General features: G+C 39.6%; 2 protein-coding genes across 4 annotated transcripts in view; both read right to left on the bottom strand.

The window, feature by feature from the left end:
• calcrla (calcitonin receptor-like a) overlaps positions 1-27437 on the bottom strand; it is a 30454-nt gene extending 3017 nt beyond the window's left edge. Inside the window, exons 1-13 of one of the 2 annotated variants that reach the window (XM_040027591.1) lie at positions 27174-27437; positions 10415-10523; positions 9733-9886; positions 9504-9614; positions 8633-8745; positions 8098-8189; positions 7866-7992; positions 7556-7709; positions 7408-7468; positions 7197-7263; positions 5978-6196; positions 5320-5361; positions 1-1115 (exon numbers count right to left, since the gene is read on the bottom strand). The exon at positions 1-1115 is cut by the window's left edge and continues 3017 nt beyond it. In XM_040027591.1, the coding sequence (XP_039883525.1) occupies positions 894-1115; positions 5320-5361; positions 5978-6196; positions 7197-7263; positions 7408-7468; positions 7556-7709; positions 7866-7992; positions 8098-8189; positions 8633-8745; positions 9504-9614; positions 9733-9886; positions 10415-10489 (1437 nt within the window). In that variant the 5' untranslated portion in view covers positions 10490-10523; positions 27174-27437 and the 3' untranslated portion in view covers positions 1-893. The other variant, XM_040027590.1, reaches the window with a different exon arrangement.
• Positions 27438-29094: 1657 nt separating this feature from the next.
• On the bottom strand, positions 29095-71300 carry tfpia (tissue factor pathway inhibitor a). 2 transcript variants are annotated; one of them, XM_040027593.1, is made up of 7 exons: positions 71143-71300; positions 49559-49762; positions 37104-37280; positions 35934-35994; positions 35157-35223; positions 31525-31692; positions 29095-31131 (listed from the first exon to the last, which is right to left on the bottom strand). In XM_040027593.1, the coding sequence occupies exons 1-6, from the start codon at positions 71219-71221 to the stop codon at positions 31561-31563; spliced, it is 720 nt and encodes a 239-aa protein (XP_039883527.1). In that variant the 5' UTR covers positions 71222-71300; the 3' UTR covers positions 29095-31131; positions 31525-31560. The 2 variants fall into 2 exon arrangements, with proteins under 2 accessions (XP_039883527.1, XP_039883526.1); XM_040027592.1 differs by having other exon boundaries at positions 35157-35216; positions 35941-35994; positions 71143-71298.
• Between the last annotated feature and the right edge of the window lie 789 nt (positions 71301-72089).

Raw genomic sequence — 72089 nt, 5'->3', positions numbered from 1 at the left:
GCTGTCAACATTCAAATGTGGCTTCTCTTTGATAATATTCTGTAAACATTGCAACCATGTGGCCTAACTGATGCACACGTTAGTAAGGATCACTTGAGCAGGTGCAAACATCTTGACTAGAAATGAAGAGCGTGAGCTAGTGGTGCGAACCAAAATCGCCTGCATGAACTGCACACACAGGAACAAACACTGAAACAAAGAAAAGTTTTCTGTGCTGCTGGCAAGTTATATCAGTATTTAATTTTGAAATTAAAAAAAACAAACATGTAACATATAAACCTTTCATAAATACTGTATGATATTTAATCCATTTTCATTTAATAAACAAGAATATGTTGATAAATTAAGTTTAACATGTGAAAGATACAGATATGTTTAATACTTCATTATGCACATGTTAGACGTCCTATCTGATTCATTATTGATAATGAAAAAATAAATGAGGCAGGCAAGATTTCTTGGTTTGGCACTAACTGTGTCAAAAGAATTTACAGTGTAACCAAAGGCCTTTTGTGCACAACATGAACCCGGGAGGATAATCAAGCAGTCAGTAATTATTGATTTAAAAATGATTTAGTCAGGCTGAAAGATCTGAAAGCATCGTAGTCCAAGTAAAGCAGTTCAGATGCAAATTGTAGACAAAGCACAGCGCAGGAGTAGCTGTATCAAGCTCACCGTACAGTACAGTTAAAGGACCTGTGTTGGTGTGGATAAGAAGTCATAATTTCCTTCAGATGCATGACAGCCCGGATGGACAATCCTTTTCCCCCCTCACTCGTTTTCCTCTATGTATCTATGGGAAGTGACCAGTTTTCCTGGATGGCGAGCTCCAAGCATGTGGCAGATTTTAAGGGTGATGGTGGGATGGACAGAGTCTGAGAGCACTGTTTGTGTCAGGCGAAGGGGCTGTCTGACTTGAGTATGGAGGCATCTGAGTCGTGGCAGCCTTTGCCGTTCATGTGTTCCGAGTGACCGTCGATGCTGTAGCAGCCCTGTACCTCAGTGATGGAGGAAGCTGTGTAGGAAGCTGAGCGCAGGGCATCCGAGTGGTTTCCTATGCTGCTGCCAAACTGGATATGATACTGGTTCCAGTGCCGCCTCAGAACAGCTTGGACCTGACCAGAGGGATCATATATCAGATATTAGCTGACAGGAAAGCTTTCAAAGGTGATATAAAGCCTGAGAGTTCAAGTGATAAACCCAAAGTAATTTTGCATAAGATGGCAGAACAAAATACACAAATAAATATTTAGATGGGTTTTTTCTTTTTACTTCGGTTTTTGGTTTATTTTTTGGCACCAGCTTCTCCATGCACATCTGTGAAAAGTCTAGGGTGACTTTCTGACAATTACACTTTTGCAAAATCTTAGGACAACATTGGTAAACAACAGTTAACAGAATTCTTTTAACCTTCAAGGGCCGGTATCCTGAAACTTTTACAGCAGGGTCCCTGCTGCAACACACCTGAATAAAATCTGTAGGTCATTAGCAAGACTTGACTGTATGCCAAGGTGGCAACCCCCAACCCTACTCAAGTATATTTTAATAAAAGTGTAAGTTTAAAAAAATAATAATTCTAAAACTACTTTTATTGCACAGTGTTCATTCACTCTGAAGCTGCTGTAACACAAATCAGATGGCTGAATTGCCACATCAGCCTATAGTCAAGTTCTATAGAGGTAAGGAACTACTAAATTTTATTCAGGTGTGTTGCAGCACGGACACGTGTAAAGACGTCAGGACACCAGACCTCGAGGACTGGCGTTCGACAGCTGTGCTTTAGAGAGAGCCAAAGTTAAGGTGAAGTTTTTGTCTTAATGTTTATATAGGCTAAAAGCTTTCTAGCTCCAATTGTGTAAGCACGAAACAACTGATTATCACATAGTCAGTGAAATAGTTGACTCAAAGACAATTAATTGATAAAGCGGTATAAAAAATTCATTGATGAATTTCTTAAATATGAAGATGATGATTGTATATTATCTGAAACTTGAAAAGTTGAAGCAGTAGTAGAAATAAAAATTGATAAGCATTTTCACATTTTCTGATACTCGGGAAAGAAAATAGGAAAATATTCCCCTGCAAAGGACTGCATTTCTTCTTTTATCTGTGCTGATATGAAACCTTCAAATGACTCACAGACATGATAACACCACTAAACAATGGACGTCGGATAGACGTTCAGATAATGTCTATATTGGGTCCATTGGTCCATGACCGATTCTGGACATCTATTCTGGATGTCCAAACAAGGTCCACAGTTTTGGCATCTAACCATGACCCAGCCTGGACGTTAATATGATGTTCAACATTTGAACTTTAGACTGGGTAATATTTTTGGAGGTCATGTGGATGTCTATGATAGGTGCAGGAAATTTACATGATTAATAAATGTAATTTTTTTTTATTTACAAATATCAAAATTGTTGTTATCAACATGATACATATAAATATATGGATTACTTGATTACATGATTTATTGTTTATCTTTTGTTTTTTGTTTTGCTTGTTATTTTTAAAGTTCCAGTTTTGCTTTAACTGTTTTATTTATTTTAATTAATTGATTATTTTAATTTTAATTAACTTATTTGTTTGTACTATAAATATTCCATACATGGAAGTCATACGGACATCAACACAAGTATAATGGATGTAGACAAAAGACGTCGCTTGTTGTTACAAAACAACCCCTTCAGCGGACCAAAATTATACGTCCAAAAATGACTTCTAAAAGACGTCACTTTGCGCAGTGGGATATGCCTCTTATCACCTTAATCTATGAGAGAAAGCACATCTGTTTATTTCCCACAATTTTAAATGTGATCTTAAAATGACTTCATGCTTTGGGACGTGATAGAGTCTCAGGAGGATTGTTCGTAAGCAACCAAGAAACAGCAGAGACATGGCTAGCCTAGCTTAAAGCTAGAAGTACCAAGTAACACAAGGGCTTTAGATGCTTTAGTTTTTGCTCGACGAACAACGGCAGGGCATCATGGAAATTTTTTGCACAACTGTAATAAATTTGAGGGCAATTTGAGAGTCTACCTAACTCTAAAATAGTGTGCTGTTATGCTAACCACAGCATAATATTGATGTCTTCATTTTTTGGATGGTAATTCACTACTTGAGACTATTTGGACAACGTTTCTAGTAGACAATGGCAGATGCAGTAAGCATGTACTGAGGTTGGGGTTTGGCCAAGGCCTTAGGGACTTGGGCCAGGCAGATCTCAATGCACTAATGAGAGGTGAAAGAATTGAAAAAGAGGGAGGAAGAGAGGGTACGAAAAGGAGAACAAACAGCTTGTGGGTTAGTAGGGCACATATATACACGGAGAACCAGGGGAGGGGTGCTTCTGTTTTCTAGTTCTTCATTAGATTCTTGTGACACAGAGACACTTTATTAGGGACATCAATTCAACTGCTATTTTGTAAAAATGCCTTATTAGTCAAACATATGGCAGCAACAGCATGTAGGCATTCAGACTGACAATCTGCTGAAGGGTCATGGTTGTTGGTGCCAGACGGGCTGCAACCTACACAACCATCTCTAGAGTTTACAGAGAATGGTCCAAAAAGAGAAAATATTGACTGAGCAGGTGTTCTCTTGGAGAAAAGGCCTTGTTGACTTCAGATGTCAGAGGACAATGACCAGACTGCTTTCAGCTGATGGCAACAGTCACTCAAATAGCCATTCATTACAGCTAAGGGATGCAGTAGAGGCAGATGGAGTGCAGCAGCACACGACCAGTTTTGGTAGCTAAGAACAGGAAACTGACTATGTTTCACACAGGCTCACAAAAATCAGACAATGGAAGATTGAAAAAGATTGAATAGCATCAATTTCTGCTGCAGCATTCGGATGGTAAGGTCAGAAAATGGTGTAAACAACATGAAAGCATGCAAACAATTCAGGCTGCTGGTGGTGGTCTGAGATATGGAGTGAGATATACTTGTCACATTTTGGGCCCCTTGGTGCTAATTTCACAGCCAGACTGTTGTTGCTGACCATCCCCATCCCTCTATTGCCACAGTGTACCGTCTCCTAATGCCTGCTTCTAGCAAAGTAAACATGAGTTCACTGTACTGAAATGGCCTCCACATTGACCAAATCTATGTCTAACAGAGCACCTCTCGGATGTGGCAGGACATGTCACATCATGGATGTGCAGCAGCAAGTCTGCAGCAGCTGTGTGATGGTTCCAGCACACTGGTGTATCTATTTCATGAAGAGTTGAGGCACTCCTGAAAGCAAAACCTGGAACATGCATGATCCATTTCTTCACATAGCATTGTTTATCTTTCACTGTAAATTCTCTCTGAAGCTCTCTTTGAGAAAAATGTGTTTTGATTAAAGTGTCGTTCTATTGTGCCTTACTGAGTCAGTGTTTCTGAGTACAGAAATAACAATGCCACTTTTTCTTTGAGCGTATAATGAGCACAGGGTTAGGACACACTATGACAGTAAAATCACGAGATAAATATCAAAGGGAAGTTACTTAGTGGATCTTGTAAACCATTCACTTCAAGTCAAGTTCTCTGCAGACCAATCGCCTGCAAAATTGACAGTAATCAGCATGTAGCTCATGGCTGCTTGCTAGCAGCATAATTTTCAGTCTGTGGAGAGCAATGCTGGAGAAGTAGTCCGACTTTTGTCTTTACTCAACAGCTGTAAGCACAAGCCAGCTTGGGGCATAGATTCGGGTGATTTTATTTTAAAATGTTTATTGAAAAATTGCTTCTCTGCTGTAATTGACCTTCCTTTAATCTACCGTAAGCTCCTTTTTTTTCAGTTGTAACCACAGGGAAAGCAAGTAGAAACAATGCATTTGCAAACATCCAGAATCATAGGTTTTGATTTATTTTTACTATTTATTACTAAATGCCCAAAGATGATGTCAGCTACTTTAGTAATTCGCTGACCTGGACTGAAGTTTCTTGGGTTGTAGAAAATGAAAGGTAACATTCCTAAACTTTTGCATCACCAGCATTTTCTTTTTTTTTGGTCTGACAAAAAAATAAGACCTTTGAACAAAGGTGTACTTTGGACAGCCCATTCCAAGAGTTTTTAATTTAACATGCTAGATTATTCTCTAGGGTATCTTTGCTGTAATTTCATTCAGTGTAATCAAGCTGGTAGCCTGAAATGTTATGACTACATATTAGTTTCCCCAACATTGGAAGAGTAGCACCAGGGCAATGACCCTGTCAACGCGTGACCCTTCTCAACCATGAGGTCAGCACAAGTGTGGGATAGGGTGTGTACACGTGTTGAAATATCTAAAAAAAAGAATAATAAAAGGGCATAACCCCATCTTACTTCTCCATTGAAAAAGCAGAAGATGGTGGCCACAAGCAGACCCTGGAATGAAAAAAAGAAACACATTAAAAGAGAGATGACATACAGCTTACTAATTGGTCTCAGGAAAGTCGTTTGTAGACAACATCTTAGGGTCTAAAGTGCTGTGAAGCAGGGAAACTTAAGAGGTCAAAGTGAATACATTTTGAAAGCTGATTCAGGCTGTTACTCAAGACATTTTCCCTGCACTGCGCACACTGGGACAGCTCAAGATGATCAGATAACGCTTCATCAACATCCAACGGATTTCAGTCTCTTTCAGCTCAAATAATTTGTGCCTTACTTCCTGCTGTTCTTGCCTGGGCTAGACAAACAAAGTCTTTTCTCTGGCTAATGAGAATGTTTGACTCTTGTTAAAAGCTAGAAAACAATGAGGTTAATGTCCATTTAACAAATGATTTTATTAAAATACATGTCTCAAGCACCGAAGGAGACAAAGCAATCAATTTTCATAATAAAATAAATATGCATGATAGAATGACAACAGAACTACACAAACAGAACAGTTAAAGACTGCCGTAGATGCCACAGGCAGTCGGCTTTCTACGCTTTATATGAATGTGTAGAAATGACGAGAATCCCCTCAAACCTTCACACTGATTAATAACCGCTGTCTCACCTGGTAATGCATGAGTATGTGCATGATGTAGTCATATATTTCTGAAGAGACCCGTCCCTCTGGCTTGTAGGGAAGCAGGACGTACTGAATTCCAAGCAGAGGGACCAGGATGAGCGTGGCTCTCACGGCTTTCATGTACAGACTTGATTCTGCTTGATGGGTCACCTTCAGTTTGGTGATGAGAACTCGCACGATGTTGAGTAGAAAGAACAAATTAACCTAAAGGGGGAAGTCATATATAAATCAGCATTACAGTCTAGTCTTTTGATAGGATGTGAAAACAAGCAATGCCTCAAGTATAAGAGCATAAAGAGCAGTATGGCACTTTCTTATAAGAGGTGAAAATCTTTATTGGTGACATGCTTGTTAGACACTGTTTACTTGCTGTAGGTTATACTTTTTTGTCCTCCTCTTGAGGAGTTTCCTCAGATTTTTTTAAGGGCACAATGCACATCATGCTGATTCCTCTGAAAATAGTCTGGTACAAGGACTGGACTGAAAATGTTGAAAGACGTTCAGCCCGGAGAACTATTGCTTAAGACCACTTCTAAAATATTACAAGTACTTCTAGTTCATTGGAAGCAAATGATAAAGAAATCAAAACTTTTGCACAGTACTGTATTTGAATTATTAAGAGACTACAGAGCTTCTTTTAGGCATCATTTCTTTAAACACGTCAATCCTAACAAGACAAGTGTTAACAAAAAATCAAAGAGGAATGTTTGCTTTTTCTAATAAGCCGAGAAAGTCTTCAGTTCCGTTACTGCAGTATTATAAGACACCGAGTCTACTTCTGATACACGGTAAGGTTAGGAAACCTACACATAACATTTTAAAGGATGTTGGAGGCTGAACATTTAGTACAGACTGTCCTAAGGGACCAGCGTTCTCTGAAGCATGCTCCAATGTGCTGATTAGGTGAATTCCTAGAAAACAACATAAGCTTGGGGACCAGTGGGTGGATTCTCAAAGGGGAAGATGCATTGATTTCACAAGACAAACACACTTATGCATGTTCTGAGACTGTCCTGCTCACAGGACCCCCCACAGAGTCCACTCAGAGGAGGACAAAAGCAGCTTATTGTACTCTTTGCGCAACAAACAGTGTGGCAAGAGAAACATGAAACAAATCAGCTGGTTTATTCTAGCAAATAGATATATAGTGAATTACTTGTTGAAACTGATTGGAGTTAGGAAAGAAAAGAAGTAGCATTCTTACCAAAAGAGCAGCACAGATGGGGCCGTGGATGATGTAGAGCAGTGATGTTTTTGAGCTAATCCAGCAGCTGCAGAGGAGAGCAGTACAAAAAAGGTTTACACAACAGTAACGTTGCATCACATAACAGCAAATCTATCACAGCAATCTGTGGGTTTCCTTAAAAAAATATTATACAGGAGAACTTCTTGCACAAGCATTGGCGTTAACTCACTTGTCGTTGTAGTAGTAGCTCCGAGCGACGGCATGTATGGTGGCTGGGATAAGAGGAAAGCCTGCAAAACAAAGTGAGCGAGTTAGGTAAAGAAAGACCCTTCAGTTAGAAAAATGTAGTGATTAGCTGACTGATATCCTCTTCTTACCCCATCCTAGGAGATAGTACCACATCAGATGCTGCTTCTCAGCAAACACTGCCACCACGATGAGAGTGTGCAAATATATCCCCTCACACAGCATCCAGAAGTAATTACAGCCAAACAGGTACAGGTGAATAAATTGGGACACTTTACAGATTGTCTGAGGAAGGAAAACACATAATAAATGTGGATTTATAGCAATTGATTTATGTTTAATATTAAACTAGAATGACCGGTGTAATGGTGCACATTAAACTAATAGAGACATGTGTGAGGCTACAGTCAAGTGAATCAATACAAATAATAAGAAACTGACTGGATTCCTCTGCACGAGCTCCTGGTTGTTGGCCACTGCAGTCAGAAAAATGATGGTGATCACAGAGTTCAGAACAAAAGAGAAGAAGAGGTTCTTATGAAGGGTGATCCTTTGACAGCTCAAACTCCTGGAAAAACAGAAAACTGAAGTTATGCCACAACGCTTTTATGTTATGCACAGACTGAGAAGCATCCGTCTATGGAAGTCGCTCATATAACAGAAGTTGACTCACTTGAAATGGAAAAAAATTGCTAGGGAGATGAGGAGGGAAGTCAGAGACAGCCCATGTCCTATGAGGGCAAGGTAGAAAAGGTTCATTGCAGTCTGAAAAGAAACAACAGATGGAAATTAGGTTATCAGGCTGTAATCTCATTATCTTTCTCCAAATGGCTACTTGACTAAGCATCAACATACATCTCAGCATTTGCACTGAAAGGCTCTTGAAAATGTTCCATTTGTCTTTTAATATTTATAATTTCAAGCTGATGGGTTTTTTTATGAACCAGTTACAGGAAATTATAGTACAGTGCAATTATAATATAGTTTCTCCTTGTGTCCAAAAAAAAAAAAAAAGGGGGGGGGGGGGGGATTGGGCCAAAGCAGAACAAATTCCAGCCTGTATTTGGTCACCAAGCAGACATGCTGTGGTGTTCAGAGCGTGCAGAGCCCCTCACAACCACATCACATGGCCATCAAAGCCATACTTTTCCTATTGTTGATTATCTAACATATAAACTCAGTCCTACCTACTGCCATTTTCAACCTACTATTCTGCCTTCTACAGTGTGCTCATTGCAGCGGGTGTAGTTGGTCCATGTCCTGTTGCTCTCCGGATGCAGAAACCATTGACCACTGTCAGTGCAAATCTTTGTGACCATCTCTGCAGAACAAAAAGTGGTAAATAATTTAAATGTATTATTCTGATTTTTCCAGTAGAAGGTAGAGGCAGATGAAAAAGAAAAACATCATTATGGATGGAGCTAATGAAAACGTCAATTAGAAGAATGAAATCTAATTATAAGCCTGCACATCCTGTTGACGGTTGCGGTTGACTGAATGTGGTTAAGAAGTCCCCGGAAGCTTAAATCAAATTTACTGTAATAAACAGTGATGTATTTACACCACTCCATACATGCATAAGTTAATAATCACACACACAAAAACCCTGCCTCATTAACAGAAGGAGCTGAAATTAGTGATTTAATACACATTTAATACACTAAACATTACAAATCCTGTGTTAATACTGAGAACAGAGCTTTTCTGCTTCATGGCCATTTGCTGTAATTGGTATTTACATTCAGTGTGTGAGCATAGTGTGAGGTATAGTCTTTGCTTTTTTCACTTAGAATGATTCAAGCTAAAAGGTGAAGCAAATTTATACATGAAGAACAGTCATTAATCATGAAGAGCTCCCCCCAGCCTGCAAAATCTGTTACATAATACCTTTTGTGGTTCTGGAGAGCTTTAACCTTGGTGATATAATAAGTGTTATCTTGGTTTGGGCTTTTGTTTTTTTACTAAAGGCCTTCAAAGTTATGAATGAGGACCTGAAAGCCACAACAAGGAATAATCATCAGAGTAACTTGTCATCTGTAAATCTGCAGGTGGATGAAGAAAATTGGCTGCAGATCTCACCTGATGGATCAAAATCCTGGAAGTAGTCCGGGCAGTGCTGCTCGGATGTAACTCCTGCTTTGGTGTCATCCCAGCAAAGCCAGCCGTCCCACGTGCGATTGCACACAGGTTCTAAAAACACAGACATCATTTTAAGAGCTTTTTTGCTCTTCACTTTGGAACATTGCAAACTAAGAATTAAGGAATAGATTAGGGTTCTCTTAACCAATTTCAATCAAGACAGCTTTACCTTGTCTGCTGTGGGTATTTTCTTTCATTAACTTTTGATAGCACTCAAACTGGGCTGTGACTATCTTGTTCCTGGTGAGCGTAATGTCATTGTAGACACTGGTTGAAGCCTGCTGCTGGGTTTCATTGATCGCCAGACTTGCCTTCACCATAAACTACAAGACAGGTGAGAAAAAGTAGAAATCCACTCATTTTTTTAAGCTTTACAAAGTAGAATGAGAGATATGTTATGGTACAGTGCAACAGAAACCAAGTAAAAGAAACAAGTGTATAAATTCTCGCTCAGTGAGAGGGTACAAAAAGTACTGTTGGTTATGTTTAAAATGAGTAAAGATGTCTCCGAGCCATCTTTGGTTATGTACTTGCGAACCCTCTGGTGATGCATTAGTCTAAAACAGTCAACACATACTAACAAATGCAGGAAAAGGGAGTCATACTTAGTGATTCATTAAAGTCAGTTGGGCTGCATGGAAACTATGACATCTATGCCGAAGTATTGGTGCACAGATGTGTCCAAACACCAACCTGAAGCTGCATTTTTTTTCCTTTAAAGGATAACATCAAACATAAACGGCCTAGCAGTACATAACTCTCTGAGGTAGAATTAAAGGTGGTTGCTGTATTTATGAAATTTAGATCAGTAAGAACTAAACTGTGTCTTGTGTGCATTTTGGCTGACCTACCGCTGCTGGATTACACAGCAGTATGAGCGCTACCATCCAAATCTGTCCAAAGCCATCCAACTTCCTGTCAGCCATTTCAGAGCTGGACGATGATTTACAAACTGCAGACCTGCAATGGAAAGCAAATAATTAAACATTAACATTAGATAATCATTAAAATGTCCTCATAAAAAAGGCCCTTCTTATATATAAGATGACACTGGAATGACACTGAATAGTCTAAGTGGATAAGAGTGAGTTGACCTTTGCTAAATGCTCATTAAGTTTCTGTTTTTCCAGTTCAGGACATCAGCTGAGTTAGAAAATTTACTGAATCATTAAATACAACAAATTTATTCTGTGACCAAAAGAAACTTTGTAACAAGAACTTGGCCGAATCAGTTTGTTTTAATACCGAGGATTAACTACAGCAAAGCACTGTACAGTATGTTCTCCCAATAAACAGCAATATAACATGCCCTCGCTCTCCATGTTAGGTCAGCTTGGAATTACAGGCTCCTGTGATGTAGCTTTTTGGCATAGTATTCAACGGAACGCACAGCTGAAAAAATAAGAAGCTGTAATCAACCCAACAAAGCCGTATCAATCAAAGGAAGTGGTAAAAGTCTTGTAAGCACAGTACAGGCTTAAAATCTCCTGTTCCTACTTCCGCGTGTGTTTTGTAAGCCAAACTTCTTTTGCTTTGCAGTCCATCATAAATTCTGACAGCACTTCTAAATCTGTTAGTGGGTGCAAGTTGCACCTCATCAAAGCAGAATCCCATAAGGTTGTTTGCAGCGAAGCTGAAGGCCACTGGGATTTCATGACAAGGCTGTGGAATAGCAGATGAGAGAAAATTCAAATAGAAGCATATCCCTCAGGTTCTACAGATTTGCTTTGCAAAACAGTGGGTTTACTAATGCTCGGGTAGCTTTAGATAGTTTAAGCGGCTTATGTTTGACTTGGAGTTAAACGTCTAAAACCTGTGATGCAAATGTACAAATATATCACAGCATGAGGAAGAAATGCTGTACTGGCACCAAGATAACCTCAGATAAGTTGTTACCATTGCTAACAATTCAAATCAATAGGTTCTTGTGGCAGTGAGGCTTTCGGTGGGTAACAAGCTTGAGAATGGGAGACAGAGAGAGAACCTGATCCCCAGGATAATGATATGGCATGCAGGAATAGGTTAGTGAAATTTAATAACATCCTTCATACCCTAAAGGAACTAGGTCACCTGTAGGTCACTTTTATTTGCAACATCTGAAGTCTGATTAAGTTTGCTGAAATGTTATGAAGCTGCAGACCAACCGGTGCTCTTCTCTTTAACCAGCAAACAAATCCACAATATCCCAAGCAGTAAAGCTCAGCTCCAGATAACTGGGACGATGTTGCTATTTGCATCTAGTGATGTAGTTAGAAGAATATCTCAACCATCACTGCATATATTACAGATGAATGTTTTTAACTTTCTGTGATCAATCGCATGCAGAACAGTCAGGCCTATGTTTAAACTTTTATTGTAGCACATGACATAATCATACCCCGCCTACCCCATTCTCCCTCCAAAGTTGCTTGTCTGCACTTTACATTCTCAAAAGTATCAGAAACAGGTGTGCAGGGTCGCTTTATGTGAACCAGAGCAGTGTTTCCCACAGACTCACATTCCGTTTGTGGGACACACCTATAATGAGTTGTAGACTAATTCCATTTATAAGTTTCTCTTTTGGAAACATTTTAATTACCAATTATACACTCAGCAATATAATCAGCTGCCTCTCCTGTGAGCATCGCATCTGGATAAAGAGCTGAAATATTCACTGCTTAGTTACTTGAACCTTACAGTCACAGAACAGACTAAAGAAAAGTGGGGGGAGCAGCACAGACATCAGTCAGTACATTAGAGAGAGATTTGACCCATTTCATTCTCACAGCTCTATCTGCAGCTCAGTCACAGAAGATGCTGATGCAGCGTCTCCTCAAGTCTGCTCACATTTAAAAGGAGGCAGAAGAGGGGTTTACTGAAAGTGTTTAACTCTTTGCAACCAATTTCACTCTAGTGACAGTCCAACCTCCAGCAACCTCTCACCAACCAGTTGTGGAATAGTCACTAGTGGGCAGCAGTTTCCAGGGTCTTTGACGGGTCTTTAGACCTGTGTGAATAAGGCTTTAGCAATTGATTCCATGGCGACTGCCAGCAACATCTTGCCATTTGGTCAAGTAATATTTATTTTTCTCTTGTAACTGGTAATTATGGTACCAGGTGGTTGCTAATCAGTCTCTGGGCCTGTGTTACTGAGTCTTTAGAAGAATGCCAAACTAGTTTCAATTCAGTTTTCTTTACATAGCATGAAATCACAACAACAGTGGCTTCAAGGCACTTTGCATTGTAAGGTAAAGACCCTACAATAATACAGAGAAAACCCCAACAATCAGACAACTCCTTATGAGTAAGTGCTTTGGCGACAGTGGGAAGGAAAAACTCCATTTTAACAGGAGGAAACCTCTAGCAGAACCAGGCTCAGGGAGGTGACTGAAGCAGAAATACTCAATGCATCATGGGAATTCCCCAGCAGCCTACACCTATTGCAGCGTAACTAAGGGAGGACTCGTGGTCACCTGATCCAGCCTTAACCATATGCTTTACCAAAAAGAAAGTTTTAAGCCTAATCTTAAAAGTAGAGATAGTGTCGGTCTCCTGAATCCAAACTAGAAACTGGTTCCACAGAAGTAGGGCCTGAAAACCGAAGGCTCTGCCTCCCATTCTACTTTTAAATACTCTAGGAACAACAACAAGTGTGAGAGCAAAGAGCTGTAATGGGGTGATATGGTTCTAGAAGATCATTAAGATCCATACGATACAATGGCTTATCAATACAATAAAAAAGATACAAATTCTCAGCTGTGATGATGTGTGAATAGAATAGTCCCCCTGGGATCCCCCTGCTTTCATATTGATATTTCACTGGCCAGTACACTACACCCATCAATCAGTATTCCAGAGAGAAAACTGACCCTGTTTATTCTCATAGTGGTTTTCACATTTGCCTAACAAGCAAAAGAGCCTTACTTCAGTGCTGGAGGTAGACACAAATCCCTTTGGGGTTGGCTCAGAAAGGGCATCCCAGTGCAAAAACACTGCCAAATCAAACATGCAGGCAAGCCCGCAGTGGCGATACCCTTCTGAATAAGGAGCAGGTGAAAGTAGCTTTTATTCCCACACAGGTCCCCACACTGCTCAGTCACCAAAGGGATTGGCTGGCTCAGTGCTCCTCAAGTCTGCTCAGAGTTAAAACAGCATTAAGCTGAGACAGAGGAGGGACTTACTGAAAGTGGGATTGTAAAACATTATGGTGATGTGCAAATTAGAAACAGCCAGGAAAAGATCAGCTGCTCTGTCACGCTCGCACACAGTCAAACACACAAAAATGCACAAACACACACAGACACACAGCCCTACTCTGTCAAGAACCCCAGCTGTTTCTTGGCAAGTTTTTTTTTTTAATATAAATACAGTGATACAGAGGATGCATCATTTCAGACAACTGTGCGTGTGTGTGTGTGTGTGTGTGCACGCATGTGTGCGTGCATGTACGTTATTGTTTTAAACTGATAATACTGTACCATTTAACTAACAGTACATGTGGTGACTTTCCCGCATGTCATGGTGGAAATTTCACATTTAATATTCACTCTCAAGCCATAACACATAACAAATACCTTTTTATCAAAAGTAGTCTTAAACAAGCTATGACAAGACTTCATAGAAATCTCAGTGATGTCAGAAACTATGCTTTACTTGTTGAAATGATTCTGAGAGAGAAAATGTTAATTATGCGTGCTCCAACACAACTAAGTAATAAGCAATTGTGAGAAAAATGCAACAATGCTACTGAACTTCTGCAGTAAACAGAAAACAGAGCATGATCCACCAGCAGTGCCACATACTGTGTGATCAGAACAGCTGTTCTGTGTAAGCCTACGTGCAGCTCTCACTGTGCTCCCATCACAGCCTGCTTTGTGGACATCATTTCACCTTCAGCTGGTTCAATCCTGTGTGGGGGTTTCTGGAGCAACTTTGGACAGCGGAAATTTTTATTATTGCATTTCCAAATAAAATTAATAAATTCATGACTAGGACAAAAACAACTGCATTATGCTGCTAACACAACTTTGTGTGTGTTACACAGTGTTCTGTGTAAAATATGTAATACATTATGCACACAGCATGCAATTAATTAGAGTGAACGTGATGTCTTTGATATGCTGTTTAGCATCGGTGGTGACTCTTAAAGCAGAGCCAAAAAAAAAGCCAGGAATTGAATGGAATCCATGAAGTGATATTGATAATGGAATTGGAACCACTATTTTCTTATTAATTCCCATCCCTAATTCTGTGCTTATACACACACAGTTTTACACAGACACAAAATAAGCTCTTGGTTAATTAAACAACCCGATCCATTTAACTGTGTACTTAACTACAGAGCCTTGCAGCTAAAACTGTTATTATACTACTAGTATAATAATACCAGTAGTGTCCCTGCTGTTAGCTACAGAGAAAAAAAGGATCCCTCTGATTATCTGCCACGTCTGTCACATAATCCCCTTGATGACTCTCTGTTACATAATCCTTGTGGTTTGTCTGTGTTTACATTCATGCACTTAACTTTTACTATGTCTCTATGTCCTATTAATGCTGCTATTATGGAGGTAATGAGAGCTCAACAGCTGTAGCAGCGGGCTGGCGTTATCGTGACACAGTCCAGGACAGCACTCAGACTTCCCACAAGTCTTTTTAAAGAAAGAATTGTTTTTAGAGTTCTTAAGAAAATGAAAACTTCTCGCTTTTACTTCATCCTAAGACTGAATACTTTTTTGTTTTCCATATTCGTGTAGATAGAAACAAAATGGAAAATTTTGGACATTTGATTTGCAACTATTTCGCAAACTTCATAAACATGTTTCAGCTAATTGCAGCTCAAAACCAGGAGAGCAGCCTCCACAGAGGCACAGCACTTGATTATTGATCTGTTTGGGTTAACTTTATCCAACAACAGACCAGTGCAAACTGTAGGTGGTCCACTATTATCTGTAGTACCTCAGAGTGTTTCACTGAAGTGGTTAGTCATGTACACTTTACACAAGAGATAACATCACCTACTACATCTGCAAGCAGAAAGTTACCCAGAAAAAACAGCCTATGTATAACATCTGCCGTCTTCTCACCCAGTGCCAGAGCCCAGCCTGCACTTATCAACTCCCACTGTCCCTGCAGAGATGTTATGCTGCACTGTAAACATCCTTTTGTACTCACAGGATGTTTGGCGCCCTGCACACCAAGTTCCATCAAGTTCGGCTCAGTGGCATTCGGAGAACCTTTAGGCTGGTAAAGGCCAGTAACTGCATTACCGTCTCAATCTATAGCATGGATATGGGATTAAACGGAGCGGGAAGCAGGTACTGGGAGCCGATTAAACCTCTGCTTGCAAAAGATGCCGCCAAGATTTATTCCTGTTCTGTCTAAGGCAAATTTGATTAAAAAAAGACGCAATTATGAAACAATTCTTCTTCAAACAATATTTGCACTAGTAGCTGACCATATTTTAAACAATAGTAAGTGAATCGGAGAAAAGAATAATCCATCACAAAAATATTATGTAAAGTGATCAGTTTTACTCTCTGCTGAAAGATAAGCAAAGAAGTGCAAAATGAAAAGATAAATGATGATAATGATGCTGTGCTGTTACACTGCAATGTTTGCAAAACACTGTTATCGGCCTTTGAGAGCTTCGCACAAATCTAGTCACTGGGGTATAGAGGTCTTGAGTGTCCTATGCTTGCTCTGTAAACAAGAGATGAGACAAGATAAACAGCAGAGTTGTGCCTTCTGGAACTAATTCCATATCAGTCATGCCATCATTTACCATGTCAGTACACACAGAGACAGGAAAGATTTGGTGTGTGGACACACGTTTCAAGCACAGATTCAGTAGTCAATAGCCTATAGTACCAAACGGCCTGGTCGTTTGGTACCATGCCACGAGAGTTGAAGCTCGGGTGTGAAATGTATGGTTAGCAGGGTTTTTATCATCATTGTGTGGATGCCATAGGCATCCACATTAACTCTTTTCAGCAGAATTCTGCTCATTCAACTCTTCTCTTCTCTTCTCAGCAGAGATTCTGCTGGTTGAACTCTTTTCAGCAGAAATTCTGCTGATTGAACTCTTTTCAGCAGAATTCTGCTCATTCAACTCTTCTCAGCAGAAATTCTGTTGATTGAACTCTTTTCAGCAAAAATTCTGCTGATTGAACCCTTTTCAGCAGAAATTCTGCTGATTCACCTCTTTTCTGCAAAGTCTTCAGCCTTTTCACCTCTTATCAGCACAATTCTCAGCCTCTTCTGCTCATTTCAGCACAATTGTCAGTCTCTCCACCTCTTCTTTGTGAGAAAGAGTTTGGCGCAGTGAGTTGAGAACCTGCCTTGAGTACCAGAAGGGCCAGGTTCGAATCCTGCTCAGGGCAACATTTTTTTTTTGTTTTTTCAACTTTTTCAGCTTTTTTCAGCAGACATCTTCAGCGTTAAGGCATCCACACAGCATTTTCGCAGGAAATGCAAATTTTTCTAGTTTTTTTTAGCGTTTTTATCATTAACTCGGTTTCCCTGGGTCTTTTCCCGTGTGTTATGAATAAATCTTCTTCTTTTGGTACCAGTACTGGTTTTATTTTGTTGTATTTATCCGCGACACCTTAAAGGCCGGTCTGCAAAAATATTGTCGGACATAAACCGGTCCATGTCACAAAAAAGGTTGGCGACCGCTGCAGTGGATGATGTCTGCATGAGGGGCTTGCTTGGGATGAAGGTGACTTTCAGAGGGTGCTCAAGCCTGACCGCAATCTTTAAAACATGGACCTACAGTGTATACAAATGGTGTCGTGAACTGAAAAGAAACATTTCATAAAATGTGCCTATACACAGACCACGTTTAGTCTCACCATGTGCTCCCACTGTGATGTTCAGTACAATATGTGTTTTCTAGCTGTTAGATTTGAAATTCAGTGCACGGCTTTTGTTTAAAAACATGAAGGACTCTCTATTTAAGACCTGAAAACAGGTTGTAGCAAGTACAGAAATAAAAATGATTCTTTTGGTGAGAGCAAACCACTCTCTCTCTAGACACTCATTATCATAGTCTGTATTACAGCAGCACATGTCCTTGGTCTGTGCCTTCATAAGCCAGCGTACGCATTTGTTGAGAAAATGAGTACTTCAAGTGCAGTACATCATTCCAAACGAACAACTAGCATACAATTACATACAATAAGAATTACTCATTATGACTGACAATTACTTATAACCCCTCTTTTATCATGTTTGTGCACACTTTGCAGCCACAATCTTCATTTCCTCCGACACAAAATGGATTATTTAAACAGAGCCGTTCTGACAAGGAAGACTTAATGTGTTCAAGGAGTAATGGAAGCGTTCCTACCTGCTTGGTTTTACACCGTTTTACTGCATTATCGCAGGCTGATTATTATTTTAGAGGACAGAGGAGGGTCTGTGAAAGAGGAAATGCTAAGAAAGGAAAAATCTGCATGCCTTTAAATGATGCTGACCATGAATATACGGGAAACAAGAGTGACAAACCCAAAAAACACGAGGATGTGAGAACACGGTTCCTCTGAGAGCTTCCCTTCTGATTAACAGGGCCAAATTTAGCTGTTGGATGTTTTCCACAGGATCAGCTGTACGTGTAGCTTTTATCCATGTGAGTGAACATGCCTGAATAGGAGTTCAACCTCACAGCAACTGATCTTACCAAGCCTGCGACACGAGAGCAGACTTCCCAGTTGCCAGGGGCATCACCAGATGTCTGGAAAAACAACAGCATTCCCACACTAATGTGAAGGAGGAGTCCTCTTTGTTGCATGAAAAGACCACTGCAAATCTCCTTCCTCCCACCCCGACTAAAGCAATGCAATATTCTTTGCATTAACAGGGCAGGAGGGGGGCTGTGTTCTTGTGGTTTTGAAATAGACAGCAACTCAGATACCAAAACATTCATGTCATTTCATTCACACCCTCACAAGCATGCCAGTGTCCTTCAGGCAAGCACGTGGATCTATTTATGACGGCGGTGTTGAAAAGAGTGGATTCTAAAACTCATCTCCACAACTAAGAAAGGACAGGCTTATGGTTGGATGATGCCAGATGTTGTACAGCAAGTTAGGGAAGTGTGAAGACTCTGAGCCTGCATAGGGAAATGCATGTGCAGCTAAACATCTTGGGGAATTATGACTGTTCAAGGAATTTGAAAGTATGTGTCCTTCTGTTATACCACTATCACTTTGGGGGAGACTATGGCATTGTTATGCTTTTGACATAACAGCTGAGCCGGGAACTGTAGGAAAGCATTTACGGGAATGTCATATAGCAAATGGTCTGAGGTCAGGGATTAAACCATGAACTTGCTGCTCAGTGCATCTGGGCCCATGTGTTATGCATCCCAACCATTCTGTTATTGCCACATATAGATACACCTAGTACTTCTGCAGTTTTGCAGTTGGGAGTTCGCCTTGTAATCGGAAGGTTGCCGGTTCGAGCCCCGGCTTGGACAGTTTCGGTTGTTGTGTCCTTGGGCAAGACACTTCACCAGTTGCCTACTGGTGGTGATCAGAGGGCCCCGGTGGCGCCAGTGTCCGGCAGCCTCGCCTCTGTCAGTGCGCCCCAGGGTGGCTGTGGCTACAATGTAGCTGCCATCACCAGTGTGTGAATGGGTGGATGACTGGATGTGTAAAGCGCTTTGGGGTCTTTAAAGACTAGTAAAGCGCTTTAATAATACGGGCCATTTGCCATTTTACTCTTGGCTACGTTCAGAGGATTACAGGATTTTTCTGTCAGACTTGGATGTTTGCAGTTTTTCAGTGTATGTGACCACATTTGGATGAGCATAGGTGAATCTTTATGAAGTATTGTTTAGTGTTGGTGTTTCTTTGTCTGCTAGGGGAGGTGAAACTAGTTGAAAATTTTTGGCATGTGACATAACCTTTAGTGGTGATGATAAAGTTAATGTTAGAAATATTAATAGTCACACAAAGAATACACACAAACATCACAAAAACGCACTTAAACGAAAAGAAAAGTAAAAGGTTACGTGTGACATTTTTTGTTCTGAATGTCAAGTATGTGTTGGCTTTAAAAGAGTCCTGCAAGCAGAGTTTTGAGGCATAGTTCTAATTATGCCAAGTATTCAGTGCCTGTGTGCAGCAGCTGAGCTTTTCCCCTTTGTTCCTACCCTGTAATCAGCTCCTGTCACCCCAAATTTATTGTTGTAACCACGCTAATAAACTATCAAACTGTATAAAAGACTTAAAAAAAAACTTATGAGTGGGCCAATTACATCAGTAAAATGCTTCTTATGTGCCAGTGATTCAGTATGAATTGAATATTTCAAACACAGGTGAAGGTTTTCTGAAAATTGATTCATTGTATTTTCAAACCTTTTAAATCGCAAAGTGACTTAACAACTGTGAGAAAGCAGGAGTCAACACAGAGGATTCAATTCAATTCACAGCAACTGCCACCTCAAGGACATTTTATCATTAGTTACAGACCTAAAATATTAAACCAAAGCATTCAAGAACCAGGTTAATGTCACAGCACACCACTGTGACCCCTGTGTGACCCTCTCAGGTGTTGCCTGGGTTTAATTGCTGATTGGCTATTCCTGATGAAGTGTGGTGTATGGAGGGCTGAGGCTTTATGCTCACTGGGCTGTAAGTGTTTTAGCCAAGCCTATCAAGTAATTTGAAACAAAAAGGAATGTTTCTTAAAACTCTGATATCAGTCTCCACATCATGTTGTGGGTTTTGAGCCGGGTCGCAACTCATGTAGACAGCACAGCAATACTCTGCAGTACTTTCACACAGTAGCCTTCTTTGAACCCTTTAAAAATACAGCTGAGTACTGTACTACAACTACTACTTAGAACTATTAAATGTTTTCTGTGTGGACAACATAAAATACTAGATTTTTTTTTTTTTTTTTTTTTTTAAAAAAAAAACACAGATGAGACATGGCCTAACCCGTTAGTGATCTTTGGAGTTACGCTCTAGGGAGGTTACTGATAGGTGATGAAAGAAAAGGGGGAAAAAAAAATGGTGACCGTCTTGCTCTGGAGGACCTTTTGCTAGTGTGGTTTGGATCTGCTTGTCCTTTTGAGGTGAGCATCACTGTGTATCATCTTTAGATGACATATGTGGTCTCATTGAGGATGACGTTTGCCCCATCCATAGAATCAGCAGTATTAATACATCAAATGAAATGTTTCTTTCTGAAAAAAATGATGTCCCATCACTTCAACAGAGTTCCAGAAACCTAAAGACTCAAATCCAAGGACTGCCCAATCTATTCTGGCAACACAGTTTTCTTTATTTGCTCAAATAGCAGTATCTTTTAGCCATGTTACATTGTAGCGGTTTTAACCTGTCCCCTGTCTTCACTAAGCTAATCTAACCATCTACATATATTTCTTACAGTTCTACTAATCCTTCTAATCCAGTTCTGCCTACAAAAACAATCACATTTCTTTCCAAAACTCTGAGATTTAAAAAAGAAATGATGAACACGATGCAGCATGCCAACAGACAAGCGTTGAATTGCTGAAGAGATAATACTGGATTTTACTCAAAATGTGAAAGTGAATTCGTTTCATTAGCGTGTCCTCGTTAATCTTGACAACAACAAAAAATAACAAACACCAAGGCTGTCTTCAGTTACCTTTGCATACTAAAGGTCTTAGCATAGGAAAAGGATCCTGTTCCAGAGGCCACTGGTCTGCGCAAAGGAAAAAATAGTACAAATACCTAGATAAAAATACTCTGGTTAAAAATAAACCAGGCTCCGTCTTGCACTGCATCCATATAGCTGCTCTTGCAGTTGCGATGTAAATGTTTTGAAGTAGCTATACAACCACATGAATAACCTCCTGAGCATGCCCAGTGTGTAACCTGGTGCATACAGCACAGGCTGGTGGGAATGTGTGGTTAATTTCACCCGTTCTCTCCACTGCATAGAGCCACATTTTTACAGGTCACTCGACTTTCTTTGTAAAGTGCTTTAAATGCACTGACAGCTTGACAGATTTATACAATAGCTTAAGCTTCCTCAGCAGAATTGTTCCCGCGTTTCTGGGTGACATTTCTACATCCTAACAAGCTGCTGCTTTTCACCAAATTTATTTCCATAACTGTTTGTTTAGGGGATTCTTGGTCATTAAAATGGCAACCAGCAGAGGATTTTCAGGCCAAACACTGCCTTTAAATCAGTGTTTATGTGTTCTCCAAGTTTCTTTCTTTCTTTCTTTCTTTCTTTCTTTCTTCATTTCTGTGGATTTTATCAATGAAGCCTCCACTCACTTATTGGCTGTTTTTCTTTGTGCTGTTGAAATATTATAAACCCAGAAAAATGTCCCTTGGGATCTCTCTCCAAGCGAGTCAAGCACCATTCTTTAATCCCCCCTGTGTTCGATTTCATTTACATACATCCAACCATTTCCAAAGCTTCATATCACACTCTTATTCACCATTAAGAAAATGAATTCTTGAATTCCAGAGGTAGCACATAACACTCCCCACACACACACACACACACACACACACACACACACACACACACACACACACGGAATGCAGAAAAGCAGTAAGGTTGTTCTGTGATGCATTATTTAATCTCTGGCTGAAAACCTCTTTTAGCATTTAACAACAGTCAACAGTGAGCACAGGCTGCTCAGGGACCTGTATGAGTGGTTCCCTGTGGGTAGTGCCACGACAAAAATAACACTGGAGCTCAAAATTAACAGCCCAAAGGAAGCCAAGGAATATCCTCTGTATGCTTGCTGTGGGCCCTAGACTTGACCTCTGAAAGTGCTATTCACGTCACTACTAAGCGGTTCAAGTTTCTCTGTGTGCCTTGTGTTTGTGTAACGAAAACATTTTAACAGCTTAGCCCACACATGAGAGCTTCAATAAATATATTTGTTTTTGTGGAGAATATCTGAATAACGGTCATTTACAGTTAGTTTTACATGACATTGTCCCTTATTGCTGTCACAAAGGGTGCAAAGTTATTTTAAATTTATAATGGACTGCTTGTTATCGGTAAAAAAAAAACCTTTTACCTGTAAAAAGATTGAGAAAATTAAGCGTTAATCGGAGAAAATAAGACAAACTATTCAAACCACAAAAAATTAACAAGTAAAAGAATTATTGCATGCTACAAGAGGTTGAAGGCAGACAGTGTTTGTTTGGTAAGGCTGAGGAGTAACTAGCATGCAAACCTCCCCAGTAGATGTCTGCTTAGTCACTAGAGAGGTCAGCAAGATAAGGATCCAGAGCAAGACAAGATCCTGTCTGTAAGCTGGACAGTAAAGCAGCATTAGCAGGAAATCTAGTGCATTATACGGTCTGTGGCTCTGTCTGACTTCAACGCTACGCAGAGCATCAGTCTCATGCATGTCTGATGGTTACATGGATACTGTGTCACTAGTAGTATTGGGTGTAACTTTTTACAAAATAAAATGTTAGAGTTCTCAGATTACCTTTTTGTTCTAATGTTAATGACAAAAATATACAGTTAAAATGTTACAGCACTTCCTTTCATTGCCACAAAAAAGAAAGCTCAGACACATTTGCAATATTTGGGGCAGTTTTATGGTTGTCAGTGCACATGCTAAGGCTTTTATAAGGTATTTTCCTGTCCTGAGGTGTTAATAATTGCATGTGAGCTGCTAAGAGGCTCTATAATACATTTTGAATCCTAGCTCCATAACAAGGAGGAGAGTCATGTCAGTACTACACCTCCAAATCTAGCTTTGAGATTGGCTAGTCAGTATATTTAGACCATAGGCTGCAAAGGTCTTGAGCCAACCATTGCTCCAGATCACTTAAAAAAAAATACAAAAGTCTGACTCTTTGCAAACAAAATATTTAAAAATGAGAGGTGGCTCAAGACTTTTGTAGAGAATTGTCTTGCAGACCATTTTAACATCCGTAATCTTGTAATGTAATGAATTTTAAATATTACCCTTAGTTGCTTCTAGTCATCCTTCCTGCTAATCTTTCCTAGTGGCCACTCATGGTATTGCAATGCACAAATAATCCGTTACAGCAAACAGAGCTTTTTCCCAGTGGCTATAGTTCCCTATATGTTTAACCAAAGCAACATTATGATATTGACCATTACACAGACTACAGACAATAACATATTGTGTTTTTCAATGGGGAAACAAGCAATTTGAGACTTTTATTAACCTTGAAAACCAATTAACTACAATAATATGGAGAGATTTTTGGCACCGCTTACGGCAGCCTGGGCTTGACAGTAATAATAGTCGTATTTTCACGCTAGAGTAAGTTAGCTAATTGGAAATCCAACAGAAATGGCTGCTGCAGACATTTGCTCAGAGCTGCAGAAAACGCAGAGTGGAAGAGGAATGTGAAGCAGTGTTAAGTGGTTGGAAACAAGCTCTCTCAAACAAGAAATCTCTGCACTTAATGTAACAGATTATTTATTAATGATCTTCCATCAAAGCCCCAAGAATTTATTATGAGTTTATATGGCGACAAAAACAAACAAAATTGCTCTATACTCATCTGCTAGTACTCCAGGTTCACCTTTGGAAGACAAACATGCAGCTCTTCCCAGGGACCATTTCCTCTATTGTGTATGCCAGAAGCCCCCTCCCACACACTAAATCAAGAAGCTTGTATCACTCAGTTTGTTTAGCTCACACAAACATGGAAGACCCTTAGAAACCATGCAGCCTTTTCCTTCTATCCTTCGCAGAGCGCTGCAGTTCAAAATGCCAATCACTACACAGCAACAAAGCCGTCCTGAAGCTGCTCCCGACGACATTAGGCTGCGACACGTCCCATCAGGCACCTCAATTTAAACTGGAGATGAGAAATACATTTACCCTTCATAATGTATGAGTGGAAAAATTACCTCAAAAGGTTTCATATCCCTGAAACTGAATCCAGAAGCTGAGGGGAGTGCTGCATATGTACATCACTGTGCTTTTGTGTAATACAATAGCTTCAGTCTTGAGTGAGCAGAGAAGAAAATATATAATATATAAAAGAGGTGGAGACTCAGTTTGAAACATGATAGGGAATCAATTTAAATACATCTGACAGACAGTGAAAGGAGCTGCAAGAAACCTGTGGTCATGAAGGTTTTTATAGAGGTCTGCAGTGTCCCCACTGAAAGATAACAGAGGAATCGATCAGGAGCTGTGTCCTGGTGATTTATGAGGGGTGACGTTTTACGAGAATCATCATTACGCTTGTGACTGTGAATCGGATGGCCTTTGCACTCACCAGAGAAGGTCACCTGGAGTTTACAGGATAAATTCTTCACAAAAAGCTCCAGTTTCAACACACGTATTATCACTACAAAAAAGCCACATGAGAGCTTCTTCTAAGGCCTGAAGAAATTTATTTTTCACGGTTCTCCATATGAATCGGCTACACTGCAAATGAGCTGCCACTGGCACAGCTTTCTAAATGCCATGGCTGTAGGAGAAGCTCTGCTATATCATGAAGACTGCAAAGGTTTGGGGAGCTTTGCTGCCAAGATCTTTGTCTCACCCACATTTAATAGTTGCTTTCTAGACGTGGGCAGTAAACACTCAGCATGGGTTAAATGTGATGAGCTGCACGACACTCCCATTGCACAATCGGCTCATGAATTTGGTGTAGGCCTGAGCCGCTGGAAGATGTCAGAGCGAAATGGCCTCAAAGACTCATCAGACAGCCCTGCCAACTGGCAGCTTCGATACATTCACTGTCCAAAGTGTCTTGACGGCCGACATGCATGGGCAGGAAAGCAGATCCACTGTTTTACTAGGCTTTTACTCTACTTTCTGGCATTTCTCAACGTTATTTTACCTTTCCTATACTTAAGAATAAACATGTGCATATAATGTAAACTTGAACATTTAACATTTAACATTTAACTAGGTGTGACATTCAGGGTGGAGCACTGGAGTAATGGGCTGTTTTTGTTTTTGAGGTGCGCGTGACAAATCTGAACATCTGTGAGATCATCACAGAGACAGCAAAGCAGAAATTAACTAGTGCTGCTATATTTCTGCTAAATATTTCTCTGATTTTTCTTGAAAACTGTTAAATAATGTTAATACACTTTAGTTAAAGTGATTTCTGACATGCAACTAGTAAAAGAAGCTCCTTCAAAGTTAAAGCCCTGAAAAAAAAAAACAGCTTTTTTGCTGGTTTTGTACAAAATAATCCAAAGTTAAAGCACGTTTTAATCATTTTTAATTAGAAATGTCTGTTTCTGTTGTTTATGTTAGCCCTTTTATGAAATATTAATCAGTGTTCATCTTGAAATGAGATCTAAAAATGTGTTTATTCCAAGAAGAAGAAGTTAACTTTGGGCCAAACATGTGCTTTGAAACGAATTTTTCTGCATCTTAAACTTATCACATTTTAAATGATCTGAAGTGACCAAAGCAACTTACTTAATATTTAACTGAATTCTTTTAGTTTTCCAAACATCCTCTTTCATTGGTCGTGGAGAGTTCAAATACTTAAGGCATGAGTTGAAATTGCACGTTTAAAAGCAGAGCAGCAAATAAAAGCGGCACATAAAATCTTTTGGCTCAACCTTTTGAATGAATTCAACTGCTGATATTTCCCAATCACCATAACAAAAGTGCTAAATTACGCTAAACAACATTTAATAAACACAAGAAGTCATCTGAGAATACTCCACCTCGACATTGCAAAACCCACGGAGTTCAAACATATCTAGAAACTCATCTGTTAAAAACCCAATCAGCTTCAGATTGGGAGTTACCTCTGCTCTGTCACCTCCCTTGTAATGACTCGAATGCATCTTTCCTCAGCAGAATATAGTCCGCCAATTGTGGCCATCGTCATCACATCCTCCTCCTACACACCACCATCATCACAACCATCATTCATCATCATCATGATCCCTTTCACTGTCCAGCCCACAAACTTCCAACATGTCCAAATCTGCCCCTTATGTAACCATGCAGATGATTTAGCAACCAGTGGCCGTCGCTTACATCAAAGCCTCGGTGCTGAATGGAGCTGAGTCTTTTTCTTATTCCGTTTAATTAATGTAAAAAACAAAACAAACGCCTGACTGCGTCTCATTCCTTCCTATGAGGTATCAGTCATTAGTAGATGTATAGATTACATGTCAAATCTAAATCGGCCATGCATGCATCTTAAAATGTAACCTCTGAATTCATTTACCAACAGTGTTATCATTTCTGCGCGTGTGAAAAGATCCTAAAACCACCTGAAAACGGGACAGGGGTGAGCGCGAATGGCTCATTAGACGGAACTAATATATAAATTTGATAGAAATAATCACGCACAACGCGCTTTGTTGGTCTAACGGTGTCCAAAGCGCACAAACAAAGCCGTTTCTTTATTCTCTTCCTACACCTCGACATTTCTTGCATTCAGCTCCTGACAGAGGGACAATGCGGCTCAAGCGGATGCTCATCGTTCAGAGTGGGCTCAGCCATTCTATAAGTGCATGTTCCCCGGCTCCCTCAGTGCACATACAGTTGAAATGCCCTGGATAAAGCAACAGAATGCCCCGTCACCTCTGCGCTAATTGCATTCGACGTGACTGCGGCTCAAATTGCCTACAAAACATGGAAGAGACACAGCGCGTAGACCGCAATTCACACTTCACTGTAGCACGTCCTACCACAGAGTAAAATCCACCCGGAGCGCAGGGGCAGGAACCGCAATAAACTCTCAGAGCAGTTCCCCAAAGCGTCTTTTCCTCCTCGGCTTCAACGCAGAGAACTGGACACGGTGGACCTCCGGCGCTCAATGAGCGCAGCTCAGACGGCTGTCAGGTTGACGTTGGAAAGCAACCCACTACTTCCTGTTACATCACACTGTAGGCTACAGCTGAGGACCTGCGATCTGTGGCGAGCTCGGCACAGTGCAGGATGATGTGCCCCTTTCACTCCTACACGCTAACTGCAGGCTTGTATACACAGTTTGTGTTATCGAAGAGTGTTTTTGCTCACGGGCACTTCACCGGGGAAACTGTTTTGTGCATTTTGAGTGATCTTTTCGTTCCAAGCCTGCAGAAACAATGAAATGGATCATTTTAAACACGGGGACATTTAAAGCATACGTCTAAGCCTCCCTTTTTGTTAATTTTCTTCCTTTATGGCTGGGTTAAGACATCGGCTTATATTTTATTTTACTTCTACCCGTGATCTATAATTGTGCATCTAGCCTACCACGCATTCATACATTTCTTATAAATGGATTCTTCGTTATTTGGTGGATGGGTCATTACTGATCACACACAGGTAAAAGCACTTTTTGTAGCTTTTGAATCCCTTTTGCTTCTCTGACCTTCTCTGTTTCAAACCAGCTGCAGTTTCAAACCAAACTGCTGCTATGAAAGTACTGGAGATGCTTTCTAAAGCCATAAACATATATGCACCGATAAAATGACATGCATCAAAAAGAGTCTACTGCCAGGGGAATGTGTTTTCTTGTCAGGCACATATATACATCGACACTTTCTAGTAAAGTAAGATACAGACAAACATAATTCCACTGTGGGATCTGACATATGATGAGGATTTATTGTATTATAAGCTAGAAATACAGGTAAAAACATAATCTCATTAGCATTTACTTATAGATGTGTTTCTGTAGGAGGCTGCATTTTCCGTAAATTGCTCTGTGAGATTATGATTGGAACACGGTGTCAAAGTGGATTTACACACTCAGAATTCAGTTGATATTGAGTGATTTCAGCCACAACGAGGGTTACCGCCAGCTGGTAAAGCACACAGAAGCGTAACAGACTGAAGGAAATATCTGAACCCTTGATCCTGCACTGATGGGATGTTGTGTCTCTGTTATGCTGTTGGACTCACTTAGCTAGCATGATTTGGATCCACTTTTCATTTTCGAGGAAAAAGACTTACAAAGTTCTTGCACCACTCTTATCCCACTGTGACATTTCTATCGTCGATGAGAGCGATATATTCCAGCAGCTTACCAGCTAACTATTATACGATGATTGTGTATGGGTTCAACAGAGTTTCTTCACTCAAAACAGGAGAAAGTTACAGCCTATAAAACTAAAACTATATCAGGTGATACGTCTCAGTGGGTTTGTCAGTATAGAGAATGTCTTTCACGTGAGATGCATTGACTTGACATTCTGAAATTTGTAGAAAATGCTTTCATAAAGCTGCACAAGACAATGACTTGAATAAAAATAGCGTAATGAAGTAATAAAGTAATCAATAACAAAACAGAGATCAAGTCTTGAAAATTACCCAGATTCCACTGAAAATATGCAGGCTGTGGATTCTGCACTACAACAGAGGTAACCTAGAAGGATGCTTAAAAAAATTCACCCCCACCCTGCACAACAATAACGGACTGTTGTGCAGGGTGTAAATTGTCAGCTTTATGTTGTTATAAAGCTGATAGTTCAGTTGATAATTCTTGCAACTCTAAATGATTTCTGTTGTCTTATTTAGAGTTCTGAAGGCCATTTTGCTATTCTTTGTTTTCCAGTGTAAAACTCTGGACTTGTCACTCAAACTAAAAGAGATGGAAAGAGAGCAAATAAACCCAAAACACAATAGGATTGTTGAAATGTATTATATAAACTCTTTCAGTCCCATCCATTACAGCCATGTACAGTAAACAACACTGTTCGTCTGCTGCTCACAAACTTCTTTCTTTACACAACACTGCCCCCTTCTGGCTTTTCTTACCAACAACATTCCAAAGCTTGAAAACATTGATTTAAAGTCATAAAAAAAATCAACAACAAACAACAATACAGTCATTATCCTGTTCACAATGATTTACAGCTGTGATGGTTTCTTGATTGTGAATTTGCTTTAAAAAAATTCAATTCTGGACGAAGAATTGTGCACAACTTTAATGCTGCCGTTCACACTGAAGAGAAACTATGCCAATACCACAGCAGAATAGCATCAGCTGCTGTACATACACAGTAAACATGCATTAGATGTATTCCCATTAAGGCTATAGTGAGAAGTTTAAATCGAAATGATAATATCTGATCGGAAAAATAGAAAGACATAAAATATGTATACATATAATAACTGCAGTGCAAAGCATTAGTGCCCAGAGCATGAACATCAGCCAAACAAATGTTTTTTGTCAATAAGCCATAGAAACAATGCGAATAACAAGTTTAATTCATTAAAAATCAAATTTAGGTAATTAAAAAATCATTTTTACACAAGATCTGTTATCCCAAGCCAAGTGTGCTACAGACGAATATGAGATGCTGCCTGACGTACAGCGACACCAACAGAGAGCACCGTCCTCAGCAGCACGGTGTAGCAATTATTTCAAAGTCTGCTTGTAAGATGTTATATTTTTTCCTATAAATTCTGATGTAAATCGAAAACACGACTATCCTGCTGCGATATCAAAGCTCATCTGTCTCTGTGTTTCTTGTGTCTCTGTATGTCACTCAGGCTGCTGCTAAGGTCATAAATTTTAATGTTTTGTAATGAAAGGCAGAAATATTATTCTCTGATGCTATGCTTGCCCTTTTCTGAGCAAGTTATTATTGAAAAGACATCATAAAGACATGATCATCATGCATACGCTATAGCTGTTCAGTATATGTTTCATTCATGTATGGCAGCTCTTTATTAAAGGTCATGGCAGCAGCAGTCTGAGCGGCAAAGGGACGCACACAGACAAGCAAACAGGACAAGGCTCTTTATGACATTTCTCAGTGGCTAACTCTGTTTGTTTTTATGAAGCTTTTTTCTTTTCAAAAAATAAATCCTCTGAAATGTCTGCCCTCATTTGTTTCTTTTCAGGGTCCAATCATTATTCTTCACCTTCATCTAGGACGAAAGGACGTCATCCCTCTTTGGTGTCACTTTTAGCTTCATTCGTCACACTTTTTCCTTCAAAAAGTCACCCCCCCTTATTTCAAAATGTGTTTGATTTCAGTAAGAAAGAGCCGATCTGTGACGTTCCTCTTGTTGATATCCTTGCTTCTCCATCTCCAGCTTCTCCTCTAGTTCCATTACAACATATTGTAATCTACTCCTGCTCCTCCCCATGTCCACCAGTGTGGGTTGTCCTTGAGCTTGATCCAAATTCTCTATCAGTGTCATCATCATCTGCTTATTCTCCTCTACCGCCACCAGTATCTAGACCACAGGGGGATCCCGCAGTCTTTTCTTCTAACGATCTCAGTTAATGAACATCATTTAGATGCAGATTCTAAACAATGACTCCAAACTGCACAGTGCAGCACAGCATTACTTTCATGTGTCTGACCAAAAATAAAATTAACAGAGTTTTTTATTGACATAAACCTCAAATTATTCCTGAGATGAATAAACATGTTTCAACAAGTCAAGAAAATCATATTGCTATAAACACAGAGGCAGACCAATGATGTCAAGGGGTTGTGGCAGACTTGGCTGCAGAGCAGAAAAAAAAAAAAACATGCATAAAGCTAAAAAAAAAAAAAAAAAGCCCAAACAAAACATATATTGGCATAAATACAGCTGACAGCAGAGTAGAATCTCACGCAGAGTCGAGTGTTCTTCTTGAGTAATTAAGAATGTTGTGTAAGTTTTTCCTCCTTACTCGGATCATCATCCTCTTCCCATGACCTGCAACATAAACCACAAAATGTCTTCATATTAGATTTTTAAAATGGAAAAATTAAAGACAAATGAAAAAGAAATGAACTGAATGAGCATGCCATGGTACGCCAAACTTTGGAACTGATCAGTTCCAGATTGTCCTGTCTTCCTCTGATCATCCTGGGTCTTAACCTGGTTCTGCTTGAGGTTTCTTCCTGTTAAACGGGAGGTTTTCCTTCCCACTGTCACCAAGTACTTGCTCATAGGAGGATGTTTGATTATTGGGGGTTTTCTTTGTATTATTGTAGGTTTATTACCAACATAAGTGCCTTCAGGCGACTGCTGTTGTGATTTGGCAGTATATAAATCAACTAAACTGAACTGAATTGGATTAAAGTGAATCTCTTAACATAATCCTACCCTTTCTGATGCATTTGTGGAAGCAGTGTCTCCGGGTTATGAAGTTGTTTTCATTCCCTCCACAGCCGCTGTAGGAAAATGACTGGCATCGTTTTTTTTCTGGAATGTATGCATATCTGCTCTCTGAACCACTACATGTCCCCTTGTCCACAGGTCTGAAGCACAGCTCTGAAAGAGTGAAGTCTGTTAATCACAAGAAACGGCAAACAGCCAACTTTATTTCATTTCATCCTTAAAATGTTACATAATTCTTTGATTAAATTAGATCTATGTTAGTTTTATTAGAGAGCTAAGACATAAGCTGAAGATACCACAAGCCTGAAGGTGAGGAAGATGAACGATTCCTGTTTGTGTACTGTTGCATTAGGCTTCATCCACCTGAAACTGATTTTGACCGGCATATTCAGGCTGAGTCTTGGAGTAACAGATTCTGAGAGTGGAAGTTGCTGTGTAAGCCATCCTCTTTGATTTTTTCTGTAGTTTTCTGCTGGGTGAGAGTAGGGCCATATTCCATATTCTGACTGGAGACCCATGAGCAATGACTCTTTTTCACTACTGATGCACACTTATTTTCACTGACAAACAGTGACCTTAACAGTTCAGCATTTATCTCAGTATTTAGCTTGCTAGGCTCAGCTAAGGTCACCAAAAATAATGTCACACTGCAGAGAAATCCAGGATCGACAACAAAAAGTGATTTTGTTCAGGGTGAAACTACATCGCAAATGAACAAAGCCCAAAATCTGAAATCAACTGCAGAAGCACAAGAGAGCACAGGAGGGCTTGCAGGAAACAATGACAAAAGACGATAGGACAATATATACACAGGGGCAGGACTATTTATACACACACAGGTGGGGAACAAGGCATAGGTGACACAGTTAACACAGGTGAGAATCCAGGGTCAGGTAAGACAAAAATTAAAATGATCTCAGCGTACAATATTATTAATAATAATAATAATAATAATAATAATAATAATAATAATAACCTTTAAACCTCAAAGACCTATCCTAAACACAGAGATGAGACTCACATTATGCATGAAGATGGATATAGGAGAACACTACAGGACAAATAAATAAACAGAAAGACAAGATAGAGGATCAGAATGGCCTGGAATTGCTTACACCGAGAGAATTAAACACACGAAAAAGCAATAATTCTATACAATAAATAATAATAATCAGAGCTAATACTCAAAAATGACTCATTTGATAAAGAAATCAGCCTAACAATAAGAACTTCTGACACTGGGTCTGAAACCCAAACTCAGATATACTGGCTAGGAATTCAAACCCCTAAATCACCACAAAGCCTCAGTCTTTTAGGCAAACAGTTAATATATAAGAATTATTCCACCACTGTGTTAAACTTCCAAACATAATATAGTATGACAAGTTCTCACACATAAATAGATCATGTGGTGGACACATGAACAATAACCATATGACTGTTCCCACCACTAACACATGACCCTACGCTGTGTTCACTGCATCATTCCATGTTTGGCACTGATCACCACCTGCACTCATGTATATATCATGTATATATCTATCCACTTAGCACTTTTAATTCTTATTCTTATTTTTATATTTTTATGACAGTATGTTGCACTGAAGCACCGCAGCAATTTCCTAATGTTGTAAACCTCCTCAACATCTGGCAATAAACCCTTTCTGATTCTGATTCTGATTCTGATGTTGGTAGAACCAGGTCAGGGCATTGTTCATATTGTCCTTTCTCACATGTAGGACACAAAAGATGCTCCTGGGAGTGTGCAAAACACAGCACAAATGACACCCACGCACTGCCTATGAATCAGTTATCTGCAACAATATGTCCACATGGGCACAAACACACATCACACAGACTTTGTATTCTGGAGCTGGCAGATTAAAGATCATTTAAGCTCCCATCAAACTGACTTTTGAGTTCTCATACACAGCTGTGAGGTGCCCAAAGTGTTGTTTCATGCCAGTCATGCCACTGTTTGCATTGCAAATTCTCTTTGATAAAAATAATTAATTAGATAATTCAGTGAGTTCTACAGCTGCTTTTTATAAACATGCTTTGCTGGAAAAACTGTGGTCTTCTGTTACTTGTCATGTCCCGTGTTACAAAAACAGAGAAACTATAACTAGTCACAGCACATAACTGGGTGCAGGCAACCTGGCAAATATATAAAGGGTTTTCATGATGCTATTGTGTTTTATTTTATTTAGCTAAATTTCAAGTTTATATTCCCTTTTTTATTATTGTTATTGATGAGATGATTTTAATGACTTTCTGGGCAGTGGAGCTGCCCGGAACTGTTTCATGCCTGAAAAAGTCTGAGATCCACAGAGACAAAGTGTGTGCTTCACTGAGCAGCCACAAGATGTCAGTCTTTGATTTGATTTCTTTGATTTCAACATGGCAACATCTGCTTGGCAGACAGACGTCAGCATGCACACCACGTTCTCTCATGCTCATTTCTGGCTTTTGTAACTTTGAGAGTCAAACTCAGTTCATCGTAGTAGTGAACTGTGACATCAAATATCACCAAAACCTACTTTCTAAATCTGTCTTTTAAAGACCTGATTAATGAATTGAAATCATAGGAAGTTTAACATTCATACCAACTTTACTTCTCAGAGACACTTTATTACATCAACGAGTTCTTTGGGTTTTTTGTTTTGTTGTTTTGTTTTTTTTTAATCAAAGAATTACCCTCAAAAAGAAAAAGATTGATTCCACGGTGGAACTACAGAGGCTAACTTATCCTGAATCTCTTCTACTCAATATTTTTGACAACAGTGAAATTGAATTCTTAGAATTATAACTCTTTGAATGAGTTGAGGGCGATGGGAGACGAGCCAGGGTCTCCCAGTTTTTTCCTGCAAGCTGTACAAAACAGCCTTGCAACAGGACAGCTGTGATTTATGCTCCCACACTGCGAATACACCGAAAATTAGTGAGTGGGAAAGTAACAAACGAGTTGTGGGAAGAGGACACTGATGCACTCTGTTTCTGCCCTTTGCTTTTCACAACAAAAGCAATTCTGCAAGCTGTCTACCATCTATGCATCACTGCACCTTGACAATTTCTTTTCTTCTTTTTATAACAAAAAAGTTTTTGGCAGCACAAACTGCTCTAGTTAATAAATGGCCTGGAATTGCTTACTTTCAGATCTGAGCATATTTCAGAATTCAACAATGACTGAGGACAAGATGAGTGATTTAATCATGCCTTGTGACCATTAATCTATCCCACGTGTCTAATACTCTGTGTAATAAATGAAAACTACGTGTACTGCTTCTAGCTTTGTGCTTCATTGTCTGACTGTATCTTAGTCGCAGAGCTTTTCACAGTTTTCTCACTGATCAAGTTTACTTCAAAAGTGAAATCAGCTACACAGCCGGCTGATTTTATTGATATCACATTCTTGACTCGTGTTACTTGGCTTTATGAGACTAACATTGAGTGAAATCCTGGCTATTCTCAGAAATGTAGCCTCTGTGTTTATGGAGTTATGAAGAATAGTAACCTAACAACCAGTTTGCATGAATAAAATCAAATTAGCCTTAATTCTAAATGCTACATCCAAGATTTCTCATTGAGTTCTCCTTGAAAATGTGGAATTTTCTTACCGTTTGTCTCTGGATTTGTGTCATTCCCTTGCACCAAAGGTGCATTTGCAATTTGTTCTCCTGAAATACAACAATATGGGAAGCCATCAATCAGTCAGTGAATAAATTTGCTTCCTTTGCTAGACTCAGTTGTGATCATTAATGCAAATTTTGCACCTGTGCATAAAACAGAGAATTGCGACAGGAAAGTGATTACATAAAGACTGGAATTAGCTTACTTGCGTCTTTATAAAATTAAAAAATTGGTACTCTAAAGCTTTAATTAACTAATGACATGCATATGTAACTACTTATTACTAAATAGCAATTTCTCCATCTGTGCAGTATTTACTGATTTTTGGACATGTTTTCCTTCTGCTTCCAGTCATGCCAACATAGGCTGAATGCCTCCATCAATCGCCCATCTCATTCTGGTTTTTACCGTTTTCTTTTTTTTTTTTTTTAAATCCCAGTTGCAAGGGGAATGATGCCATCAGTAATAATTATATTTATCAGTTACTTAAGACACAGAATATTACAGAGAAAGGCAATGTTGAGATGGTTTGAATATATGCGCAGGTGGGAGATAGTGGATATACTGAAGTTGCCAGGCAGGAGGAGAAGAGGAAGACCACAAAGAGGATTCAAGGATGTGGTAAAGGAGGACATGCAGAAGGCTGGTGTGGCAGAGGACGATGCTAGGGATAGGGTGAGATGGAGGAAGATGACCTGATGTGATGACACTAAAAGGGAACAGGTGAAAGAAGAAGAAGATAGGCAGAGTGCAGTGTACAGTCATCGTTACCAGTCTCGATGATTGGCTGAACATCGTCTTTTCTTGGAGAAGGAGATTCTGGTGCTGTGGTAGGGTTCACAATATTGACACGGACAAAAGAGAAAAGCAACATCTGAGAACATGTGTCTCGACTGCCATCCACAGAACATCAGTCCTGCTGTATTTATCTCAAAAAGTTGATTCTGTTCATCTGGACATGATGTTTCTCCTCCTGAAAACGCTACATCCAGATGAACAGAATCAACCTTTGGGGATTTTTTTTACCTGGATGATTGAGCATCAAGACCTACTATAGTTGGAACAAATTTAATTATATCCCCCCCGATCAATCATAATTAAAGCACGTTTAATTACATCAGCATCAGCTGGGAAAAGGTGTTGTTTTGCAAACATTTCGTCTATAAATGAAACTAAACATTCGTCTGTGTGGAATTAAAATCGATTCTCTCTACAACATGGTCTTTTGGCAGAACTGGTCACAGCCGAGCGACTTGCTCGTTATTTTCCTCAAAATTTCAATATTTAAACGACTTATGCCTAAAGTCTGGTATAATTGAGTATGCTTTGGTCACTTTAAAACCATTTAAATGCTAAATCAAGGTGGAATGTGATTTCACGGTCAGCTAAAAGTCATCACAAAGTTAATTTTCAGAGGTAGAATTATTTTGATTATGTCACCTCACTGAAATGGGTTTTCTGTTGATGCACAGCAACTGGCCATGTTTCCAATAAAAGAAAGCTATTGTGTGTAAAATATACACAAAATCCAAATGATTTGCAAGTTATTCAAACCATGTGTTTAATCAAAATCGGTACAAAGACAACATATAACATGCTGAAAATAACGTGCTGATATACAATTTGATGCCAGCGGAACCTTTCAAAAGAAAATGATTGATAAAGTAAGTAAAGAAAATAAAGGATTCTCCACTCTGTGAGGGAGAAAAAATAATGTTTCTTTACATGCAATTTTACAGATTCTAACATTATGAAAAGATTAGAGAACTCTCTGTATACAAAGGATAAAGACCATTAAGCTGTAATGAAAGGCTGTGATCTTTGGGTCCTCATGTAGGACTTCATCAAAAGCAGATATTACTATGGAAGAAATCAGAGAACGCTTCAAAACAACAGTCAGTGAACTGCATTAGTGAATGCAAGTGCATCCCTACCTGGATTTAGACATTTTGCCTGACACTCAGCCATGGTCCTGAAATTGTTGGCATTGCCAAAACATCCTCCATAATAGAACTGCTTGCACTCCTGACTCGAGCTGTCAAAGAAGAAGCGTGACACGAGCCCTCGACAGGGACCGGGAGCCTGGGGTAAATGACATGGGTTCTTCTTATCTGAGGAAAGTAAAAGAGGGAAGAGTTACAATAAATTCTCTTGAAACGTGTAATTATTAATTTGCTGCTAAATAGTAATAATAATAGCATATGACTTTAATATGTCGTATGATAGGGTGAGGCAAGGTGTCACAGAGGTTTCACCCAAACCCTCTGGTGTAACGACATACACCTTTTTTCACACCTTGGATCATGTGACAGCACACATGATTAATAGTAGGTCAGCAACCGCCTCTCGACGGACAAACCCCACTAGGGTTTAAATACGTGAGACACCTTTTGAGTTTTTTCAAGCTCTTAAAAATGGTTTTGGACATTTCGGTTCATTTTCTGAGTCATGAAAGTCCATAGATTTGTTCCATATTTGACTCCTATCTGAAATATAAAATGCATGACAATGAAACTTCATTCGTTCATTCTTCATTAAAGAAAGTCCCACAGAAGAGCCAAACTGTGTTCAGTATTCCACAACATACAGAGCCACCATCACTTTGTTTGGTAGGATCAATGGTACTTCACTTTCTTTCATTTTTATTCAGAACATAAAGCTTCAATGACTCTGAAATTGATTTCCTTAAAAAAAAAGCCAACTGAAACTAAAAAGAAACACAATTAACTTTGCTGCTTCAGTTGGGTTTTCATTTGCTATGAATGTAGTTTAACTGAGTGGCAAATTATTTTCAAAAGTATGCAATACCATCCGATAAAGTCAGTGATGGCTTTTTCCTTATATGCGTACGAAGCAAGGCCTTGAGCAGAAAAGTTCAGTGCTATCCAATTAAACATGTCTTTATGAGAATTGCCAAACAGAAAAAAGGAGCAGGCACAACACCAAAGACACAGGGAGGGAAGATAAACCTATTCAAAACAGTACGCGGTACAAGGTGCAGTAAATTGACTGCATGCCATGAACCACTTTGCAATCACCGGGCAGTCTGTCCCACTTTTTGCCTCCCCAGTGGTACAGTGACATTTCTTCTCCAGTCAAGTTTCAGATACAATCCAACAGAAGGCAAAGAGTCAACATTTCCAGCAAGAACTTCCTTATGTTCCCTTGTCCCTGGTGACCCACATTCCCTCCTCCTGCCAAGGCTCTGCTTTCTTTTCTATCATATCTTTTCTACTTCTTACTTCAGCTCTACCCTTCTCCACTTTTTGTTGCGTATAATATCACCCTCGAGTGTCGGAGTACTGAGCCCAGGGTCTTACACCTCTGAGCTACAGTTAGATGCTCATCTAAATTCTGAATCTGCTCCGGTGTGTCTTTTTTACTCACAGTATCTCAGATTTGTTTTATGCTTTATGCCTTTAACTGAAAGCTTATTACTCGGTAATCCAACTAAGGATGCTTATGCATGCACTCAGCAGTCACCATGTCTTTAATCTGAAATTCCCAACATCTGCAGTATGGACCACTGCAGAGATGGGAGGATGTGGGAACCCTGCTGATTAACTGAATAAGCCGTCACAAAACTTCAAATCATTACAAGCAACAGACTAAAGCTTGATTTCAGTCTGAAATCCAATCATGGCTATACTATGAAATGCACTGCTTGCATTAGACAGGCATTGTCAACTAATACAGGTGCAACTCGACAAGCTGTCAATATACTGATCAGCGTGGCTCTTCACAGAGTAGAACATGTGCCTCTAAGCCCCCTCAGTCATTCAGTCCATGACACACAGTGTGTGTGTGTGATTCACTTATTAAAATACTTCTGCAATTACATCAAATTGTAATGGGATCCTCTAAATGCCTGTCGTGGTGCAAAAGCATAATCATCAAAGTGTAATCATTATCTTTATCCTCACATCTAAAATGACACTTGTGATGCATTTTATTCAATGAATATTTATTCCAAAGATTGTTAAGGCAGTGAAAGAAATTAAGTAAACATCTTAAGCCTCACATCAGTGGATTGATAAGTGCAAACATCTGCTGTCATCAAACCCACAAATTATTGTTTTACATTCTAGTGGAGATCTCACAGTCTCCAAAAACATACTTAATATGCCAGACTAATTTTCTGAGTAAATTATGCACAAAACAGTCGAATGTGTTCATTACATGGACCGGTGAAGACACTGTTTGAATGGTACTTTAGTCACACACTAGGATGTTCAGATCAGATTTTGTGTTCGTGTTACTTGAATAACAACACGACAACCTGGAAAAGGATTTTAATAGGTTAGAATATGTGAAAAGCAAACTATATTATATTGTTATTAACTTAAAAAAAAAAACCCTGTGCAAAGCTTATCCAAAAGCAGAAATGTAACTGCATTGTCTAAAGAATGGACAAAAAAAAAAAGACATGTTTCAGCAAAAGATTGTAAACAAATTTGATCGTGGCACTTTCATTTCAGTTAGTAAACCTCAATTATAAAAACAAGTCGATCCAATCTCTAAGAATTTACATCAAACTGTTTTTCCAGTACGTTTGGTGCAATCTGGGAACCATCAGCCTGCCTGCTTCCTGTGAGTCTAGTAGATAAGCAGGCAAGATTTTATCCATGTATGCAGAGACATGTTTGTTTGTTTTAATAATGAAGTTGCAATGATGAACTGCATCAAGGTGGTCTGAGTGGATGGTGGTCACTCAGCTCACAATACCAATCTATGGTTCAGGTTAGGCAACGAAAACACTTTGGAGACTGAAGAAGTCTCTTAGACGAGAAACGTTTTTCCCACGCTACGTCCAGATGAACAGAATCGACTTTGGCTAAGGTTACGAACGGACTGTGGTTTTAAACAAAAGTAAATAACACTTTGTTTCTCAAGTAACGTGAGCATTGTTTGTTTCTCCTCTGGTCTTTCCCTGACCTTAACCAAGCACCCTGATGACCAATCCATAAAGTTATCAGCAGTTATATCGGTGGAAGCACGCCATGTCATCAGCACACTACTGATCCATTAGTATTCAGCTGTATGCTTATAAATGTTTACTTCAAGTGATATTTTAGCTGCGTGGAAACATAATTGCACAGATAAAGTAAAACACACAGTCTGAGCTTAAAAACTTCAGCACTCTTTGAAATGGCTCATCAACAGTTAAATGGACAGAATGAACCATCACTGGTTTCCATCAAGACTGCGACAATTAGCCGCCCAGAGAGTGTGATTTACTGGCTAACAAGCCAAGAAAACACAAAATCAATCACTCTTGTTCGAAGCCAAATGAGAATTCTGCTGGGACTTCTGACCTGTGCGTAAATAAATGCTGCTACCTGTCTAAAGTCACTGTGGTCAAGCATCTGAGGACTAATATGGTTGCCAAGTGATATCTTAAAGCCGCACACTGTCTGTTCGGTTTATCTGTTAAGTCTTTGAATAATCACTCTCCACTGAAGGCTGACTGTGATTAAAATGCTATCATTGTAACATCTAAATACATTTCATGAGGTGACTTTGACTTAAAAGCTTGGGCAAAGAGTTGTGCCAAAGGGCCAGGCTTGCGTACTCACCAGAGCAAAGCGGCGATGAATAATTCAAATGCACAATTCACTATTAAAGCCGTGAAGGTGGCAGAGATGATTTGTGTTTTGAGAATTATCGGTCAGCTTTTTATTTTTATTTTTTTTCTCAAATACTGGGTATGAATCATACAGAGCATCCCATCATTCAGCAAAGCACACTTTAATATTTAAGATAGCCGTGAAAGATTCTGAGGGCTGAGCTGGATTACGTGTGGAGAAAAAAAGAAAAACATGTATGTTTTCATATTTTGCCTAAATGTTATCTGCAGAACGAGGAGACAGATGAGATTTTGGAACAATGTACAATGACTCTTTTGATGGGACGAGCTGAATATTTAGACTACATTTCAGATCAGCCCATCGCTTCTTTATCTCTTCGCTTGCTCATTTACTTTCTTTCTGCTTCTTCCTTCATATTTTTTTTGTCAGTACACGTCACCGTATTTTGAAAGGTCTTTATTGTGCTTACACATTCTCAGTGAAGCCTCATGTGGAAAGAAAAGACAGCTGATCTGTAATGGAAGAGTAAATAACGAAAAATAAACAAACTCAGGGTGGAAAAATAATTGAAGCCTGTGAATTCCAGTTGATAATGACAGACACAGATCTCAACAGCAACTTTTTCATTCAAAATATATTGCGATATGCTTCTGATTACATTGTTATTATGCTATTTTTGTGATTGAAAAGTAATAAATAAATGCAGCTTCCACCCTATAAGCACTGATAAAGGTCAGCGCTTGCAGGCTGAGCTGCGAGGAGAAGAAATATTATATGATTGTCTGTCTTATCTCAGCAGAAAAAAAAAGAATGTCAAAAAACTCAATAATTGGAAGGTCCCGAATTACTTTCTAAAATTGCACATGCCTGTTAGTTAAGCAAGAATGCAACTAATTATTATTGAAAACATTTTCTTTTCATTAGCAATTCATCTGCCAGTGACTCAGGCCGACCGACTCAGAAAGAATGCAGTGAACAGTGGAAAGGCTCATAACAGTTTCCCATAAGACTAAATGGATAGATTTCAGTGGGGAATTTCTAACTAACTCACCAACTGTCCAGCTGCTTCAATATATTAATTCACTGGCATAAAGAAATTAAATAAGAAGCTCTAACTAGAAATTGTTTGGCATTTTTGCTTACTGCATATGTTTTATTTCCCTTAACTCCACATTGAAGCTTCTAATTGAAACATACGAAACCCAAATTAGATGGGAACTATAATCACAGTCATGCTCATCGTTGTGGTTACTGGTTCATTGGAAACCCTTCAGATTAGGGAAAACAAAAGACTACTTGTAGAGGTACAGAATCAGGGCAGCTGATGTAACTCCAGTACATGAAACTGATATTACATACATCTATTGGGCCACCTAATTGGATGTGCTTTTACATTTATGCTCTTTAAAGTATTGCAAATATTGCCTAATATGTGCTCTAAATGGCTTTCTGCTGCTCTTAAATGTAACATCTGACACAAAATTACATAAACTATAACTGAATTCCAAATTATCCACAGCCTCATGTACAGTACAGATGAGGTGGTATAAAAATCCTTTAAGAAAATGCTGTTACTAAACGAACTAACCCTTTAACCTGTCAAACATCATTATGTCACAGCCCAAATAACACACCTCTGTACCACTGTGTCCAGCAGCAGTGAGATGGCAAATCTGGAAATTACAACATTGCCTTTGCTAATTTTCATCTAGCATAATAATGTCACAACATATTTGTAAAACCTTAATAAAAACAATACATTTCTATGATTTTGAGATTTCATACATAAACACTGCTGGAGTGTGAGGAATAAACAAATCAACAAAAATGATGGATTTCGGGGGTAAGATTTATTTACTGGTTTACTTAACCACCTCCAAACATAATTCAGTCCCCAAATAGTCACTGCAAAACAATGTAAAAACAGCTTACCCTTGTATAATGATGTTGTTTAGTACACAGGCCTTTTCCACACCCTTAACAAATTTGACATTTCAAAGACCTCCAGCAATATAATACCGTTTGTGTAGTTACAGGTTTGCTGCTATCTCTTTTTTCACTTTGGTGTATAAAAAGCTGTGCTCACACGCTGAATGTAAGAGGTAAGTACAAATAAGCACATCAGTGACAGAGAAACCCTTGTTTGTCTCCCTGACCTGTGCGGGCTTAGCTATAAAAGGCAAAGCAAACTAAAAGAAGAGTTTTGGACCTGGTGATTTTTTTGGGGTAAGCCACAATGTTCCTCACATCGGTCTCTGACCTTTACAAGAAGATTCTCAACAAGCTGTCTATGTCTTTGTCATCTGGTGTAACGAAGTTTAGAAGGGACAGGTGGCATAAATCAAATCAGAGTGTGCAGACTTTTTGCCGTGTGCAGTGTTTGTGAGAAATAAAGGGTTGCTGATTTGACAGGCCTGCTGCACAGAACGAGTCAAAACACAGAGGAAGACATTGGATCTTAAAGATCTGATTCCTGAGAATTAGTGATGACATTTTCAAGGTTTCATTGTGAAAGAGTCTAGCTTTGTATTCCTGTTGGCAAAACCATACAGAGTCGCTGAGTGAAGGATTTAATGTGCTCCATCATACAAACAAACATATCCTGTAAAAGGCCAATTGGATAGTGGAGAGCACACTAACAGGTAGTGATAATGAAATTTTGATGCTAATTTAGGTTAATTTCAAATTAATTTACAAACCCATCAGACTGAATAACACAAATGTGATATTCGTTTTACTAATGTGGACCTGAAGGCAACTTAATTACGTTATGAATGGCTTGAGTTGTTTAAAGCAATCTTACCTATACAGTATGTGAAAGAAATACGTAAGTGAAAAGTATTGAGTTAACATAGTTACCAAGTTAAAGCTCTTGAATGATACATGCACCAGATTCCTTTATATTTGTGTGTGTAAGCATTTAAAGCCTGCTGTGAATCAGCATGAATGAAACAGGAACTTGTTGGCTTATTTCCTTTCATTGTAGTTTCGACTTTGAGTTTAAACCAAAGTCATCACCCAGCGCTGGAAAAAAAGGATACACTCCTGAAAGTGCGATTCAATTTAGATAAAAGCCACCACTACACGCTGTCCCTTGCTTGTAGTGCGCTCTAACATGTTTTTATTTGTTCAACCAAAAACCAATAAAGGCCGTCCTGGAAGTGCCCTTTAAATGACATCATACAGATATGTTACATTTATAGCTGCATTTAATGCAGTGATATTTTCTTTATAACCAAAAGGCTGCAAGTTTCAAACTTGTGTGAGACTTTAGACACAGACCAGTTATCCTGTGGCCTCACGCAATAGTGTGGATCAAATGGAGGCATTTCCGGTATGTAACAATGGTTGGAGGATGCAAATCCATTCATGATCCTCTTGTTTGACTGCATTAAGCATCCCATAACATGCTAAAAGTAAAGTTTTCTTACTGTGAGAGAAACATATTCCACGTTGATCAGACATGCTTCAGTATTAAAAGTGTATTATTTATATGCTATACATTCTGCACGCAGCTCCAGAACCGAGACAAAACTGCTCCTCACCCATTCCCAAATTTGCTTTTGTCGACTTCAAGTGTTTTTCACAACACATACTTCAGAATTCACCTGAAGTGCTTCTGAAGTGAGGCGCTGCGGCACAACCTGACTGTGGATAAATTGAACTTCCAATTGTGAACGGGGCTAATTATCGCGGCTTTGATTGCTTTTCAAGTGCGACAGTTTTATGATATATTACTCTCGTCCCACTTAACAAAAGCTAAGTGCAGTGCAATGAGTGACAGGATGTATTGCTGTGCTGTCAAGGCTGCACTTAGCAGGTGTCACGGTGCTTTCACCGTCACCAATTGATTTGGGAGGATACAGCAGGGATCAATGAAGGGGTCCTGTCACTCCTTTTATTTAGTCCATCTTTTACTCATAGTTTCACAAACACACACTCATACTCAGAGTGGCCTTTCTACCTTTACTTTTAGTACACTCAGGATTTAGTTCTGAGCTTTTTTTGTATGTGCGTGTGTGTATATCCGTTAAGCCCAGTCACGCCACACTACAGAAAAACAGCTACCGCATAACGTGTTTGAACTTGCGTCTTGCAGCGTGGAGGTTAAGCGAAGTTTAGCAATAATGAGGGTTGAATAAAATTTTCCATCTCACCAAGAAAAAAGGGAGTTGAAAAAAAGCAACTCATCTCGACTTGTCTGTTTTGCAATCTGACAGTTGGCGCACAATAGCAGGTGTGCTTTATGGCAACACTGATTGCATGCTATCAACAGCCTAATGGGAATTTATAGAAGTATCTGCAATCTTCTCTATATGCAGCAGGCATCTCACACAATGTTGCAGGGAGGAGTAAGAGAGAAATAGCCGCAGCAGTGTTATAAATATCCACAATTTTACATCTGCATTTTGATTTTACCTGGGAACGCTACCATAGAGAAAACCTTCCCTCCTAGTCAGAACCCAGTGGGACAAAAAGTATTTTTAGCTAGATTGTTGATTTCACTCTAATTGAGCCAGAAAAAGTCATCCCAAATCTTTTACGGTAAGTCTGAGGTGAATCTGCACCCATCATAAAATTATTCGAGCAACTCAGACAGATAAACAAGCACTGCCTATGTGCACACTACTTATAAAAGCCATTCCTTCTTGCCCTCTTCCTTCTGTACAATCTTGATTGCTGTATATATGGTTGATGCATGCGTTTCCCAGTAATAGTTTTTATCTAATCTAAATGCAATTTAAAATGGCTATATTGCCTCTGATGAACCTATTACCGGCAGATTGTGGTGCATGACTGCATGATGTAAGCAGATTCCTGTTTGCTTTCACTTTTAGATGTTGAACACAGCTTTGGCAGTTTGGGGAATTAAACTGTATTTTTGGGCTTAGAAACCTTAACTATGTACACGAGGCCTGTAAGGCTTTAAAGTGCTCCAGAGATTTCAGAGGTGTGGCTCTGGAATATTATTTCCAGACAGCAGGGATATAAAGAGGATAAAAAAAAATGGGTGTTTGTCTGTTGAAATGCAAACTTGTGACACCAGCATAGGGGACTAACTAGCTTTGTGTCTACAGGTAACTGGTAATCCCGAGCTCCAGCATAAGACAAACAGCTATCCTGCAGGCTCACAGGCCATTCAAGACTAAAACAACTAAAAGTGCCTTCTTGCAACAGCAGGAAGCCACTATTTTATTCCACAAGATCCTTTTGTGGTCTCATAAGGAAATGTCATGAAAACACTTTTACTTGCTATTCAGGAGCACAGTTTAAAGGTACTTTACTTGAGTGTTCCCATGTTGCTTTCTAGCTTAAGGTTAAATTATACACTGCATTTATTTTTATAGAAATAACTGTTTAGTGTGACAGAGAGTTGTTTTTGAACACTAATATTTTGCACTGAAAGAATCAATATGCAACAACATCAGGAAGAAGGAACACAAGAAGCTGGAGAAATACCAAGGGCTCAGCGAAGAGCTTTAGAAGATGTGGAGGGTGAAGGTAACAGTGCCAGTGGTAATCGGAGCACTAGGTGCAGTGACTCCCAATCTAGGCGAGTGGCTCCAGCAGATCCCAGATGAACAATATCTGAGATCTCTGTCCAGAAGAGCGCAGTCCTAGGAACAGCTAAGATATTGCGCAGGACCCTTAAGATCCCAGGCCTCTGGTAGAGGACCCGAGCTTGAAGGATAGACAGATTCTTATATTCTTATATATTCTGTTAGCTTTCGCTCAATACATTTTTTGCATCACATCCTGAATGCAAAAGTGAAATATGGCACATATATTTCAGCATTAATAATAATGAATACTTTAGAGATTTCTGTGGCTGGCACAAATACCGATACCTTAGCACCCATGGAGCTACTTTGCTAATCCTAGTCATGTTTCTTGCTATAATCCTTGGAAAAACAGGCACAGTTTTTAGTTTCTAAAGCCAAGAACAATGCTGCTCCTTCATTTTCATGTCCTTTACACACAATAGACAGGCTAATGATGCAAATTCATGCTTCAGCATGTGAAGCACATTTGGAGTTATTAAATGCATACTGACTAATATTTTGCAGCCCTCTCAATTTGAAAAAAAAAAAAAAAGATCCTGATTTTCTGTTATTAATGTAATTACCATTTAGTGATAAAAGCTACTTGCAAGGTAGCTTTGTCTCCTGCCTAAAAACAACCAATTTCAAATGTCATATCTGACGAGGATATCAGTGTACCATGCTAAAATTTTCTAAGGAGCCATTTCCTTGTTTGGCTTCAGTCTCTCGCCTGTTTTTAAGATTAGGTTTAAAACTGTCCTTTTTGATAAAGCTTATAGTTCGGACTGGGCCAGGTGACCTTGAACCCTCCTTGATTATGCTACTACAGACTTTGCTTTGCTGGACTTCCCATGACCCACTAAAATCACATCTTTCCACTACCTCTGTGTGTCACAGTGTTTTTATCAATAATGGTTGTCTGTGATTTTCTGATGTATTCGGATAACTAGTTCCTGGATCATGATTACGCTTAGTTATGCCTCATTCCCCACCTGTCTCCACCTTCCTTATCAACCCCAGTGTGTATAAATAGCCATGTCTACGGGTCTTATTTTACTCCTCCTAAATGTTTTTAATGTTTTTTTGTTTGTTTTTTGGACTGTGCCATACTTTGTTTATGCTGGGTATTGTTTGTTATTAAAATTCACCCAAATAGTCTTGTTTTGTTGTGTTTTATTTTTTCTAGTTTGTATGCAGGCTTGTGCAGCATTTGGGTCATCCTCTATAAACTTCAGCATTAACAGTATCTTCATATAGTAATTCTGAATGTCATTAACTTTTGTGTTTTCCCCAGACCTCCCAGCTGTCTTCAGGCCCTTCCTGAGCCTGGCTCTGCTGGAGGTCTCTTATTGTTAAAAGGAATTTCTTCCTTCCCACCATCCCCGAGCAGTCACCCATAGTAATTTGACTGTTGGGGATTTCTCTCAAATATCTGTAAGATCTTTACCCTCTAGTAAAAAAGGTGACAGTTGTGAATTTTTTAAGTGACCTTTTCAGGGTCAAGCTGGGTAGTTTTCATTAAAAAAGGTCAAATTATACATAATTATGACCCAGAAACTTAAATCAATCTTCCAAGTTTCCTTTTATACATTAACCAGATGGCTTCTGCAAAACTGTTCAGAATTAATGTGCTGGCAATGTTCCGTGTTAGCAACATACCAACAGAATGACTTTATAATAGGATTTTATGCCCAAGGAGGCAATAAAGCCTAATGAGGAACAGCAGTCCTTGAAAACAAAAATGATCCTTTGCTAACAACAACAGTGCCACGATCCTCGGTCTGAGCGTGCTCACTATGAAAAATTATCTGTGTGTCATAGGTGTCCTTTTTTTCTGCTCTTGCTCTTGACGAAGGCGGTCGCACTTTTCTCCTCTCCCTTAGCTTCCCTGCTTAGCCTCTTATGTCCTTGTCTAGTCTCGTGTTTTTGTATTACTTTTCCCTGGAACACTCTCTCACAGTCTGTTCTCTAAAACCTAAAAGAGGAATTATGGATTTGATCAACTGGTCCCTAAATGCAACTGACACCCCTTTCTCAACGAGGAGTCTGGGCTCGGGTGAGCCTGAGTACTGAAGATATCTACCTATTCGGAGCCATGGTAACGGGGTTCTTGCTGATCGGAGCTGGCTTGGCCCTGACTTATCGAAGAATTAAGAAAGTGGAACCGGCTGTTCAAACCCCCACAAGGCTGCCCGCTGGGATTGAAATGATGGGACGAGGCATGAGTTTCTCAAAATGGGCTCATTGAGTGTAGCATGGATAAGATCTTGGAGAAGCTTACAGCTGCCGTGAATACTCAGAATAAGACCTCTGAGTGCAAACTGGATTACATCTCGGAAGGGCTCGCTCGGAATAACATCTCTGAGCGCAAATTGGATCACATCTTGGAGAAGCTCACGGCTCTCCAACGGGAGATTGAGAGACCAGTGTTGGACTGTTAGAACAGCTTTGAAATTCATATGAGCTGTTTGCACTAAAGTAAAAAGCACCATCACTTCATGCGGATACCCTTTCGGCGCCAGCTGCGGTCTCAAGGCTGGAGCCGAACAAAAACACCCTGATAACGGCTGTGTTTAGTCTGTTCCTTCCCATTCCATGCAAGGCCACCCAGGTTGGCTGGAAGACTGTTTACTTAGCCTAGCAGGGCGAAGGACACTGTCTCAGCTGAACTCTGGACACGCACACACATACATATACACTGAATATGCACACACTCATCCCCCCTCCCTTTCCAAACGTCTTCGATGCTAGTTCCCTCCTGGGAACACGGCGGGTCTGAGCCCATGCTGGAATAGTAGCGCTGGGCAGGATGGCTGCTGTGTTTGCTTCGGATTACTCCTCACCCCCCACCCAACCCTGTGGCTTGTCACGTGTTCCATAATGTTGTGCTGTGGACATTTATGTGCTTTTTTATGCAGAGGAGTTTTTTTGTTTCCTGTTCTCATGCTGTCCTCCCAGGACCCCAGCATGAGTAGAGGTCTCCTTTTTTCCTCTTGTACTTTCCCATTGTAGTGTATAGTGTTTTTTTCTGTAATGCTACAGATCTCCGACCTGTATCCCCATGTGATGTCTGTGTTGTGTGTGTAAGGTCGGGGGGTCCTATTTCACTGCAGGGCAACCTGCACGTGGTGAATAAAGCCTTGATTGATTGATTGATTGATTGATTGATTGATTGATTGATGTGTTCACTGCTCAAGTGAGTTTTCAAAAAAAAGTCAAAAAAAAAAAAATTTAGTCAGCCAAAAAAGTTAGACTCACCCGAGACGAGGCATGTTTCCTCGCATTCTTCCAAAGTCTCAAAATTGTTCTGGTTTCCGCCACAGCCTCCATATTCGAAGAGTTCACAGCGTCCGGAGTCAACATTGAAGAAGTATCTGTCCTTTATGGCCCTGCACGGCCCCGGCTCGTCCTTCAGGGCACATAACTCACTGAAGATGACGGGTTCAGCTGGCACTCCATGTGCTGTTGTGGGACAAGAACAACTTTTAGTGCTCGGCTTCTTTTGGCATCCAGTAAAATGGATTTTTTTTTTTTTTGTGAGGAAAGAAATTAGGTCACAGCATCAAACTCTAACCTCGGGCTTTGAGATAAGGTAAAGTTGCATGGCAGTATAATTTTTAAAAGACTTTCGTGTAAACGGCTGACAGTCAGCTTTCGGCCGTTTACACTTTAGACACAAGAACAGCACGCCGTGTGACCTGACAAAATAATTCGAAATATGCAAATATTTAGTCAGAAAAGCTACTCACATATTTTATTTTTATGCAATAACTTAAAATAAAACTTCTACTTTTGGCATACTTTTTTTTTGGACTTGCACTGAAAATAAGGAAGCACCAGCAAAACTCCCCTGCGACATAAAAGCAGATCAGATCCAGGTAGGTGGCAGCTGGAAGGAAAAGACTGAGTGAAGGCAGCACAAATTTCCCAGCATGCTGCACACAGCGATGGCTTGGACTGCAGCACATCAAATTATTTATTGCACAAACTGCGAGACCGGATCATTAGAGTGTTAAATAACCGGGCCTGTTGAGGTGAACTTTCTTGATCACTAGGCGGTTGAGGTCACAACTTTTAAGATCAGTGGACAATGGAGCTTTGCACAGACAGCGTTCTCTAATGTCATTAATATTTATAAAAGCTGGCTTTGTCAGATCCATGAAAAAAAGGTGACACGAAACCCTCTGAGCTCTACTAACCACCGTTGCGAATGTTAAATCACTGTCTCTGTGTGCTGCTGGGAAATAGCTTTCTCTGTCCTCATCCCTGCTGTTTTTAGGTCAGGTCTCTGTTATGCTCGCCTGCAGCAGTGCAGTTACTTCAAAACCCACTGAGATCTCTTTGGTTTGTTGGATATCTGTCCAAAAGGGGTTTGCAGATGGTCAAAGCTTGAACCACAGCATTTAAAAATGTCTTTATGGATTCTGCGCATGCTAATGTAATAAATAAATCGATGTGTTGCAATCTCTCACTCAGTGTTTTCTACCTTCCCTGCTTTTTTCACGTACGAGCACAGAGAGGAGTGATTTTTGAAACCTGGGAGTGTGAATCAATACTCGCGCAATCCGGCACAATGAAAAAGTATAATATCGCAAATGCACACAGACACAAAAATTGATTGCTTTTGCTATGGATCCCCAGTAAGTGGTGGTGCTCAACTGTCTTAAAGAATGCATGACAATTTCCACCTATGCTGCCTATTCTGCAGAGAAGGTCTGAGGTAAATATAGCCACGTTTGTCACTTATTGTTATTTTCACTGTCATTCTCAGGACTTGTCCTAGATCTGCTTTGGCTAGATTAGCAAGTCACATTGTAAGGCAAAAATTCCAAGAATACTGGTTAAGTTCGGAGCTCTCTAGAGACATTTTCACACATGCAATGCAACCCAAAACCATTTCCTGCTAGAGCTGCATGTGAGCACTCAACATTTCCAGTGCCTATGCCATTTTCACTTCTGCCTCTGCTTCTGGGGTAAAGTCCCAGTCTTCCTCCATTTACTCAGATGCTTAAGGCAACCACTGTATTAATGGCTTACTTAAAAATAAGACAAAAGGAAATCCTAAGTAAAGTGAAGACAAGTGTTAAAACAACGAAAAATGCACAAGAAAGATCTTTTTTTTTTTTACAGCTTATCAAACTGAGGGCCATCTCCTGCGGGCTGCAGGCAAAGAGGCATGGTAGAAGCAGGATAGATCACCGGTCCATCACAGGAAGGACACAGTCAGACAACTACAAATTCACCAGATAACTTAACAAGCAAATGGGGGGTGGAATCAGAGTGGAATTATAGAAAGGCCTCTCCTGGCTGGAGGGCTTAAACCAGGAACCTTCTTCCAGTAAAGTGACACTGTTAACTCCTGCATTACCATACCAGCATACACAAGGAACAGAACTGAATTAATAAGATTTCAAGGCCATATAAAATATATATAATATATATATATATATATATATATATATATATATATATATTTATTTTAAAAATCACCCACTTTATTTTTGCAGCTGGGATGAAAAAAAACAAGGTTTGTTTTCTGAAAGCTACAGAGTTTCATCAAAACAGGTCCTCTAATGGGACCTACCCTAACCCCTCTCCTATCAGCACAGCAGTCAACAAACAGTCACTCTGCCAGGAAAGGTAATGAGGGCAGCAGCTCATCCTTTCAGCCTGTCCTCCTCCTTTACCTGACCAATTCTAGCTTGCAACCAGCCATTGGGGATACCAATCAGATATTCCCAATCTCCTTCTTTTCAGCCGACCTGTGTTACTACTACTGCATGTGGTGAGGCCAGCAGAGTTTCCCTGAAGAGTCTTGTGGTATTTTTGTGTTTGTTCATGCTCCTCTTGCCGAGGCTGATAAGCAGTAGCAGACAGGAAGGAATTGCACATTGACATAGGTGAAGTGAGTCTGTCTGGTACCCCACACAGGCTATGTGGACGCACCTTAGTGCTGAAACACACTGAACAAACTTTAAAGAGAAAGATGGCAAGTCACAATTGTTTGCTCTCTTCTTTGAGATCGAATGCCTCGGGCTACCATGGTTACAGCACAAAAAATTCTTTAAAAATAAGAGTGCAGACATGGTGCAGACTGGGCTTTGTGTTACACAGTGTCTTGCAAATAGGAATGGTCAATAAGCCAGAATTTGACTTTCCAAGGAGACGGAAAGGAAACAGGTTCCTCCTATTGATTTCTGCTCCTCCTGTCTAAGCCAGACCAAAGCAATAAGGACTCTTTTCTTCTATCACTCATGTTCATTATTCAGACAGAAGCATTGTGAGGCAGTGTAAAAGAAACACAACTGAAGACAACGTTGACACACAAATGAAGACATTTTCTCTGCAGGGAAACCAAAAAATTCCAGCCAATTCCATGTGGTGACTCAAAACTTCCTTTAAAGAATTTGTTTGGATTCAGGAGACAGACACCTTCTGTTTTTAATTTCAGGCTTAAAGCTTTCCTTTTTGATAAAGCAAATAGTTACGGCTTCAGGTGACCCTGAACCCTCAGGCTGCTGGGGACTTCCCATGATGAGTGTTTCTTCCTCACGTGCCTCATTTCCCTTTCTATGTGTTCATACACCATTTTCTATTTATTCATCAGTAATTATTTATCTCTGGCTCTCTTCCACAGCGTGTCATTTTTCTATCTCCCTCACCCTAAACCGATCGCAGCAGATGGCCACCCCTCCCTGAGCCTTCCTTCCCACTGTTGCCAAGTGCTTGCTCAGAGTGGGTCATCTGATTGTTGGGGTTTTCTCTCTATTATTGCAGCATCTTTACCTTATACCTTGAGGTGACTGTTATAAATAAATGCTATAATTAAACCTGAATTGAAAGTGAATTGATTTACAATTTTAAGACACATGTTAAGACACATACAGTACACTCAGCACAAACAAGTGCCATTTTCTTTTCATGTCATGAGATGTCAGCCAACAGCGGTTCCTTTGATTTGAAGCCTGACCCCTGCCCAATCCTGCATTTTCATTTAATGTTTTGGGGGGGTTTAAATTGGAAAACAATGACCAGACCTGCAACGATCAGATTTTTTTCTTGATAGGTTCAAAATAAAATTAGAATAAAGATAACGAGTCATGTCAGGTATTCCCAGTAGCTTTTCCTCTGAACAATGGTAGGCTAGCATAAATGAAATTCGCCACTGCCTCCAGTATTTTACAATTAAGAAGTCCTCCTTTTTTATGCACCCTTTTAATGGAAAACCCATCAGTGCAATCAAGTACAATCAGGAGTGCCGCAAAGAAGAAAAGGCTGAAATTAATTACATAGATGGCATTAAAGAAAGAAATGCTGAGAGTTTTTGAATGGTTGGCGTGACATGAGCAATCTTCTGGTCACAATCATTCCAGCTCAGGTTTTCTTGAGCAGCATCATAGAACTGCAGCTAAATGCCAAAGAGATTCAAAATTAAATAATTCTGAATGAACAGCAATAATATTGTTTTTATTTTTGTCAATCCCAAGCTGTTTTTCTTGGTGGAAAATTATATATTATGATCAAAAAATTAACAAATGTATGTAAAAGGCTATAAGCTGTATTTTACATGATGCAATTTGCAAACTAAAATTAAATCTTTAAAGTATGCCGGGGTAAAATTCAATAAAAAACACACACTTTCACACACACACACCCCTGAGCAATCTACAAATCCATCCAAAGCTCTGGATCTGTCATCAGAAATCCTCTACAGAGTTGAACAGAGGGTAAGTAAATATTGTTCACAAAAGGCATCAGAAAAATCCTTGGACCTATTAGCATGCTTCTTGAAATATGAAATATGGAGCGTAATGAATCAGGAAGCAGATTTCAGGTACGTCAGATTTCTATTGATGGCTACTCTTCTGAATACTGCTGACAAGTTCAGCTTGGCCAAGATTTGTACGTACACATATGGACGGATAAAGATCCGAGTTGCTCAACATGTGCGCTGTGCTGAGCACCTCTGTAATTCCCTGGGCAGGTTGAGTCTGATTGAAACCCAGTCCCAGCTTGTTCGGTGTACCAGAAGATTATCCCTCGTCTTCATTTCTAGGGCCCTTTGCAAAGAGGATTGAATTACCACAAAGCAGCAAACAAAAACAGGCAACCCATGAAAGAGTCGAAGAGAAAATACGAAAGAGCACGCACCATCATCAGGATGACAGTTAAACATGATGTGCTAAAAGACAAGCTTGGGAAAGTGAGACAGATAAAGATGGAAAACAAAGATAAAGAGCAGAGTAATGCCACAGTTTTGACAGCTCCCAGTGCATTTGTCATCTATAGCATCAACTGTATGAATGTTCGCTGCAGGAAGGGAAAATAGTATGGTTTTAACATTTCCCCATGCGTTGAGATTTGAAAAGAAACAGCAGAAAGAGAACATTTACTCACTAAGCTGAATAAATGACCACAGTATCAATACAATAAGAAATGCCTCCAGTGCCCTGAAAACAACACTTATCAGGCACATATACTAAACAACACAATGTCTGATTTTATTAGTGCCAAGCTAAGTAGCATTGACATCATGGCGCATGCTGATAAAGAGTCTGCCTTCTACTGGCTGAAGAGGGTTTCATATTCCTATGTAGCCAACATCGTGCTCAGTCTATACGTTTTAAGTTCTTTATCTTATCTCACGCACGAGTGCAAGACGTCTGCACTAATCCACGCTCAGCTATTTGACAACTGTGAGCACACAGTTCAGGTATTCATAGAGTACTTCATGTGTTTACTTACTTATGCACTCAAAACAGTACGTCAAACTGTGGAAGTAATGATTTAGGAAACATCACTGACAGTCTTCATAGAAAGCCTGACAAACTACAGATTCACTCATGTCTGAGTGCACTGCGCGAGGACCCAATCTGCAATCAGTGACATGATCCACGAGTTTAAAGGAGGTTTTTTTTTATGTCCATTCCTTTTAAGGCTTGATGAGATAAAATAATCATTACTTAGTTGGTGAGTTTATTTAAGACAGGGAAAAAAAATGGTAAACATTGCTTGAAAAAGCTGCTTATGGAAAATTCATTTCTTTACTAACTCGTCTCAGTAAATATTTAACAAGTGCAAATTCCAATAAATAAAACTGATATTGGATTGCAACACTTGGGTCAATATGCATAAACATTTATGAAGAAATCAAAAGGATGCATCAGCGTGCCAGTGTAGATAGGCCCGAGACTTAAGAAATGCTGTGTGTTTATCAGAGCCCTGCCCTGAGGCCAGTGGACAAAGGGCTGAGGGCGAGTCAGTGAGTCACAGTGTGTCCCAAGATTTTACAGCTGACCTCAGAGCAAATAAGGCCACCCTCACTGCGTATGTGTTTCTGCCTCTGTGTGTGCGCGCACGTACATACACACTTCCAAACATGCATTCGTTTTGTAACTTGGTTTCAGGAGAGTTTCGTTCTCTTTTTAGAGCACAGAAGGATACATCTCTGCTCCCTGAATGCTTTGGCATTTACACACGAGGTCTATAACAGTCTTTGTCAGCTCTGGCAAAAAGGGACAAATCAGGGAAGGACATCTAGTTGACACACACCTGCATTTGCTTCCTGATTGGATGTTATCTATGACAGTGTTATGCATCCAGATTAAAACTTGAAAAAAACAGACTTAGCAGTGTTTCCAGAAGCTGTAATTTACATCGTAGGTTTAAATGTTGGGTAAGTTAAGCCACTTAAAAGGAAGGAGTGTCAGGGAAATGTCTACAACTGAACACTAGAAAAAAAAAAAAAAAACTGGTACTGGAAACGTAAAAAACAAAATTCATCACTTAAACTTGATTGTTTAACCTTGGAAGCATCAAGGACAAAAATTGGCAATAAGTGCTGTAAAACACTGCTCTAATATTTGGGTGGGGTAGACTATTGGAAAATTCAATCTATTAGGTGAAAGAAATACATTTATTTGAAGTAATTATACTAAAAACTGTCTGTTTTTCCTTGTTGCAGGCGTGACTTCACAGTTTTTAACAAAAAAGCACAATAAATTATAAATTGATTTTTCTTTTGTTTGTTTTTTTGCAGACTCAAACTGGTGAATTTGGTGGTTCTGCAGATGATGTCATTTTGAATTACACTCTCACAAACAGGTTTGAACCATTGTTTTCGGTTAATCTATTAACAGAGCAGAGCTCACTTTAGCAAGTGTACACAATTAATGCTTAGTGTGGTTGAGGCTACAAACGGCAAGATACTGGGTGGGTCAGCAAAAAAAAAAAAAAAAAAAAAAAAAAGAGGGTTGCACAGGAAAAATCATCCTGCACATCATTCCACATTCAGCTCATTAAAGCAACAGACCTGGGTCTTTGCCACAGAAAGATGACCCGATTCCTGCATCAATCGTGGAAGCAGGAGGAAGTTCCTCCAATGGCTCTTCATGCTGAGAGATCAAAGAGGGCCTCAAGCACCTTTTAAAGTATTTTCGCCAGCAGATCAAAGGAATCCCCCTGAAACACTGACACGTTCATGCCTCCAGGACAAATGTGTTGCCATTTCTACAAACAATAAAAGCTTTGAAAGTTCAGGTTGTGTGGTCGGGAAACAAACCGGGGGCTACCCTGAAGCCAGAGTGAGTAGTGAACCAGTTCATGTCTGGGCAGCCATGGGTTGGGTCCCTGTATCGCTCAGTTCACAGAGAATAGACAAAACCCTGCCACAACTGGTGGCTTGACTGCTGCTGGAGACACCCAAGTTAAAAACCTTTGTGAAGTTAAACTTCACAATCGCCGCCAAACTTACAAAGTTATCATGCAGAGCTCTGTTTATCTCGGTGTATAGTATGTTTTATCTGGTGTTGCTAAAAAAGATTGCAACAGAGCTTTGCTTTAGGCTGCAAGAAAACCTGCTTAATTATCCAAAAGGCTTGTGGGATCCATGCATTTTTAATCAGAACCTCTGTGATGGCGTGGCAGGTGGGGAGGGAGGAGAGATGCAACGAGCAGGATAATTGTTGCTCCACAACTCGATAGCTTTTGTGGACTCATTTGTCCATGCCAGGCCAGATTTAACACTTATCTCCACTTACCTTGTTTTGTTTTTTTTTAACCCAGGTCCACTTTTTCTTTGTTAGCTTGTTCTTCTCTTTCTCTGAGAGCCTGGTGAGATAAACCCAAAAACTTTGTCTGCCTTTTCTTTATGATCTTAACCCTTTTTCATATATCTTGCAAACCTGAAGAGACTTTTTCTCCTATTTCAGTTCAGTGGTGGAAATCACTCCACGTTGCAAAGGCATTATCTATTCCTGGCAATATCTAAGTTGAGCCTCTACCTGTTTCCCACTTGGTCTTGATAATAAAACAATAGTGGGAACCACAAATCCCTCTCGCTTCAGTGATTCTTCCAATTCCGTGCTGTGACATTTGCAAAGCCAAAACACTGCCGACCCCAAAAAATCCCACTCCGTGCCAATTAGAGTCTGGTTCAGCCGGTCCTCAGCCAATCAACCAGACAAACCATGTTTCCTGGATGCCACTCTAATAGGATGTGTGTGATTAGCTGAACCGCAGGTTAGTGACAGTTATCTGCACACCTGTGTGTGCCACTGCAAGAAATTAAGTTTACATCGGTACGAGCAAAATGATAGTCTGGTCCCTTTAATTTGAGAGAAGACTGTGACTTCTCAGTCCAGAAGGAGCATATGGCAGACAATGATGCAGGCATAAGTTCGACATAAGTTGCAAAAGCCGCTGGGGGAGAAAATACAACAGCACCATCTGCTATAGTGAGGAAGTCCCAGCTACAAAAAGACTCACAATTATTCATCACGTCACTGGCAATGACAACCAAATCATTCTCAGAAATGGCAGTGTTGAGACCAGTAATGGAAAACTTTCATTACAAGGCACGCTGATATAACACATTCGGATTAGATTAAAACTTGTAACTGCTGTCTTTAACCGATTAGAACTATATATCTGAATAAATCAGTTCATTTATTTATTTCAGGGTAACAAAAAAAAAAAAAAACCTGATTATCTCAGAGTGCGTACAATGAAAGCCAGGCATATTTTACAGGGTAGTGTCAGTGCATCAAGAGCCCCCAAATGCAGATGTCTTTGCTAATATCAAACCTGAACCAGAGGCAACATCAGATGACTCTAACATAGGTTAAAGAGAAAAAGAGGTACAGAGGCTTTATTGGTTCATAGCTATAAGCCCTGATCACGCTCACATCCATCATTCAAGAAGGTAAAATTTCATAAATGTCATATTTGGTACAAGTGAAATATTTACATTTTTTAATATGAGGATTTATTGTTCTAAAGAAAGATAAAAACAGCTCATAATTTAGACAGGACAACCCATAGCTGCTGAAGGTGTAAATGACTGAAGAAAAACAATGCTGGCCTGCACATCACAATCATCACGCAGGTTCACAGTTTGCTATACTGGCTGTTTTAAGTAACTTAGCTAAAAGTTTTTGTTTTGCTTTTTTTCCAGATGCATCAATATCCCAGGTACAATGAAGCACTGAAAAGAACCTGAAGGATTCTAAGGACTACGGTCATTAATGTTTTTGGCTTTGATGTGGTTCTGATGGTGCAGCTGAATCAATGGGTCAGAGAGAAAGTGGCTCATTCCCCATCTGTGCAAATGCCATCCTCAACCGATTGTACTGTAGATACACTCATTAGATTAGGAGATCAATACAGCAGCCTTTTTCTACAGTGCAGGTTATAATTCAGACAAACAGATGAGAGAAAAGGAAGTCCTTCTTCTATTGCCAATTGGAGAAGTGAGACTAAAAGTTACGTTTGAAAGCATGCTCTCATATGAAGGATTATGCTTGCTGCTCCTGCACTGACACCTGAGGATAACGCAGCCGAATGGCACTGAAAGTTCACTTTTCTTTTATTTCCACTTTGTTCACATCAGCAGCATCCATTTCAATCCACGGTCTCATGGTCACCGCCATTATGTTATCAACTGAAAAGATTAGCAGGATGGATGGCAGCATGGGCAGACCAGTTTTATAGAAAATAAAATATAACCAGTACAAAGAGACATTTTAAGCTTGAAAAATGAGATCATTTACTAATTTATTTTTTTAATCTCTTCACAGCCAGCTGGTCTCCACTGACCTGTATGTTTAGGTTCACATCTATCCAAACTGTCCCCTTTGTGAAACACTATTATTCCATTACATCAGCGGTCCCCAACCTTTTTTGCGCCACGGACCGGTTTATGCCCGACAATATTTTCACGGACCGGCCTTTAAGGTGTCGCGGAAAAATACAACAACATAAAACTGAAAAAAAGAAGACTTATTCATAACACACGTGAAAAGACCCAGGAAAACCGAGTTAACGATAAAAACGATAACAAAATAACGCTGAAAACCGATAAAAACCCTGAAAACCACACATTTCACACCTGAGCCTCAACTCTTGCGGCCCGGTACCAAATGACTCACGGACCGGTACCGGTCCGAGGCCCGGGGATTGGGGACCGCTGCATTACATGATCTCTCTAACAAGCCTTTCTCAAATTAACACGTGCTTGGTTAGCAGGTGGCTGAAATGCAACCTGAACCCAACTTTGCACCTAAGTGGTTTGGTCATGACCTGGAGGTTAACAAATGACATGATGTCTTTTTAAAGCTCCACAGAAAAACTGTGACAGAAATATTTTTTTTATTCAAATATGTTGAATACTGCGAACTGTGTGCATAAGGTTAGGATAACTGGTTATTCTATAATTACAATGAGTGTGAATGTGAGCAATGGTTGCATGTCTCTGTGTTCGCCCTGTGACAGGCTGATGACCTGTCCAGGGTGTAACTAGCCTCTCACCCTGTGACAATTAGGCTCCAATGAATCAGCTTTATGACTTTCAAGGGCAACACAATACAAACATTACAGCGAATTCAATTTAACTTCAGTTTCTATGTGAACACACCTTGAGATTATACAGCATTGCAAGCTACTTATCACGGTACTGTTTTGTATGGAAGTCTGTTTCCGCCACTAAGGAAAAAAACAAACAAAAAAAAACCAATCCATAACTCGTTATCTTTCTCGAAATTTCGACTTATTAACTCAAAATTTTGAGAAAAGTAACTTGAAATTTCAAGTTAGCTCTGCTAATCAGTAATCTACGATAATGACGTCATTTTCTTGTTACCCGGAAGGATATGGCACAGAGGAATGCGCACTCAAAACCGGGTTGGCAACAATTTGGCGCTTTCGAGAGTACGTTTGCTGATAGTAACGCCACGATAGTAACGATTCAGCTAATAACACAAGGATTTCGTCATTTGTCAAGCCATGCTGAAAATACTCAGCAATTTGTGCATTCATGACTGGCTGTAATACTGGTTAGCTGTAGCATTTGTAGCTGAGGGCTTCAGCTTCTGGGTAACAAGGAAATGATGTCATTCACATAGATTACTGATTGGCAGCACTAACTCGAAATTTTGAGTTATGGATAATTGTTTTATTTCTTTTTTGGTGGTGGAAACGGGCTTCCATAGTTGTCACCATAGTTAACGTATAAAGTATTTTTTTTCCTATTCAAGTATTATTATCTCTAAACATCATTACAGCTGCAAGAATTTGCCATAAATATGATGCAAGACATGAAAAAGCCCACCAAAGACACAAATTGAATGAAAATGTAGCTCACTGAACATTTTGTGGTGCTGTTTTGCCCCAAACCCCTGCGCAGTGCCAGTGATGCTAGTCGCTTTTCCATGTTTAATCTGTGGCTATGATGCTTTGTCAGCTGTGATTGTTCAATGATTTCTAAACCTAGTGGAGTTTTCATCAGTTGAAATGACTATTTATGTATTTGCATCATTGTTAAACCACAATAATTCAGTTTTGTTTGCAAATAATTTACTCACAAAATCAACTAGAAAATCAAAACTCAAAACAATGGTGACACTGCGGGTGGGAAAGCTGAGGTTAAAAATAATAATGCAATCGTGGGAACAACCAAGACGACAATGAAATGTTTCAGTCCGGAGCACCCAGCAGGCTGACCTGTGACTAAAACCGAATAACAAAACCACAAACAAGAGAAATAAACAATGTTTTGTTCCTCAAAATTGAGCAGTACCAATCTGTTCACATTACAGTGCATGGAAAAGAAAGAAGCTGTAGGGAATAAGTCAGAGGTGTTACAAATACAGAGGAAAAACTGATTGTGTCTGACTTTGCACTATGCGTAAAATGGAAAACTCATTTTTTAGAGAAATAGCAGACAGAAAGACACAGTGGGAGGCTTAAGAAACAGTGTGTTCAGATACAACTTGATAATTTATTATTTGTTATATTTCAATATGCTCAGAAGCCCAGAAATACCAATATCTTGCTGTTCATCTGAGCACATATTCACAAATCTCAGTGTGGAGTTATAAATGCCACATTTCTCATAATAAAACGTTGCCTTTTATTGCATGTTTTTAACTCTCCCAGTCGGCGTTAAGACTACCTACATATATTTAGTTCAGTTGCGCAAGTTCATACATTCAACAATGTTTGAAATATCAACGAGTAGCAGTATCGAGATTTGTTACAGTTTGCTTGTGTTTTTGTGTAAAGATTTTGCACTTGATTTGAAAGTACCACTGGGGCAAAGCCAAGATTGCAGGTGGCATTTAAAGACAGTGTGCTCGTGCAGAGTGTGTTGTGTTTTCATTTTTGTGATGGACTTGCATTTGACGGACTTGCTCTGAACCTGACACTGCTCTGCGTGTTGATATGTGTGCAATCTTTAAGTTAAAGGTTGCACGGCTGAAGGTAAACAAAAACAGACCCCAACTGCAGCCCGGAGCCCGGACAGCTGACGCCTTCGTTTGCCTTAAACGTTGGTATAAGCTCAACCTCACTCTGTTGTTTTTCACATTTCATTCGGGTCTTTCATTCGAGTTGTTTCAGTAGATCAGATCAGTCTGAGCAGCATGGGACTGCGAAAGAGGCGTAAGCTCAATTTCAGTGACTATCAACCTCAAGCAGTCAAAAACAAGAAACCCATCATCCACATGTGCCTTGTCTGAACTGGTACAAACCAGAAGAAGTGATTGGCCTTTCATCAGGCATTCTGCTTGACTGCTACTCCAACAGGTTCAGACTTGGTTCACCTCTGTCTTTTATTCCCCAAACCTTTTGTCCACTCTGCTGATACTTGCTGCTATGCTAGAGCACAGTTAAGTCAGCACACCTTCTTAAGAAAAGAGATTCTTCTTCTTTTTTCTTTTTTTCCCCCAGCAACATAAATCCAACATACACAAATACAGCATTTATATATAAAACGAAATAATGCAATAGCACAAGTTATTTACCACCATTCCCATATCTCAAGCCATATTTCCACTTCCATTATCTCCCACAAGTTCAGCATCCTGTGAGACGCATAACTTCCTGAAACACTCCCCCTTAAACAAACCTTACATTTATTGTCAGTTCAACCAACAGGAAATGCTACCATAGCCTTATCCACTTGCAGACAGCCAGTTGAGCTCGGCTGCAAAAACTTTCCAGAGTCAAGGAAAAAGGATAGCACTATCTTTTTCAGCAAACAAATGTGAGTCATTCACGAAGGCATAAGGCTACAGACCTAATTTGTTCCCATGTCGGTGTCATTCACCCCCTGTGCAAAATGCCAATTATGACTCAACATTTGCGAGATTAAAGCTTCCTGCAAGCTACAGCAACGTTAATAATGGCGCTACAGCTTGCAGGAAGCTCCGTCAGCCGCAGACTCCTTCGAGATAGAGCGCACTGTGCAGGGACAGATAAAGGGACGAAAAGCTTTGAACAAAAGGCCAGCTTTGTTTGGTTTTGTACCTGGAATGACACAACACCATCAACAACACAAAAGGCAGAAATTAAACATGTCTTGTTAAAAAAAAAGGCACAAATGGGCCTCTTTTAACAACCTACGTAACTACAGCTGGCCTTTATTCATCAGAGTGACACCAGTGGAATTCGGAGCAGTCATGTTACGTCACGTCATTATAGGAGCGTCAGCCAGGAGGACAAAACAAAGCTTTTTCTCCAACGTGTTCCAGTTATTTTTATCAGGTTTGCCAGATGGTTGTTAAATCCAGGCCAGTAACAACTTGCTAGTCTCTCTGTTCACAAATAATAGCAGATTGTCAGTTTTGATCATTTCGACTGAAATGATTCGTTTTGATTCAAATTCACGTCATCAACCTACTGAGTACAGCGACCCTAAGTAAGGTTAGCTAATTAGGATGCTCTTTTTTTTTCCCAATTATTATTAATATATTATTAAAATATTAATATCCTTTTTTTGTCTTTCACATCCCAAAACTACAAAATTATTAGTATAACCAAGTCCATGTTCCAGATAAATATCTGTACTTTTGCACACGTTTTTCCCTTCATGTCTCTGTGCCAGTCACTGAAAATTATGAATAGCAACAGGTCTTTTTTTTAAGGAATCTGACCCAGGTTGAGAATATTATCCCAGTCTCCAGAGTCAACTTAAGACCTAAATTTTTGCTTGTTGTTTACAATAAAGATATTACGAATTCCTTTTTTCAGGTAGTGAATATTCAGTAATGGAAAAAAGACCTTCTGACTTTGAGTCTCTTTACAAACCTTTCCTGGGTGGCCCTAAAATTACTTAACAACACAGTTTTAAATAAAAAGTACATCCATGTGTTCACTGACGCCTATAATGGGAAGCTAGTATACTGAAAGTACTGTTTCTATCCCTTGTTGACCCACTTTTTCCTCCTATTGAGCAATTGGTACACGCATTTCCAGATGTTCTGGCTATGCCTCTGTAGCTGTGAAAGAACACACTAGCGAAATATTGTCAGGTGAGTTGAGAAATGATTATAGAGACAGCATCTTCCCTCTAAATACAGAGCCAAGGTAGTGTCGTTTGCCAGCTTCTACAGGTGACAGTGCACAGGACTCACCGATTAACCTGCGCTGGATGCTCCTTAGAGTACATTTATCATCTCCCCCCAGCTCTGTCAAACTGGAGTGGACAGCTATTTTCTCTCAAAGGACACGTATATTCACCAAACGCACTGCAGTCAGCTTTTTATCTGAAAATAGGGTAATAGCGGCACAAAGATCTGATGCCCAGAACAACTTTGCACTGGAATGTTTCTGGGTTTCCAAGTATCTGTATTTTGCACATCATAAATCAAAAGTGGAAATGTTGTGTTACTGTTACTTACTCTTAGTGTACGGAAAATTTCTTGGAGTTCGGTGTTTAAATAAAGCTACTTCAAGAGAACCATCAAAACCACTTTTTATCAAATTAAATATTCTCAAATTTAAAGATTTGGTTGACCTCAGAACTGCGCGAACAATGTACAAAGCAGCGAATAAATCTTTGCCCCACAACATCCAGAACTTGTTCCAAATAAGACCAAATACTCATGACCTGAGAGGAATCCTTATGTTCAGCAAGCCAGTAGTAAGGACAAATGTAAAATATCATAGCATTACAGTCAGAGGAGTTAGTGTGTGGAACACCTGTACAGATGAAATCAAGACAAGTACATCAATACAAAAATTCAAACGATTGTTCAAAAATAATAAATTGCATGGATATATGAAATCTTCCTCAGTGACTGAGTGACTGAGTTGTCTCATTGTGTCCTCATTTTTTATAGATCAAGGCCTAAGTAACCCAACCTTAAGTGTTCATTAAGGTGTTTGTCACATAGATATAAAATAAGCTCAGAGATTAAGCGGGTGTTATATAGGCTCTCGACTAGCGTTCCTGCTGCTCTGAATTAGGCTGAGGTGTTTTATATTCTGCAGCAGATGAATCAGCAAGGACCTTTGAACTCTGAAATTTCTGACTTTCTAAAGTTCATGAGGTCAAATAAAATAAGAAGCTGTTCCCAGCCAATTAAATTATGTAACTGTGTATCACAATGAGTTTATGGTTCCCGCTCAAGCAGGTGTGTAGGCTACAATTACACATGCTATATTTCTTAGCGATATGCACTGTATATTCACAGAAAAAGATGAGGCACACATTTTAATTAGTCAACCAGCAAAGCTAGAGGCATTACCTCAAGCAGAATTTTAACACACTGCCTAACTTAAAGTGATACTGTGGTGGGCGAAAGCTGAAAATGTAGGCCACATAAAACAATCATATTTAATTAAATATGCTTCCACTTCAGAACATTGTCACATATTTATGTTTTTGGTGTCGCACAGGGCAGCAACGCTCAGAAAGCTGAAGTAACAAAACTGGAAAGACACTCAAGGGCTGCGAATAATGGGCTCGAAATTATCTTGTTACAGCACAACTTCCAGTTATTATGACTCACACAGCTTATTCCACTAATGACCATTATTATTTAAACCACACGACTTACAGAAAGCACCACAAAAGCAAATTTATTTAAATATTTTACCACAATAACAGATGCGCTGGAACAATTTAATGTGTTATGGAAATATGGCAGACAACATGCCTCAACCCTGTCTTCAAGAAATTCAAGTTGTAGCTGATTTAAATCTTTTGGCTCATTTTCAAGCCTTGTAGCAGGTCTTTTAGAACCCAGCCACAGGGGGTCACACACCAATGCACTACTGCTGGTCTCAAGATGGGATAAATGGGGAGGTTCCCATCAGAAAGGACATTTGGTGTAAAATTGTTGTGCATAATTTTTGCATAAAATTGATGATCTGGATGAATGCATCCTCCTGATGTTGACCATCAGTTTGATGGTTAAAGTTGTTGGGCAAAGCCAGAGGAAGTAGAAAGGAGGAAGGCATGTTTAGAGGCAGCATGAATGAGGGAAAAGTAGGACAATGGAAGTGAGAGCGGGGACTTTAAATCTAGGGGCTAAGAATACTAAAGGAGAGATTAACTCTTCCCAACTCTTCTTGCTCATAGGGCGCTGTCTGATTGTATGATTGTTACTCTGTGTATTTTAGGGCTACTATTACCTTATAGTAAAAACCACCTTGAGGCGATTGTTGTTTGTATTTGACGCTATATCAATCAAACTGACTTGAACTGAACAGATGTAGTGAAGGAGGACATGTAAAGGGTTGGTGTGACAGAGGAGGATGCTCGGGATAAGCTGAGATGGAGGCAAATGACCCGCCGCCGTCGTGATGCCTAACAGGAGCAACTGAAAGAAGTCTCAGGTTGCAGTCATATCTCAAAGCATGTTCAAGAGAAAGTTTCAGGTCTTCAGACTAGTTCAACTCCATCCAAAGGTCTTTTACATGACGTTCAAATTGTGTTGTAGAAAGTAAATCCATGTCAGGTCAGGACAGAGTACAATCGTGAGTGTTTTTCAGTTTAAGAGCCTAATACTCCCTCTCAATGATGAAAAGGCTTTAAAACAGCAGTACTGGGTGTCTTTTGTAGTGTTGTGTAGGTATCACTAAAGTTACGAACTCAACAAAACGTAGATACAGTCAATGCACTAGATACCTGAAAATTTTCCTCAGAGACTGGATTAAGAGACTTTGAGCCCATCGCTGACCTCTTTATCATCTGACCAGCCAGGCAGAGGATGCAGTCCAAAAATCACTGCAGGCAGTGTGATCGACCCAGAAAGAGAGGGATAAGAATTATGCTAAGTCAGCTTGGACCTAAAGCTGTTCCTCTGCCCAGCCTACAGGAAACATCACAGGAAAATAAAATGGATGAAATAAGACCCAGACACAGGAAATCAGAGTCTGTTGTGCCCACATCTTTACGGAGACTTGGCTCTATTATAGAATGTGCCTTTAGGTTATCAGTAAGCCTGGAAAAGTGCTATATAAATGTCCTTCGATAACATTTTTACAGTGCATCCTCAGAGTGCTAAGCTTTCCAAATCTGAACTTTTAAGCTCTATCTTTTTTTTTTTCTGTTGGTGATGCAGTTCCATGTTTTTAGGAGGCAATTTAGATGTTCTTAAAGTCCCATTTATGTTATTAAATATTCATGCCTTGCAGCAATTTCCAAGTTAACAAAAGTTTGCAATGCCTTTCTTCACTACCTGCAGGTCTACAAGAAATGTTCCCTTTAGCATTTTCACTTTTTGGCTTCAGTTACATCTGTAAAAACATCTAAAACCTGTGTGAATAATTTGTGCATTAAAAACATTTTTCAGACTCACCTTTCTTAATGCAGCCACACATACCAACCACATAATTTCACTGGACGAATTTGCGGCATTTTAGAATTTTTAGAAACACGGTTGATTTTTTGGGATCTGCACAAAAAGATCTAACCAATCAGACCACTACATTTGGCATCAAGCACATTCGTAACTCAAATCGCACACCAGTACTAAATATACAGTGATTTGGAAATAGTAAAACAATAATGTTTTACCTCAAACACAAAGCTAGACCATGCTCCGGGTCAACTGGCTCTCTGAAATCATTTTTCTACCTCCTAAGATCTGCTCCCAAATCTGCCAACAAGACCTCAAATTGCTTGACTGACATTCTGAAAACTTATAAAAGTGGTCGTGATACAGCTTCAACATGGATCAAACCATGAAATTCTTCCTGCTGCTGCTTTCTCATGAGAACTGAATGTACCCAGAATCTCACGTTCTTACAGGACCAGCTAATCATGTCTTGATGCCAACTTCACTTTTTTCTTTTCACAGTGTGTTTTTTGAGGCCAAATTTCCTGCAAAAATGCAACACATACAGTGTGCACATACAGTACACGGCAAGTTCGGATGCAGAAAATTTGTAAGTTTGTTTACTTTTTCCATTACGCGTTTGGTATGTGGGGACATTGAAGACCACAAGGGTCAGTTATGAAGAAGAAATAATGAAGTCTGCATGGCAAAGTGAAATTACATAAAAGTTAGGCATAAAAAAACAGAACAAAAAAATTCTCTCTCGAAAGTATAAAGTTTGAAAAACTAGGAGTTGGTACATCCACAAACGGAGAACAGAGGCAGAACAACGAATTACGTCATTGAGAGAGATTTCGTGCCTCTTGCATTTTAATGCTTATATGACCCTGAGGAAAGGCTGCTGGTTATGTTGCAGTGGAGCCACTTTTTGGTGAGCTTCATGTCGAGACAAAACTAACATTCCTTATTAAAGAAACTGCCAGCATGAAACATTAGTCTGTAGCTAATAATAGTCAGTGCAGAGAAGACTTTCCAGTTATAGGTGAAATGATCTTGTGGTAAAATGTTTTTAGTGACAATCTAAGGCTCGTAGTTTTCTCAAGTCTGCTCCTTACTGCAGACGCTAATTAAGATGGCACATGCTACAATGTTTTCTTTCTATGGCCTGAGGCTCTCTAATAAAAAGGGCCACTTCAAACAGCTAGCGAGCTTCTAATTAAATTCCTCCACAAATTAATGAGACAGTGTTTACGCCTTCATGAGACGATTAGTGATACGACCAGAACTGTGCTCCAATGATACCGATGTTTAGTCCCAAACTGGCTCAGTGAATCCCTTATTGTATTACCTCTCAAGAGCACCTAAATGATATGCAAATAGTAAAAGCTAACGTTCTTCTGTGAGCAAAACATTGTTGAAGGCCACTATAGGGCAATAGACACAAATTGTCTCTCTGTATTTACTGAAGATTTTCTTTCTCATACTACTGGGTGGCTAAAAAATAAAAATGCCCCTGGTCGTGTTTGCTATAACAATATCTGTATGACTTTAAGAAATACATTAATGTTTTCTTAAAGTTTTTGCCTTAAGGTTAAAAAGACCTGTATGTTTACAATGTTAATCATCAATAAATAGAAAATGATGGTTTAGGGAAAATAATGTCTCTTAGATGCTTAAAAAAAAAGTCATGGGTACTGATATAGGACGCTTGGATAAGCAGGTGACCTACATGCTGAAAGCTACTGGAGTGACTGGTTTGAGCCAACCCAAGACCATTTCCTTTGTGGCAATGCCAAACACTCTCTCCCAGTTTTTCTGAAAACTTTCTTTACTATCCAGTCCAGTAAACGCTAAAATGTCAAAAGTATATCTGAAAAATAAAAAGTCTTGCTTCCACAATATTCTTCTGTACAAGTGAAATTAGTTTCTCAATTACCATTGGAGGGAAATGTATTCTCTCGCAGCTTATATTGGAAAGATTATGTTTTGGGTCACTCGGGAACATATCAGTGGTGTTTTGCTCTGATTATATCATTACAGAGGTTATGATTCTGGTGTTTTGTCAACTCTGGAGTTTTAAAACGTGTCTAAATCTGCCCCTCTGCAATGTAATTTAAAGTTGTTTTCCATTTATATGCAGATGATACATGACTGTATTTCTCATTCAAACCCACAGGGAGTGGCAACCGAGTTCCACTCTATATCCCACAGACCTAAAAAATTGAAGGCTGACAAAATAAATTACTGGGCTTTAACACATTTCCAACTAAATAAAGTGCAGTCAGTCAAAATTTTCTCCTTCCTCAGTTTGTTTTGTAATTATTTGTAGTCGAGCTACAGACCCACTACATATTCAGCAGCCTCAATAACAAAGTATTTTTCACAGATTTCAGCACATCTCATGAATACAGTCTTGAGAGTGTACAGGGCTTTTCATAATACCAACATTGAGTGTAAGTTAATAAACTATATTGCAGGAATAGGACTTAGTTTCTGGTTACGGAATAGAACAATGCATTCTTCCATGTATGTGCATTTTAAGTGGCAACTTTCTAGTCCTTTGAATCACCTCTGGACAAAGGACTAGAAAGTTGCCACCCATTAAGAGCAGTTTTTAAGTTTGTTGTTATTCAATCTTTACAAAGAAAAATGTTATCGTAGTCTATTTGCAGTTAAGGTCTATCAACTTTGCTGGCAGTCCCTCATCTTCAAACTGTTCCATGGGTTTCACTAAAATGTAAATCTTACAAGAAGCCAGGAAAATGCTTGGACATTAAATGTACATGTGTATTTATCAGGGGAAATATCAAGTTTGTCAACATAACAAAGTGTCTGGCTTACAAATTCTAATTATAGCTTTAAAATGTTCCTTCCATGCTTGGAAATGATGCAAAAAGGAGCTGTATGTCTTTGAGAGATAAGAAGAAAGCAGACACTGACATTAAAGATATACAGTGAATGTTACAGTTCACCCAAACCGGTATTTGCTTTCGGAAAGGAGAAGTGAAAGCAGAATATTAGGCTACATTTTCTTCACCACTTTGGACCAGACCTGCCACAACTCAGACCTTTCACAGCTTGTTGGGTATCTGACATCCAATCCCATCGGTCTCATTACAGCTCGCAAGGCTGTTGTTGCGACGTGACAGAACCAGAGGAGGTGCCAAGCGGTTCAGGTGTGGGTCGTGGCCAGTATGAGAACTGCATTTGTTCTGGACTTTGGCCTCTCCAGACGCCACATCTCGACTTTAAAAGGTCACACACAGCAAAACAAACGTTGTTGCCAGGACCTCAGTAAAGACATTGATTAAAGTATGGGGTCACGTCTCAACATTTTCTGGATTTTTACACGTAATACTTAAAAACTTCTTAAGCAAAAAAGTAAATAAAAATAAAAATAAAGAAAATAAAAAAATGACAATAGATTCTATTGAGTACATTTGAACATTTACGCGTAATTTCTAAAATGTTTTTTGTTGCAATCTTTACGAATATATGAATATAGTACAGGACTGTACTGCTGTACACAATAACACGCATTAATGCCTAACACATCCATGCAGTATTTCAACAGGAATAAAACTTAAGTGATAAATATAAGAAAGTGAATATGTATAAACCCTGAGCGCAGTCGTATTTTACGCACGAGGTTCGCGAGGAGAACTTTCTCCTAAAGCACGGTCGTATAGCAACAAAAACAAGTTGCGAACTAACTAAAGCCAGTTTAAAAAAAGAACCCGCATGCATATACACGTACAAACTTTGTCTTATTCGTCTTACCTTTTCTGCAAGACCCAAAACGGACCAGGCAGGAGAGCAAAACTGCGCACAAAATCCACCACTTGTTGGAGAGAGGCATGCTGCTGAACGGGGGGCAGGTCCGCGCGGAATGTAAAGTTCAGAGGGAAACTTCAACAAGTTGAAGTGCTGTAGCGCGCGCTCACGATTGTGCACGTGTATGGGAGGGTGAGTACTTCCGTTTGATAACACTGAGACCGTAGACACTGCCTACGTCACTGAAACTCCCAATAATTTCCTGGGACATATCGATAGAAGGGAATAAACTCTGACTCATAACACTTACAAAGAATTGAAATGGATTGTATGAAGATGGGAATGTTTGATTATATCTCTTATCATGTTTTTCAAGTAAATAATGTTACATAAATGTAATCATAACAAGAGTAATAAGAGGGTTGGCCAGAAACTTTACCAATCCATCTCTCTCACACACACGCTCAGGAGCTCATGAACTTGCATCAAGCCGGTTGCATCTTTGCAGCTCCTCAAGGGCTGCAAAGATGCGACACATATTCATCTCCCTGTGATGAGAAATTTTCATCTGAAGTGCATCACAGAGCCTCAGCTGTCTGCTTCATGCAGAAAATGTGTACCTGAGCCTTTGAAAAGATTCTGAAACACTTCTTTTTCCAGCGCCTCCAGGCCTCTGCTGGCGACACAAGCTGTAATTGAGCTTTGAGTTGTCTCATATAGCCTGAAATTACAGTCTGCAAGCCTCTTTTCCCCACAAATGTTCATAACTTGGATGGATTCATTACACTGCATTAAATACCCCAGTGGATTTATGTACAAAGCACACTTTGTTAAATTCAGGTGGCTGCACTGCTGCCAAGGCTGAGGATTTGAGTCACAGTTGGGGGGTCAACAACAATAAAAAATCAGTGCTTTGACTGTCACATAGAACACTTTGGTGGAGATGTTCTTTA

The sequence above is a fragment of the Simochromis diagramma genome, unplaced genomic scaffold (genome assembly GCF_900408965.1).
Source record: "Simochromis diagramma unplaced genomic scaffold, fSimDia1.1 OVJJ01000343.1, whole genome shotgun sequence".
Classification (NCBI taxonomy): domain Eukaryota; kingdom Metazoa; phylum Chordata; class Actinopteri; order Cichliformes; family Cichlidae; genus Simochromis; species Simochromis diagramma.
This window is presented reverse-complemented; position numbering and strand designations above follow the sequence as displayed.

Excerpts from the sequence above, each read along its gene's own strand:
- tfpia (XM_040027592.1), bottom strand. The coding sequence starts at position 71,221 with ATGCCTCTCTCCAACAAGTGGTGGATTTTGTGCGCAGTTTTGCTCTCC. Across the intron at positions 49,763-71,142 it reads TTTTGGGTCTTGCAGAAAAG|CACATGGAGTGCCAGCTGAA; the intron begins GTAAGACGAATA and ends GTCCCACAACAG. Across the intron at positions 37,281-49,558 it reads GGAAACATGCCTCGTCTCGG|ATAAGAAGAACCCATGTCAT; the intron begins GTGAGTCTAACT and ends TACTTTCCTCAG.